General features: G+C 35.1%; 1 long non-coding RNA gene and 1 other non-coding gene across 2 annotated transcripts; one reads left to right on the forward strand and one right to left on the reverse strand.

Annotated features, from left to right (window-relative positions):
* The first annotated feature begins 3,093 nt into the window (after positions 1 to 3,093).
* Positions 3,094 to 48,688, forward strand: LOC146395475 (uncharacterized). The gene is made up of 2 exons (XR_014831065.1): positions 3,094 to 3,272; positions 47,488 to 48,688. It is a non-coding gene; the product is annotated as an uncharacterized LOC146395475 (long non-coding RNA).
* Positions 7,038 to 7,144, reverse strand: LOC146395476 (U6 spliceosomal RNA). Its single transcript, XR_014831648.1, has one exon. It is a non-coding gene; the product is annotated as a U6 spliceosomal RNA (small nuclear RNA).
* Positions 48,689 to 72,089: the final 23,401 nt, after the last annotated feature.

Raw genomic sequence — 72,089 nt, forward strand, 5'->3', positions numbered from 1 at the left:
TAGGGTTTTTTTTTGTTGTTGTTTGTTTGTTTTTTTTTGTCTTTTTGTCTTTTGTTGTTGTTGTTGTTGTTGTTGTTGTTGTTGCTATTTCTTGGGCCGCTCCCACGGCATATGGAGGTTCCCAGGCTAGGGGTTGAATCGGAGCTGTAGCAACCGGCCTACGCCAGAGCCACAGCAACGCGGGATCCGAGCCGCGTCTGCAAACTACACCACAGCTCACGGCAACGCCAGATCATTAACCCACTGAGCAAGGGCAGGGACCGAACCCGCAACCTCATGGTTCCTAGTCGGATTCGTTAACCACTGCGCCACGACGGGAACTCCATAATAGGGTTTTTTAAAGATATTGTCACGTTCTACACATAGGAGTTTTACATATTTGTAAACACAGTAACTATGCATCAGAGTGCCTGTTACTCTATAGCTTGCAATAGAGTATACTGTTAGGCTTTTAAACTTTGTCATAAAGAGATGATAAATGGTATCTCAGTAGGGTTTTAATTTTTATTTCTTTTGTTTTGAGTATGGAACACTTTCAAATTTTCAAGAAATGCTTTTAAATCTGAGTGTGTGTGTGCATGTATCCTATTCACCTTATGCATGTGATGTGTGTATGCTTGCAGCTTTTGCACATTTTCAATTATGTGTTTCGTATTTGTTCTCAGTATTCAAGAAAATGTGGTATTATACATAAATTAAATATTATTCAGTCTTGAAAAGGGAGGAAAATTTGTCATTTGTAACAACAAGGATGAACCTGGAGGACATTATCTTAAATAAGATAAGTTGGACACAGAAGGGCAAATATTGTCAGGTTACAATAACATAGAGAATCTTAAACAGTCAAACCCATAGAAGGAGGGAGTAGAAAGATGGTTGCCATGGAATGGGGTGGGGCTGGGGGAACCTGGAAAATATTAGTCAAAGGGTACAGATTTTCGATTTGCAAGATGGGCAAGTCCTGGAGATAGAGCAGAGAGCCTGTAGTTAATCATACTGTATGGTATACTTAAAAACTTGCTAAGAGTGTACATCTTATATTGTAATAGTGTCACACATAAAAACAACAATAAAGAGGATAGGAAGAAACTTTGGAAGGTGACAGATATATTTAGAGCAAAGATTATAGTGATGATTTCATGGATGTATGCTTATCCCCCATGCATCAAGTTGCATACATCAAATATGTATAGTTTTTTATTCTAGTCATACCTCAATTAAGTGATTTTAAAATATTTATATATTTGTGAGATGGGCTCTTTTTCTAGTATATTAGTTGCAAATGTATTAGTCTATTAATGTATCCATATTTTTATTTACAGTTTAGAAAGTCTTCTCCTGCACCCAGATTAAAGGGAATCTACACATGGTTTTGTTTATTGATTGTATAATTTCATTTTTTTACATTTAGGTAACATCAATTTGATGTTTATTCTAGAAGTGTTTTATGTATTTGATTATATCAGTATTCTTTTGAAAAATGACTATACAGTTCTGCCAACATCATTTAATGAAAGGTCCATTTTTTACTTAACTGTTCGAGATCCCACCTTACTTATATGTGAACATTTCTCTCTCTATTTGGGAACATTTATGGACTGAACTATTCCTTGGGTTTATAGTCATAAGAATAGTTTATCATGGGTTTTGCTATCCAACAAATCTATAGTACCTTCATAGCTCAACTTTGAGAGTTTTCTATTGTTTCATACTAATTTTTCTATGTAAACTTTAAAGTCAACTGGTACATATGTGAGGGAAGCATATGTTGTATTTATTAGAATTTCACGGAATAGACATGTTGTTAAGAGGATTTCTCTGCTGACTGTGCTTACACAGACTGGTGGTGAAGATTGTGAGCAATAATGGAAGCAGCACGATCATTTGATGTTGAAACAATCCTAGTGAAAAATGGTTTAAGACTCGGACTAGGTTAGTGACACTGGACATGGACTATTGCTCAGATTTTGGACATATGTTGAAAGAGAGATTTTCTGACAAATTGCATGTGAGGTGCTGAAGTCAATTATGTGTACAAATATTTTGGCCTTAGCAATGAGAAGGATGAAATTATTCTCTCCTGAAAAATGGAAAGCTGGGAAGAACTAAGTTTGGTGAAAATAGTAAATTTGAGAAGTTTCAAGGTTTTGTTTTTGTTTTTGTTTTTTTGCCCGGCCCGTGGCTTGTGGAAGTTCCTAGGTCAGGGATTAAATTCACTCCACAACAGCGAATCAAGCCACTGCACTGGCAATGCTGGATCCTTAACCCATTGTGCCACAGGAGAACTCCTGTTTTTTTGTTTTGTTTTTAATATTTAAGTGGGTTTGGAGTAGAAATGTATGAGCCTGGAATTTGGGGGAGAAATTTGGGTTGCAGTCTTGCTATTTCAACTGTTGCTGTCTGCTACCCAAATGACTTATTTTCTTCCATTGTATGTATTTATCTCCTTAAACTTGTCTCTTATCTTTCATTGTCAAAATTACTTGCATCCACTATTTGAAGGCTATATTGAGTATATGCTATATTATATACTATATTTGCCTAAAAGAACTTTAATTTACATTCTCAAAAATCCAATAGATTGTCTAGAGTGTAAACCTGGCAGGGGCTATGAATTGATCACCCCAGTTCTAATTTTTGTGTATAGAACAACAGAAAATGGACACATGAAAGTCCAGGCAGTGTAAAGTGGCTAAAGGCAAGGGAACACAAAGTGGAAAGATCATAGTCAGTACATAATAGATAGATAGATAAATAGTTGATCTGGTGCTATTTCACTAAGCATTTCAAACCAATATAACAAAATCAAAAAACCTTTCAATTTTCTTCACTAATAATAAAATGATAAGATGATAATGTAAAAAATAAAATCAACAATTTTTTGCTTCATATTGGAATGTATTATGATCTTTCTAGCCCTTTATATAGACAATGACTAAGAGGAGCCATCAAAGGGAGGAGGGATTCTGGCTAACCCTACTTACCAGGCTTCTTACTGAAGGCAGGCCAGAGTAATCAGACATTATCTGGGGAAGGCAGAGGTCGAGGAAACAGATTAGGGGATTCTGGTTAAACTGGTTTAGCAGGATTTTTGCTAAAATTTGGCAATGCAGATATGAACATGGAAATCTGAAAGTCAGAATCTATTTGAGAAGAAAGTTCAGAGGAGCCTAAGTAGAGTTTGGTCAAGGAGAGAATCTTTATCACAACCACTCTCCAAAAGCCGTCATCAGCTTTATGTTTCTCTATAGCCCTTACCAGCTTCTAAGACAGTAAGTAATTATTCATTTTGTTATTGTCTCTTTCCCATGATAACATGCAAATTCTAACAGAGGTTGTATTTTTCTATCTAATCTAATGTTTGCTATTGACTCATCAACTAGAATATTTACTGCCTATAGTAGATGTTCTCTAAACATTTATTGACTAATAATCTATTCCATAGTTTTTATTGGGTCTTTGGAATGAAATAATTCATGAAATGTACTTCTAATGGAATAAACTTTTAATAAATAACAGCCGTGATTATTTTGTGTATTGTATTTTAAGAAGTGAGATACAGAATGGGTTCATATAATGCTGTAGAAAGTGAGAATTGAGCACTTGGCTAACTATCCTGAATAAGAGGTGCTATTAGTTTACTGTTTTGCCTCTTAAATACATTTGATTTCACTGCTGCTACAAATAGTAAATGCAAGAATTCACTGATTTTATTTCTGTGAATGTTTCTCCTCTTTTCCACTTAAAGTACCTGAGGTACTGCTGATAAGCAGGCATGAGGTTTGACAAATATTCTCTAATTTTCTCCTGCTTTTTAAGTATGCGCAACACAGGAAAAAAATCAGGAAGCCAGAATCTTTGCCATGTCGTCAATAAAAGAATAAAAGGAGGCCCTACCTAAAGAGTATTTCTAGTTGAAATGCATGTTTGCATGTGTACATAATAAGCATTATACTTCTGAATAACAAATTCATGGGTTTCAGGTACTCTGGGAAGAACAATTACAATGTATCAATCAATGATTTGCCTAAATTTGAGTGACAGATTTCTAAGAGCTTAGGGCATTTTAAACAAGCACCCCCTGAGCCCTTGCTGAGGTTACTGTATCAGAAAGACATGAATTCAGTAATGCATTTAGACGAATTTTAAAACAGTATACAGTATTATGGATATGTTAGAAACATATCCTGACTGTAGATTTCAAATAAGTCTTAGGTCTATGAAGGGACCCCAGAAGATGAGATGGTCAAGTCGAGATTGTAGAAGTAAGCTGATATTATGCCAGGTAGAGGAAGTGCAAGAGGAGTTTGTGATGTATTTAAGTGATCACTACGGAAAGTTGAAGAGTGGTCTAACTAAAGCAGAGGCCTTTGATGGAAGAGAGGCGAGGTCATTATATTTCTCTTAAAAATCTTTTTGATCTTTAAAAAAAGAAGGGATACAAATATAGGGTTAGGGAACTGGTATCTTGTAACATATCTGATTGCTGAGGTGCTGTTTTTGCTACAAATTAAAGATATCCTAAAAGTGGTGTGTGATGAGGGTAGTGATGAGGCTCAGGAAAAGAATAGTCTTTGTGTGTGTGTGTGTGTGTGTTTATAAATATATATATGTATATACATACACACACTAATATATGTACATACATGCATACATATGTATATGCAGGAATATATGAAAGTTTATAATTTATTTTGAAGACAAATGAAACCCTTTGAAGGAAAAATATGGCATCCCTGAAGAAAGAGCAAGAGCATAAGAGACCATATGAAGACTAGTGTGGGTTACCTGAACTAGAGTTAAGAGAAGTAAATGATTGGCTATGTGGGGTGTACAAGGAAGAGGGATCAATTCCCAGCTCATTTCTGGTTTGGGAAATTGAGTGAATATTTACTACTATAGGAACAACAGAGGGAGAATAAGTGTGGATAGAAAGGGAAATGATGAGTTCAGTTTTAAGGAGAAATGCAGGCGATGGCTAGCACACATGGAGCTCAGGAGAGAGATCTCAGCTAAAGATACATATTTGTCACCAGAAATATACATATAGTATTCTGTTTCTACTTCAACAGGTTGCAGTAAATACGGTTCTGACACTGAACACCAAGAGTTAGCTTCAGACTCCAAAGGTCTTGTTCCAGATTTTAGCAGGAAGGCTTTCAGCTTTTCTCCATTGAACAAATTATATTGGCTGTGGGTTTGTTTGTTTGTTTGCTGTTGAGTTGTATGAGTTGATTGTATATTTTGGAGATTAAGCACTTGGCAGTTGCATCATTTGAAACTATTTTCTCCCATTCCATAAGTTGTCTTTTCATTTTTTTTTTAAATGATTTCTTTTGCTGTGCAAAAGCTTTTATGTTTCATTTGGTCCCATTGGTTTATTTTTGGTTTTATTTCTATCACCTTGGGACAATGAACTAAGAAAACATTTGTGCAGTTGATGTCAGAGAGTGTTTTGTCTATGTTCTTTTCTAGGAGTTGTATGTTTAAGTCTTTAAGCCATTTTGAGTTTATTTTTGTGCTTGGTGTTGAGGGTGTGTTCTAGTTTCATTGATTTACATGCAGCTGTTCAGTTTTCCCAGCCTCACTTGCTGAAGAAACTTTTCTTTTGCCCATTTTATATTCTTGCCTTCTTTGTCAAAGATTAATTGACTAATATCTGGATTTATTTCTGGGCTCTCTATTCTGTTCCATCCATTCTGTATGTTTGTTTTTGTATCAGTACCACACTGCCTTGATAACTGTAGCTTTGTAGTACTGTTTGGAATCTGGGAGAGTTATGCCTTCTGCTTGTTTTTTTTCTTTCTTTTTCCCTCAGGATTGCTTTGGTAATTCTGGGTCTTTTTTGATTCCATATAAATTTTTGGATTGTTTGTTCTTGTTCTGTGAAAAATGTCATGGGTAATTTAATAGGGATTACTTTGGTTAGTGTGGCCACTTTAATGATTTTAATTCTTCCAATCCAGGAGCATGCAATATAATTCAATTTCTTTGAATTCTCTTTAATTTCCTTGATAATATTTCATAGTTCTCAGAATTTTCCTTAATAATATTTCATAGTTCTCTTTAATTTCCTTGATAATATTTCATAGTTCTCAGAATATAAGTCTTTCCCCTCCTTGGTCTGTTTTATTCCTAGGTATTTAATTTTTTAGGCTGCATTTTTTTTTTTTTTTTTTTTTTGTGATTTCTTGGGCTGCTCTGGCGGCATATGGAAGTTCCCAGGCTAGAGGTCTAATCAGAGCTGTAGCTGCCAGCCTATGCCAGATCTACAACAATGCAGGATCCGAGCCACATCTGCAACCTATACCACAGCTCATGGCAACGCCAGATCTTTCACCCACTGAGCAAGGCCAGGGATGGAGCCTGCAACCTCATGGTTTCTAGTTGGATTCGTTAACCACTGAGCCACAATGGGAACTCCCTAGGGTGCAGTTTTAAAAGGTATTTTTTTTATATTCGTTTTCTAATATTTCACTGTTAGTATGCAGAAATACAACCAATTTATGAATATTAATCTTGTATCCTGCTACTATGCTGAATTCATTGATCAGTTTGAGTGGTTTTTGTATGGAGTCCTTAGGGTTTTCTATATATGGTATCATGTCATATGCATATAGTGACTTTTTTACCTCTTCTCTTCCAATTTGGATGTGTTTTATTTCTTTTGTTTGTTTGATTGCTGTGGCTAGGACTTCCAAGACTATGTTGAATAAAAGTGGTGCAAATGGGCATTCTTGTCTTGTTCCAGATTTTTGAAAGAAGGCTTTCAGCTTTTCTGTGTTTAGTAAATTATATTGGCTGTGGGTTTGTTATAAATGGCTTTTATTATGTTAAGATATGTTCCCTCTATACCCACTTTGGTAAGAATTTTTATCATAAATGGATATTGGATTTTGTCAAATGCTTTTTATACATTTATTGAGATGATCATGTAGTTTTTGACTTTTCTTTTTTTAATGTAGTGTATGACATTAATTGATTTACATATGTTGAACCATCCTTGTGAACCTGGGAAGGAATAGATTTGGTCATGGAAAAATATGGAAGCCTTCATGAATTTGCATGTCATACTTGCCCAGGGGCCATGCTAATCTTCTCTTTATCATTCCACTTTTACTATATGTGCTGCTGAAGTGAGCACTTGACAGCATTCTTTATTTATTTTTTAATCTGCATTCTCAGCATATGCAAGTTCCTGGGCCAGGGATCGAACCTGTGCCACAGCAGTGACCTAAGCCACCTCAGTGACAATGCTGGATCCTCTGCCTTCTACACCACAAGGGAACTTCAGCAGCATTCTTAATTTTCTAATACATGTAAGCATTTCAGAATTTACCTGGTCAACTATAGCATGTACACACAGCTATATTCCTAAGATTCAGGGCATTTGTGCAAATAGTGTGAACTTTAAGTTTTAGGGAAAGGTGTGTGTGCAATGCGTAGAGGTCTCATTTTGGAAATAGTTAGGAAAAATAAACCAACTCAATATTCACAGTGTGTGTCCCAGAGGTTTTTTGATCAGCACTAAATAACTGTTTAAGCTGAGGAGTTCACAAAAAGGGCAAGGACTCATTTATCTCTCTCATGCCAGGACACTGAGTTGGTAAAAGAGTCAGGTACATTCTGGCCCAAATAGTTCATCTTTCTGATGGTAATCTCCTAAGCAGTACTTGAGTCTCTTAAATATTCCTTATCTACATAGTACCTGGATTTATGGCTTTCAGAGACACCATGCATGGTGGTAGTTTGAGTTTTGGGGGTATTGTATATATTTAGAGTGGAGATAACCACTCCATTTACCTAAATTGCAGTTTTTAATGGCTTAATTGTGAGAAAATCAGTGTCCATTATCAGGCAGAATGTCTCAGGAAAGCAGAGCCTGCATATAGTAAGGCTTACATGATATATAATCATACATTTGTCTGCATACGTGAGGACACAGGCACACACCTACAGGGACTTGAACTTCACGCTCTCATTGTTGCTCATAAGGCTAGTGGTAGGTTCAGTCTATCTTCTGATCTTGACTGGGCTCAGCTACACGTTTGCAGTCAACGTGCATCAGATTGTATATCTACTGATGTAGACTGGACCTTCTCATAGTTGTAAGTCAGCTGGCTGACAATCTAGGATGATCTTGTCTAGGACCATTAGCAAGACATTCTTACATCTCTTACCTTCTAGTAGGTTCTACAGTATTTCTCATTTGTGTTTCATGGGAAGAATTCCAAGAGATATTGAAAGAACCTAGGCCCAGAACATCATTTCCGCTAAATGCTATTGGTCAAATGAGTCACAGGCCAACTCAGATTTAAGCAACTCCCAGCTCTAAGTAGCATTTCCGTAGAAAGGACTGCACCACACTTCCCATGATATCATTTTGATTAATTCTCTAATCAATACATGTAACTATCAGCAGGTTGACTGATTATTTACACTTCTATGTTTTTATTTATTTATTTATTTATTTTCCCACTCTACAGCAAGGGGATCAAGTTATCCTTATATGTATACATTACAATTACATTTTTTCCCCCCACCCTTTGTTCTGTTGCAACATGAGTGTCTAGACAAAGTTCTCAATGCTACTCAGCAGGATCTCCTGGAAAATCTATTCTAAGTTGTATCTGATAAGCCCAAGCTCCCCATCCCTCCCACTCCCTCCCCCTCCCATCAGGCAGCCACAAGTCTTTTCTCCAAGTCCATGATTTTCTTTTCTGTGGAGATGTTCATTTGTGCTAGATATTAGATTCCAGTTATGAGTGATATCATATGGTATTTGTCTTTGTCTTTCTGGCTCATTTCACTCAGTATGAGAGTCTCTAGTTCCATCCATGTTGCCGCAAATGGCATTATGTCATTCTTTTTTATGGCTGAGTAGTATTCCATTGTGTATATATATCACTTCTTCCGAATCCGATCATCTGTGGATGGACATTTGGGTTGTTTCCATGTCCTGGCTATTGTGAATAGTGCTGCAATGAACATGCGGGTGCATGTGTCTCTTTTAAGTAGAGTTTTGTCCGGATAGATGCCCAAGAGTGGGATTGCGGGGTCATATGGAAGTTCTATGTATAGATTTCTAAGGTATCTCCAAACTGTTCTCCATAGTGGCTGTACCAGCTTACATTCCCACCAACAGTGCAGGAGGGTTCCCTTTTCTCCACAGCCCCTCCAGCACTTGTTCTTTGTGGATTTATTAATGATGGCCATTCTGACTGGTGTGAGGTGGTATCTCATGGTAGTTTTGATTTGCATTTCTCTTATAATCAATGATGTTGAGCATTTTTTCATGTCTTTGCTAGCCATCTGTATATCTTCCTTGGAGAAATGTCTATTCAGGTCTTTTACCCATTTTTCCATTGATTGATTGGCTTTTTTGCTGTTGGGTTGTATAAGTTGTTTATATGTTCTAGAGATTAAGCCCTTGTCAGGTGTATCATTTGAAACTATTTTCTCCCATTCTGAAAGTTGTCTTTTTGTTTTCTTTTGGGTTTCCTTTGCTGTGCAAAAGCTTTTCAGTTTGATGAGGTCCCATGGGTTTATTTTTGCTCTAATTTCTATTGCTTTGGGAGACTGACCTGAGACAATACTCATGATGTTGATGTCAGAGAGTGTTTTGCCTATGTTTTCTTCTAGGAGTTTGATGGTGTCCTGTCGTATATTTAAGTCTTTCAGCCATTTGGAGTTTATTTTTGTGCATGGTGTGAGGGTGTGTTCTAGTTTCATTGCTTTGCATGCAGCTGTCCAGGTTTCCCAGCAATGCTTGCTGAATAGACTTTCTTTTTCCCATTTTATGTTCTTGCCTCCCTTGTCAAAGATTAATTGACCCTAGGTGTCAAGGTTTATTTCTGGGTTCTCTATTCTGTTCCATTAGTCTGTCTGTCTGTTTTGATACCAGTACCACACTGTTTGGATGACTGTGGCTTTGTAGTATTTCTTGAAGTCTGGGAGAGTTATGCCTCCTGTTTGGTTTTTGTTTCTCAGGATTGCTTTGGCGATTCTGGGTCTTTTGTTGTTCCATATAAATGTTTGGATTGTTTGTTCTAGTTCTGTAAAAAATGTCGTGGCTAATTTGATAGGGATTGCATTGAATCTGTAGATTGTTTTGGGTAGTATGGCCATTTTTGCAATATTGATTTTTCCAATCCAGGAACATGGAATATCTTTCCATTTCTTTACATCTTCTTTGATTTCTTTGATTAAAGTTTTATAGTTCTTGGCATATAGGTCCTTTGCCTCCTTGGTCAGGTGTATTCAAGGTATTTGATTTTGTGAGGTGCAATTTTAAAAGGTTTCGTATTTTTGTATTCCTTTTCTAATATTTCATTGCTGGTATACAGAAATGCAACTGACTTCTGAATGTTAATCTTATATCCTGCTACTGTGCCGAATTTATTAATCAGTTCAAGGAGTTTTGGGGTTGAGTCTTTAGGGTTTTCTATGTATAGTATCATGTCATCTGCATACAGTGACAGTTTTATTTCCTCTCTTCCTATATGGATGCATTTTTTTTCTTTTGTTTGTCTGATTGCTGTGGCTAGGATTTCCAAAACTATGTTGAAGAGCAGTGGTGAGAGTGGGCATCCCTGTCTTGTTCCAGATTTGAGTGAGGAGGCTTTCAGTTTTTCCCCATTGAGTATTATATTTGCTGTGGGTTTATCATAATTGGCTTTGATTATATTCAGGAATGTTCCCTCTATACCCACTTTGGCAAGGGTCTTGATCATGAATGGATGTTGTACTTCAATGCTTTTTCTGCGTCTATTGAGTTGATCATATGATTTTTGACTTTTGTTAATGTGGTGTATGGTGTTGATTGATTTGCGTATGTTGAACCATCCTTGTGAACCTGGGATGAACCGTACTTGGCCATGGTGTATAATTTTTTTGATATGTTGTTGGATTCAGTTGGCTAAGATTTTGTTGAGAATTTTTGCATCTATATGCATCAATAATATTGGGCGGTAGTTTTCTTTTTTGGTGGTATCTCTGCCTGGTTTTGGAATGAGGGTGATGGTGGCATCATAGAATGTCTTTGGGAGTATTCCTTCTTCTTCAACCTTTTGAAAGAGTTTATGGAGGATGGGCACCAATTCCTCCTTATATGTTTGATAGAATTCACCTGTGAAGCCATCTGGTCCTGGACTTTTATTTGCAGGGAGTGTTTTTATGACCTCTTCAATTTCATTTCTAGTGATCAGTCTGTTCAGTTGGTCTGTTTCTGCTTGATTCAGTTTTGGCAAGCTGTAAGATTCTAGAAAATTGTCCATTTCTTCCAGATTGTCAAACTTGTTGCCATACAGTTGTTCATAGTATTCTCTTATGTTTTTTTGTATTTCTGCTGTATCCGTTGTGATTTCTCCTTTTTCATTTATAATTTTGGTTATTTGGGTTCTTTCTCTCCTCTTTCTAGTGAGTCTGGCCAGGGGTTTGTCAATTTTGTTCACCTTTTCAAAGAACCAGCTCTTGGTTTTATTAATTTTCTCTATTGTTTTTTGAGTCTCTATTTTATTGATTTATTCTTTGATCTTTATAATTTCCTTCCTTCTGCTGACTTTAGGACTTTTTTGTTCTTCTTTTTCTAATTCGTTTAGGTAGAGGGTTAAGTTGTCAATTTGGGATCTTTCTTCTTTTTTGAGAAAGGCCTGGATTGGTATAAATTTCCCTCTGAGCACTGCTTTCGTAGCATCCCATAGGTTTTGAGAGGTTGTGTCTTCATTATCATTTGTTTCAAGGTAGTTTTTAATTTCCTTCTTGATTTCCTCATTGACCCATTGGTTTTTTAATAGCATGTTGTTTAGTCTCCATGTAGTAGGTTTTTTCTCTTTGCTTTTCCCATGGTTGATTTCTAATTTCATGGCATTGTGGTCAGAGAAGATACTTGAGATAATTTCTACGCTCCTAAATTTATTGAGATTCGCTTTGTGTCCCAATATGTGGTCGATTCTTGAGAATGTTCCATGAGCATTTGAGAAGAATGTGTATTCTGCTTTTTTTGGATGTAGTGTCCTGAAGATATCAATTAAGTCTAACTTTTCTATTGTTTCCTTTAGGATCTCTGTTGCTTTATTGGTTTTCTGTCTAGAGGATCTGTCCATTGATGTGAGGGGGGTATTTTAGGTCTCCTACTATGATTGTATTCTCATCAATATCTCCCTTTATGTCTGTTAATATTTGTTGTATGTATCTGGGTGCTCCTATATTTGGGGCATATATGTTGACGATAGTAACATCCTCTCCTTGGATGGATCCCTTAATCATTAAATAGTGGCCTTCTTTGTCTTTCTTTATGTCTTTTGTTTTAAAGTCTATTTTGTCTGATATGAGCGTTGCGACTCCTGCTTTTCTGTCATGTCTATTGGCGTGAAATATTTTCCTCCACCCTTTCACTTTCAATCTATATGTATCTTTTGTCCTAAGGTGAGTTTCTTGTAGGCAGCATATTGAAGGTTTTTGCCTTTTTATCCACTCAGCCAATCTGTGTCTTTTGATTGGGGCATTCAGTCCATTGACATTTAAGGTGATAATTGATAGATGATTATTTATTGCCATTTGAACCTCGTGTTCCCGTTGATTCTATGGTTCTCCATTCTTCCTTTCTTTTTTTTTTTTTTTTTTGGTTGGATGGTCTCCTGTTATTATCTGCTTGAGTGTTTTTTTTTTTTTTTTCATTTATTGGGAATGCAATATTTGGTTTTAGCTTGTGGTTGCCTTGTTATTTTAAGTATGCTAACCCCTTCCTATAGTTGTGTGTTTTGGCCTGATGGTCCTGTAGGTTCAAACACTTTATTACTATACTAAAATTAAGACGAGAAACATACAAACAAACAAACAAAAAGGGTTATTTATTTCCTAACATCCCTTGCCCATATTTTATGATTTTGATGACTTTTGTATTTTTTTCTTTTTAATTTTATTTTGTTTGAAGCATGTTCATGATTAAATCTGTATGCTGGCTTATTTGAGTGACTGCTCTCTGATTGCAGTTTCCTCAGTCCTAGTTCTTCCTCTTCCTTTTTTTTTTTCATTTCTTATTTCCTCCCTTTCCTTCCCTTCTTTTAGGTTTAGAGAAGCCCTTTCAGTATTTATTTTAGCCTGGGTTTTGTATTGCTGTATTCTTTTAGTTTTTGTTTGATGGAAAAAATTTTTATTTCCCCTTCTAGTTTAAATGATATTCTTGCTGGATAGAGTATGCTAGGTTGCATATTTTTTTCCTTTTAGCACTTTAAATATCTCTTGCCATTCCCTCCTGGCCTGTAGTGTTTCTGTAGAGAAATCAGCTGATAATCTTATGGAGGTTCCCTTGTAGGTAACATTCTGCTTTTCGCTTGCTGCCTTTAGGATCCTCTCTTTATCACTTACTTTTGCCATTTTTATTACAATGTGTCTTGGTGTGGGTCTATTTGGGTTCAACTTGTTTGGGGCCCTCTGTGCTTCCTGTATCTTGAACTCAGTATCCTTTAGATTTGGGAAGTTTCCAGTGATAATTTGTTCAAATATATTTTCCATCCCCTTATCTTTCTCTACTCCTTCTGGAATTCCTATTGTGTGTAGATTGGCCCACTTTATATTATCCCATAGGTCTCTTATATTGCTTTCCTGTTTTTTGATTTGGTTTTCTGTCTGCTGACCTGATTGGGTGATTTCCATTATTCTATCTTCCACATCACTGATTCGTTCTTCTGCATTATTCATTCTGGTTTTTACTGCCCTTAGTTCAGTTTGTACCTCTGCAAGTGAATGTTCTAGTTTATCCTGACTCCTCCTTGTATTTTCGAGTTCCTTTCTGAGGGTATCTTCATTACTGTTCATATCTTCTCTTAATTCCTTCAGTATTTTCACTATTTCTCTTTTGAACTCCAGGTCTGTCAGACTGCAGAGATCTGTTTCATTGTTGACTGTTTTAGGTGAGTTCTCCTGTTGGTTTGACTGGGGGTGGTTTCTCAGCTTCTTCATCTTGCTTGTTGTTTTCTTTTTCCTGAGGGAGTTGTACTCTCTGTGACCTGGCAGTGTTTGCCTGTCACTGCCATGGAATTTTTCCTGAGGGCTGGCGTTGTTGTTCAGTTTTTTTGAGGCAGTGTGGCTTTTCCGGAGTGTTGATGGGGCTAACAGGGTTTTTTTGAAGCAAAGGAGGACTTCCTGAGGGCAGACAGGACTGGGATGTCCACACCACGATGGTAGCTGATTTCACTCTATCAGGCAGAGCTTGCTCTGGTGTTTTTAGGCTGTGGGGTTCTTTCAGGGGGTTGTTGGTGTTGGGCAGCTGTTCCTCAGGAGTGCAGGGCCCCCTGTGGGCTGGAGCAGCTATCCGGTCACTGAGAACATAAGAGGCTCTTCCCTAGGGCAGCCCAACTCAGAAGGACAGCCTGAGATTGTAGGCAGATCTTTTCACAGTCTGGCCGAGCTTGTTGTAGCTTTTCTGGGCTGTAGGGGGTCCTGCAGAGAGCTGGCAGTCCTTTGCAGCTGTTCTCCAAGACTGCAGCACCCCTTGAGGGCTTTGGAAGCTAGCTGGGCCGCTGAAAACCTAAAAGGCTCCTCCCCAGGGCAGCCTGACTCAGAAACACCATCTGAGATCTTTTCACGGCCTGGCCAGGCTTGTTGTAGCTTTTCTGGGGTGCAGGGGGTCCTGCAGAGAGCTGGCAGTCCTATGCAGCTGATCCGCTAGAGCTCGGCACCCCCTGAGGGCTTGGGCAGCTAGCTGGGCCGCTGAAAATCCATGAGGCTCCTCCCCAGGGCAGCCCTACTCAGAAAGACCATCCGAGAATTAGGCAGATCTTTTTATGGCCTGGCTAGGCTTGTTCTAGCTTTTCTGGGCTGCAGGCCTTTTCTTGGGGTCTGGTGGTGTTTGGTGCTGCTCTGCAGGGGTGTAGTCCCTCCAAAGGGCAAGCAGGCCTGTGCAGGGACAGCCCCTGCGGTGGTAGGCTTCAGTCAATTGTTGAGGCCAGCCCTCCTGGATGGCAGGCAGCCCCAGGTCCGGCGAGTGCGTAGGGGGTGGCAGGGGTGGGGGGAGGGGATGCACTGGGAAGCACAGCTTTCTGCTAGCTAGTGGGCCTGTAAGCTTGCTGCGGCGTGGGGGGTATTCTATGGGGACCCACCCCTTCTTCTCTCCCCTCCCCAGCATGGGCGCAGACCAGGCTCTTCTCCCAGGTTCCCTCTGAGGCGGCTTTCCACTTCCCTGCCCCTAGAGTATTGCTCCCTTCCTCTGCGACAGCTTTGTTTTCTAGTCTCCCAGGCAGTCTCTGCCCCGTCAAACTTGACAGACCGGTTTCTAGACCTCCCAAGCAGTCTCCGCTCCGCCCCTCCCCCTCAGCCCTTTCTCAGGGAGTAACCTTCGGAGCCGAGGTCTCGGTGCCCAGCCGCCACCCAGGCATCTCAATTTTTGGTGACTGTGCCCATAGTTCAGATGGTCCGTTCGGTTCTTGATCGGCTTTTCAGTACTCCAACTTACTGCTGCACTCTTCTCTGCATCTGGAGATTCCTCCAGTTTGTTTGATCTTTCCCCTGAGTAGGTGACTTTCCAGGGTGCAGGATCCCTTTCTCCTCCGCAGTTCCCTTTCGGTAGTGCCCATCCAGCTCGGATTCACCTTCTATCACTCTCCTCTTTTCTCTTGTTTTACCTGGTAATGTCACGAACTTCTTGTTGGAGTTTAGGTTCTTCTGCAAGTGATTGGTTGCTGTTCTGTGCGAGTCACTTATCTTGTAGATGTGCTTTTTTTGTTGTGTTTGTGGGAGAGGGCGAGCGTGTCCCCCTACTCTTCCACCATCTTGTCTGCCGCCCCCACTTCTATGTTTTAATTATTCTTGTCTACATTCCTGGAGAAGGGTCAAAATCATTTATACTTATGCTCTAGCAAGTGAAATATTTCAAATCTAGGATTGAAAAGGAAACAGGTGGGGTAAATAAAACAGAGCTGATTTTATCATATTTATGAACATAAATGAAAGCAGTCAAAATGAAAGACTATGCATCTGAACTGAACAATTTTTCACTGGTTTATTCATTATTAACAGAAAAATTAAAAAAATCATTAAACCTTAAATATGCCTTCAATTATCAAATTATTCGTTGTAACATATATCATCAAAGTTTCTTTTTTTAAACACACCCAGACTTTACGAAATAAAGCTAGATTTCTTAACTGTTAGTTTTATTCTGATGTCTGTACTTTATCCATGGAGGATGAACTAAATTATTCACTTTAAATGGGGAAATATATTAATAAATTCCAATCACTTCTATTCTGTGAATCATCTCTTTTGCACTGTAAAAAAATTAATGTCTTGCCCCACCCTGAATAATTTATGTACTCTCCTTAGTTTAAGCAGCAGCATAATGAATGTACCGCATCCCTGGCAAGTTGAAGATTCTGTTCACAAAGTGTTATACATTTTTTAAGAGTTACAATTTGTTTCTAAGTATCTGTCTTCTAATTATCAAAGAGGCTATCATTCAATCAGTGCAATCTAAAGATTTTTCATTTTTTGTTTTTTCAGATTTATGACTGATCTAATGTACTATGTTCTTCATCAGAGTTAACTAGGCAAATATAATGTTTAATTAAAAAAATTCTCTAAACATGAGAACTTCTGTTTAATACAGATTTAAGCCTAGTGATCCTTGAGGTGGATACCTGGAGTTCTTATCCTGGTTCACTTTAAATAGCAATAAGAATGTGGGCGAATAGTGTTTTTCCCTTGGAATACTGTTTCATGATGGAAATAGTAAAAATTGTTAATCTTATAGGTTTGATATAGGGATTAAAACATGCAAAGATCATAAATCAGTTAGGACAGTGCTTAGCAATTGAAAATTCATTTAAAATTAGTTATTATTAGTAAATTGAATTTACACTTTCATCAATTCAAGAGTAAATATTACTTTATTAATATCAAAATACATGATTAGACTATTATCTTTATAGAATTGGTCATTTTTAAGGAGAATATTTTTTATTTGATTATATTAGAAAATGAAGCAATGAAAAGTGTCTTATGATTTGAGTCCCTCCCATATCCAGCACAGATAATATTGAGCCACACATGTACTTTTACTTCATTTCTCAAAGAATTCAGCCTGAAAAAAAGCAAAGCTCATGTTTAGTGTAACTTAATGTTGTTAATAGAATTCAAGCAGTTAAAGGTTAATGGTGGGAGCAGTTTATACAGCTACACATACAGGAATCCTGTATTATTTTCAGTAGGTGAACTACTCTAACTGTAAAAGTGCTGAAGGGCAGAAGTTTGTTTTGATGGGACTATTAAAGTTAACAAATGGAAAAAGCCAAAAAAGCTGCTATTTGGTTGTTTCAGGTAGAGGACTTCCTTGAAAAATAACTAATTCCTTATGGAAATCACAGGTTGGCTTTAGTTCAGCTATTTAGAAGTTACCGAAGGAGTTCCCACTGTGGTGTAGTGTGTTAAAAACCTGACTGCTGTGGCTCTGTTTACTGTGGAGGTACAGGTTTGATCCCTACCTGACACAGTGGATCCAGCATTGACACAGCTGCAACATAGATCACAGCAGTGGTTCAGATTCAGTCCCTGGGCTTGGGACTTCCATATGCTTAGATGAGTTTGTAAAATAAATAAATAAAAAAAAATAACATAAAGTAATTAAATGCACCAAATCCTGCAGGTAGAAAGTCCAGAGCAGAGAACATCAAAGGCAGGCCAGCCACTGCAAGAAAGCGTTAAAGGCAGAGAGCACAGGGAAATGAAACACTAAACCAACAAATGCAGCAGAATAGCTTAGCAAAGTTCAAGGGGTATGCAGAAAGAAGGAAAAATAAGAGTGATGAAATGAACAACTAAAGCAAGACTTCAACAACAATGTCATAGGAGGAGAAATTCATGAGAGAGGAAAGAAAAATATGAATATTTACACTATGGTGAGAAAGAATTAAAAAGTCTAGTGATAACACTGGTAACGTGGGCACTGGTTTACTAAAGAAGGAGGTTGTTATCAACATTGAAACATAACATATGTGAATAGTTCATTCTCAGAATTAAGCCAATTTAATCTACAAAAATCACCAGAAAACTCTGAAGGTTGCTTAAGAAGATGACAGGGCTCAATTAATGACTCTATAGTTAAACATAGAAAAAAAAATATAACTTCTCAGTGTTAGGGATAGATAAGTGTGTGTCATTGAAGTAATTCCAAAGTTTTTACGGTATCATATGTATATTTACTATTGTTATTATTACAAAAAGGGAAGTCCTTTGATAATTTATTCAGTTTACATCAATTGAGAAAATCAGTCTGGCTCCTATTATTAAAATAAATTTTAAGAGCAATTCATTGCTTTCTATCTTTCCGTTTTGGTAAATGGTCTCAGAGCAGGGGTAATAACAAGAAAAGGGCTTAGCCAATCTAATGTGTTGATTGTGGAACTTTCCAAATACATTTCTGTGGATTTGGAAATGATTTTGAGGCTGTTAATACCCTGAATTTAATACCCTGGCTCAACTAATTTGAGGCTAAAGAGTATTCTAAAACAAATTGATAAAAATTGAACTGGGAAAGAAGATATATCTCAAATACTGATTTATTATCAATAATGTAGGAATATTTTAACATGTATCTCTTTTTTCTCCTTATGGGTTAAATTAGGTCATATTTAGTATCTCTCTTTTCCCAAGTACATATTTAAATGTGTTTTATTTCTCAACAATTGTAATACAGAAACATCAGTATATATATCAGAATCCAATATCGACTCATTTCAAAAGTTTACATTTAGATAAAATTTGACAGCTAATAAAGATCCAGGTGTCTTGAGAATGCTTGTTTACAGATCCCAGTGTTTCAAGCTGATGTGTTTGCATTTATCTTTCTACTGCTACCTAACTACTTCCTCAGTGTTGATGAAGTATAATTAATACATCATTAGTTTGAGGGCTGGCATGGAATATTTCCTGTGTCAGGTACATACTCAGATATTCATTCTACTGGAATTTTAGGTTCAGATTCATTACTGAAACTCATCTTCCTTAGTTAAAAAGGAACACAATGTTTTTCTTCTGTAAGATAAAATTACTTGTAAGATTTTCTTTGATTTATAAATAATTATTGTATTTTATCTCATATATATACACATATACATATTTTTAAAATTTATCATCACAACCAAGTTGTTTTTTTTTAATCCAAGATATCAAATACATTATACACTTGTTCTGACTCAAGTAATTACTAGGGAATTAAGATTAAAAATTAATTTAATAAATTTAATAATAGTTTCAGGAAAACCTCTTTCATTTCTGAGTTCTGTACAGTTTTCTAAAATTTCATTTGACATCATGCATTTATTATAGAAAAAGCAATGAAGTGTCCTAAATAACTTGTACTTTTGTGTTAACAATTAAAGCAGTATGTCGTGCTTTCTCTCCAAAGTGAGTCTACAAGTATTCTTATCTAAATAGATGTTTCTTTCTTCTTCTCAAAGTTGAATTTATTGATATTTGTTCAAAATCCCATCACTTTCAGTATCCTCTGGGAACTTACTCAACTGTTATTCTATGTGTTTCATGTGTCTATATTTGTCTCATTTCTATTCGCTATCTCGTAGTATCTCATAAACATCTAGCTTTCCACCACTTCAGAGATAAAAAATAGGTAAATAACAATTGTCCACTTTGGCTTTGATTCTTTCTAAATTTATAGCATGTGTCTCCTCCCTTCCATAGCAAGAATTCTAGAAAAAAATAGCCTATACTTCCTGTTTCAACCTCAAATCCTAATTATTTTCCAAAACTGTCTCACGGTTTCCACTTTTTCCACTTTGTATGAACTGATCTTAAAGTTACTAATGGCCTTGTCATTTCTAAATAAAAGAGGCATTTTTCAGTCTTTATCCTGCTATCTTATTAATATACATCTGTCTCTTATCTTAGTTCACATTCCCAGGCTATAGATCCCAGCATTCTTGCTATCAGTCAGGGTATCGTGGTTGAGTTCTGACCATTAGAATGTAAGAACATGTGATGTATGTCACTTTTAGACATATTTTTAAAACTTTCTTTCATACTACTACTCTAAGCTTCTTTATTTATTTGCCAGGTGGTCACTCACAGAGTTTCCAAAAGACTAATAAAGAGTAAAAAATGATGGAGTTGAAGAAAGAAACCCTAGAATATTTAGGTAGAATGAAGGTGACTACAAATTGTCCCAGTTTGCCTTGAAATTTCCTAGTATTAGAACTGAAAGTCTTGCATCCTAGGAAACACTTAAGTCCTGTGCAAAACAGGTAGGTTTGTCACTGAGTGCTCCCCATTGAATGCTGGAGTGTTACTGACCTAGCAATAACTATTCTACTGTGTTAAGTCACAGAGACATGGAATTTGTTATAGTGCCTACTTTGTTAGCCCACTTGAATAAATATCTAAGAGAGAATCAACTATCTCCCTTCATTGTATTTCAACATCCTCTTTTAATTTTTATATTTGCAATTACTACCAACAATTATCTGTGTAGTCCAAATCCTAATAGTTATCTGATGCTCCATACTTTTTGTTCATTCATAGATCCAATCAAACCCTAAATTTGGTGACCCAACCCTCTAGAGTCTCTGAATGTTTTCATTTTCACAAAGGAAAAGTACTTTCCTTTCCAGACATAAGTTCACCTTTTCCTGATTTTTTTTTCCGCTGATAATCAAATTTAGGGGCATAATAAAATTATTCAGTGATCTTGTTAAATATTCCCTGCACACACTTAAAAGAGGCTAACCAGAGTATGGGGATGAGGAGGACTTATTATTTGACTCACCCCCATGTCTCTTATGATCAGTGTGACATTTTAGAAACACTGACATGGATGGTTACCAGAGCTTTATTATGAGTTACTGTGCATTAGTAAAATTTCCTTCATATTAGTAGTTTGGTAATAATAATAAGTGAAGAAATAAGTTTTATATGTCTGTGAATAATAAATCTTCTAAAATAAACTTTATTCAATGGAAAAAATATACCTCCTTTCCCCTTGATTAGGGATTGATTTTATGTATTTATGATTTATAGGGTTTATATTTAAACTTTAATTTTAAACAATAACAAAAAAAAAATACAATGACAATAGGTAACAGCTCAACGTCTTCAGGAAATTATCAAAGTTTGATGATTATCCTAAACTCCCAAAACATGCCAGTTCCATATAGGAAATGAATTTGCTTTGGTTTATCTGACAATCCTTTAGATACTATATCTTAAAAATTTATAAGGAGATCACAAGATCACAGTTTGGAAATGACAATTGTCATTTGAGATGGAAATATAGGGCAGACAGAAGATGTGCCACTCTTGATAACACTGTTCAGATTTCTCCTTTATGTCCTTTCAACACACTGATCATGTTTGTCTCATACAAAATTGTTGCAAGACATGTTTCCTTGAAAACTCCATCTCGTCCTTCTTTACTTTATCCCATCTTCTTGTCTTACTTTATCCCATCTTCCTTCTTGGAAAAACAGTCACAGTGCTGGTAAATGACTTAAGCTTAAGAGCAAAGACCTAAAGGCATAAGTGACTTAAGAACTGTTATGTGCCTAGAGGTCAGAGTAAGAGCTTAACCCTTTACCACCTAAGTGGCTTTTTAAATAGTAAAAGAACTTATATAATAGTAAACAAACCCTGTATCATCCACCCATAGCCACTCCTCACTTGATCTCACAATAAAAGCAGTGTGGTTTCTTGAGGCAGGGCGCTCTTGGTCCCTGAGACCTTGAGTCCCTGGCTCCCACCTTTACTTAAGATAAATGTCTCTGTGTCTTGTTTTATGTTAACTATTTTTCCTTAAGTTCCACAGCACCCGTTCTTCAGCCCCATCCTGCTGAGCTGGCCCCGGCACAAAATAAAATCTAAAATCCCTATAATAACATGCAAGACCAGACATGGCCACATATTGCCCTCCTGACCTTTTCCTCTAATTTTCCCCTTTTTTCCTCCACCCAAGATACTGTGTTCTCTTTGATGGTTCTCTGGCCAGTGCATTCCCAAGGGGGCATAAATTGATTTTCAGTGTGGGAGCATGGAGTATGGTGAAAAATCTCATGCTCTGTCTTTTAATGAATCACAGGTCATACACATAGTATATTAACAGATTTATTGCACACATGTGGTATGAAAATTTTATTAAAGAAAGTTATTAGGGGAAAAACAACTGTCTAAAAAGGCATTTTAGCAGGGAGCTAATTTAAAAAAATGGTTGAGAAATATCATTAGCCAATCAGAAACAATCACCAGAGCATCTTTTTTATTGGTTATTTTGACTGCCTGGAAATACCTTCCTTCCAATTTTCATATATAAAATGGCATCTTACTCTAAAGTTTTCTTTCTGTTTATTTTTCTTACCACCTATTGCTAACAATTTTATTTAATTTGTTAAGTTTCTTTCTCATTTACTAAAAAAAAAAAGGTCCAATAATAGGGATTTTCTTTTTCAATTTATTCTCCAAAACCTAGAACATTGTATTCCATGAAAATTACACACAATATACATTTATGAAATGGATTCACTGTGAAATAACATCTAGAATGCTGTCAAATCATGAAAAAGGCATATAGAACCAGGCCTTTAGTTTATCTAAGTACTCAAAGCATTTTAGTTGTTGGTTGAATTTTGTTTAGCAACATTTAGCTCTAGAATCATTACTCTGGAGAGTCTGGGATATCAGCCAAATCTGTGGAAGGACTCACTGTTGCTCTTCTTTAAGTAGAGACACTGTATAAGGATTTAAAATGTTGGCAGGACCCCTCTTATCTTTGATTAAATACGATCCTCTTATACTTTCTACACTTGCACACTTATGCAAATCTCTGTCTGGATTCAATTTGTTTTTGTCTTTCTTTTCCTTCTCTTCTTTTTTTTTTTGTTTTGTTTTGTTTTTGTTTTTTGTTTTTTGGTTTTTTTTGGCTGCACCTGTGGTATACAGAAGTTCCCAGGTCAGGGGTCAAATGGGAGCTGCAGCTGCCAGCCTACACCACTGCACAGCAATGCTGGATCCAAGTTCATCTGCCACCTACTTTGCAGCTCATGGCAATGTTGGATCCTGAACCTACTGAGTGAATCCAGGAATCAAACCCTCATTCTCACTAAGACTATGTCATGTTCTTAACCCACTGAGCCAAAACAGGAACCCCTAGATCCAATTTCTAAATTCCTGAGAGAGATCATCTGATTAGCCCAGTTGAGAGCAAACTTCCTTTTTTATCAGTTACAGCCAGGGGACTGAATAATATGGTGGCAACGTAGAACAATGTCATGTGTGAAATAAGCGTTTATAAAAGAGACACTGCTCCTCAGACCTGTTAGTAGGTCACTTCTACACAGAGAGTATGATAGACTTTAGTAATTATTCACCCTAATATCTATTCTTGATCTTTTATTTATTTATTTTTATTAATTTTTTTTTTTGTCTTTGTCTTTTCTGGGGCTGCACTGCGGCATATGGAAGTTCCCAGGCTCGGGGTCTAATCGGAGCTGTAGCCACTGGCCTACACCAAAGCCACAGCAACATGGGATCTGAGCTGTGTCTGCAACCTACACCACAGCTCACAGCAACGCCAGATCCTTAACCCACTAAGAAAGGCCAGGGATGGAACCTGAAACCTCATGATTCCTAGTCGGATTTGTTAACCACTGAGCCAAGATGGGAACTCCTATTCTTGATCTTTTAAATAAGCTTATAGGTAAATACATTTTCATGGGATTGGAAAGTTGTGTCAACCACATTAATATGGAAATAAGGGAAAATTGACTTTCCAGGATCAATTGGAGACAGTTTGACTATTCACATTATCCTTTAGTGTGCATGCCTATTTATGACTTGCAAATACTGTTTTGTAATTTTTATCTGCATTATAATAGTCATAACTTTCCAATGCAGTAAGACCAAAATTAATGTGTATTGATAATGATTTATTAGCAGTGAGCTCAAATGTGACAGGTTTACAATATTATAGTAGAGAACATTCATGTCACTGTCACCCTCTTCCTTTCTTTATGGGATCTTAAGGAGAGGAAGAGATAGAGTTACTGTGAGTAAGTTAAAAATTACATATATGAGAACATTTGCATGTTATCCATAATCAATGTGTTAGCAACCTCAGGTTTTTCTACAACCTCTTATTTATTAAAAATGATTTGTGTTTGCCCCAGGGCACTGCTAGATTGAATGATATAAAAGCTTATTGGAAAATCATAAGAATCTGAGCTAAAGTAAATTGATTTACTATACAGAGAGTAGAGTTCTACTAAGGATGAAAAGTCCTAATGCATCCAGAGGCCTGGAGGAAGTCAGGCTGACACAGCTAGGAGGGAGAGGGGGACAAGAAGTCAGGCTAGGAGAATTTGAGGGAGAAAAGGGAAAACAAGGACAACAGAGCAGATAAGTGCTGCTGTGAAAAAACTTGGGATGATTGTTTACTAAGGAGAGTTCAGAAAAATTTCCTATGAGTTATTTTAAGGCTTTTTCTCTGTGTGATAGCTGAGATAATAACATACTAAGTCGGCTCTCAGAAGAGGTTATTTGTAATCACTTTTAACACATATCTTGATAATTCCATGGAATGAAGATGCCGTTCATAATACTGCTGTACTCCACAAACTAACCTTTGCAAGTATTCTGAATCTAAGCCTTCAAAGATATTATCAGTGATTAATTATTAATGTATAACAATTCAGATTGGTCAATATCAGAGACTATTTTTGACAGCCACATGGTGTAAATTCTGGGCCAAGTTATATTTAATAAAATGTATATTTGATTTCTTCCTTTGAGAAGAAAACCATTACATGTTTTCCAAGATCACCAGATATTTCTATAATTTGTCAATCTCTAAATATGGCTAATGTCCCAATTTTCTAATTTCTCCATTACCCTAAGTTGAATGACTTTCTCTATAATGAACATAGATTCACTTGCATCATCCAGATTAAATAAGAAATAGTTTCCTTATTGCTTTTGAATCAATCATCCCTAAAAACTGAGAGGTTACTTTGTACAACTGAAATGATAGGTAGGCAACTTCAACATCACAAATATTTCTCAAGAAAATCTACTATTAAGTGATAATACACTGTCTTAGAAAATGAATTTTAATAAGTGAGGATGTTTTGAGAAAGTTGATAGGGAGTAATTTAAATACAAAGCTAAATTCCTGGAAGTTCGTTTTGGCTCAATGGTAACAAACCCAGCTAGTATCCGTGAGAATGCAGGTTTGATCCCTGGCCTCGCTCAGTGGGTTCAGGTTCCAGGGTTGCCTTGAGCTGTGGTGTAGGTCACAGACTCTGCTCAGATCTGGCATTGCTATGGCTGCGGTGTGGGCCAGAGGTTACAGCTCAGATTGGACCCCTGGCCTGGGAACTTCCATATGCTGTGGATGAGGCCCTTAAACAAAAAACAAAAAACAAACAAACAAAAAAACCTAAGTTTCCTTCTGTTAAGTAAGAGCTCTTGTGGCTGCAATTAACATAGATTATAACCACTATAGTTTATGCTCACCATGGCTAGAGGCCACAGTATAACAGACTATTCCAAAAATACCCGGCAGTGAACACAAACAAAAAGCAACAAAAATAACAGCAAAAAATATAGTGGGAATTAAGTTTCCAATCTAGGAAACTTGGACCCACCTTTCATACAATATAGGTGAAGAAGCTCCACCTTGCTCTTTTATAGCCTCTGTAATAGGCAGAATGATGGTCCTTAAAAACGCCCACATCCTAATCCAAGAAACCTGTTAACATGTTTCTTTACATGGAAAAGGGGACATTGTAGATGTGATTATGGTTAGAAGGCTCAAGATGTAAAGATTTTCCTTCACTATCCAGATGGTCCAATCTAATTAAGTGGGTTCTAACATCAGAAATCTTTGGCTTCAAAGGTGGAAGAAAAGGCCATGAGCAGAAGAAGGTGGGTGACCCCTAGATGCTAAGAGACAAAGATACTCATTTTCCCATGAGCCTCCAGGAAAAACAAACAAAAACAGAAAAAAAAAATGATTTCATTGATGCCTTGATTTTAGCCTAGTGAAATCCATGCCTAACTTCTAACCTACACAACTGTAAGATAATAAAATTTGTGTTTTTTGCAAGCCTTTAAATTGCTGGTGATATTTTATAGCTGCAATAGGAAATTAATACATCATCTAAAGTATTATTTGTCAAGCTTAACAGAAATATGAATTGCCTAAAGATATTATTGAAAAATATAGATCTTGCCTAGTAGATCTTGGTTAGTCCCCAGGTCTCTGCATTCCTAATAGGTCCCAGGTTATGCCAGTATTACTGATGTTGGACTGCACTCTGGTCAGCAAGGACCCCAAGCAGGTTCACAGCTCTCTGGCCTTATGTCAGCCTGAGCCAACCATGAACCTCATGACAAAAAAAATGTGAGTTGTAAACATTCTAATTTTGCCTAAGGAAGTTTTCTTGTATTGTTTGTTTGGGTTCTTTTCTTCCGATTTCTGTTTTGATTCATACTATGTTCAGTTTCTGATTCCAAATTCTCTTTACTAATTGTGTAAGTTGTGCTGATTTTAAGAATGATTTTTCTACTTTAGCTCCCTCATTCTTAAGCTTGTTCCCCCTCCTAATTGAACTGTTTTACTAAAACTACTTTGCATATTAACACTGTCATGATTGATCTCAGACTGCTTGACTCAACACCGTTACCTTTACTAACCGTTTTTGGTTTTTTTTGTTGTTTTTTTTTCCTTTATGGCTTTACTGGTGGCTTATGGAAATTTCTAGGCCAGAAACTGAAAATGAGCTGCAGCTGTGACCTACACCACAGTTGTGGCAGTGCCAGATCTTTTAAATCACTGTGCTGGGCCAGGGATTGAATTTGTGCCTCTGCAGTGACAGGAGCTGCTGTCACATTCTTAACCCACTGTTCCACAGCAGGAACTTCCTATGACCAACTTTTTGAGTACAATAGTTGGCACTCCTCCAATATTTAGGAGCTATAAAAATCATTTTGTTAATTGGACTAAAAAATGCATTATTTAAAAGTCTCCATAATACCCTGTTTAAAACATGCCCTCTCTTTGAGGAAAGAAATGTCACATAATTCTAGGCAAATAAAAATTACAAGTAGGGTTTCAGAATGTCAGGATCATTAGATATGATACTTTAATTATTGCAGCCTATCTGCTGTTCCATTGCTTGTGGTTATATTTATTCCATTGTAAAAATGTTCTATTTTTAGATAAATTAGAATTTAAATAATTTCTTTATGTTAGTCATGCATAACTCAATGTTCAATTTTAGATTAGAATTGCCTTAGAATTTCAAGATGAATAGATACATACATAGATAAACCAGTCCCTTTTCCACACTCCAGGCATTTAAATCAGAATCTCTAGAGAAAAAAAGGAAGAGATGTTAGTAGCCTTAAAATGTCCCTTGATTCAAAACAACTGCCAAGTTTTAGTACTACTGATACAAGTAATAATTCCAATAAGCTTACATTTTTTCTAATGTACATAAAATTTACTTTCTAAAATAATTTGAATTAAATATTAGTTTAAAAGTCCATTTCTACTCAAAGGTTTATAAAGTATTAAAAACTATCTGCAAGGCGAATTAGTTATTTGTTGCTGTATTAACAACTGTCCTAAAATTTGGTGAATTAAAACATCAGTTTCTTTGTTCATGACTTTACAATGTATACTGAGCTCAGTTAGTGTTCTGATGGGCTACCTGTCAGTGTCAGTGTGGTTGCAGTCATTTGGTAAATCAACTGGGACTGAAAAGGCCAAGACAGCCTCATTTCTTTGTCTGGCAGTGAGTTGGGGCTGTTGGCTGGGGTAGCTTTGTTTTTGTCTCTTTGGCCTCTCCGGCACATCAGCCTAGATTTCTTACATAGTAGTGACAGCATTCCAAGAAGTCAAAACTTCTTGGAATGTTCAAATGTTTATCATGCCTCTTTTCTTTTAACATTTATTACTATGGCATTTGTCAAAACACATCATGTGGCCATGTCCAGAGTCAAGGGGGAAACTGAATACACAAAAGCACAAATACTGAGAAGTGATTAATTGGGGACCATTAATGTAGTAATTTATCACCCTCAGTGTATTGAATTTCAGCAATAAAATTTGGAATGGGTTAATTATGAAATGCATAATCTAATTTTAGCTTTTTCAAAATAATTTTTCTTCAGAAATATAACATTTACGAAAGAACATAAAACACAACTCTCAAGCCTAACAAATGAGAAATAATTGCAAATGAACACTAAAGTGACCAAATTTCAGCACAAGAAGTAGAATTTTGTTAACATCTCAGAATCCCCCTGAATATTTCTTTTGAATCACAAATTCCCTTTTTTTTTTGTTTTTTTTTTTTTTTTGGTTTTTTTTGCCATTTTCTTTGGCCGGGATATGGAGGTTCCCAGGCTAGGGGTCAAATCGGAGCTGTAGCCACCGGCCTACACCACAGCAGCAGCAACGTGGGATCTGAGCCTCGTCTGTGAACTACACCACAGCTAACAGCAATGCTGGATCCTTAACCCACTGAGCAAAGCCAGGGATCGAACCCGCAACCTCATGGTTCCTTGTTGGATTCGTTAACCACTGAGCCATGACAGGAACTCCTGAATCACAAATTCTTATATCACATTTATAACATAAGTATTTGCTTTCCCAGCACTGTGGGAATCACTTGCTTCTTTTGAGAGCTCTCTTAAATTTTTTTATTCTAATTTTGAACTTCATGAGAATATGGTATAGTACATGTTATTTTCTATTTGACAGAACAGTATATATTCCAGAGTCATGCTGGGTGCTACATGGAGGTGAACATTGTTGATTTAATGATTATATTCTATTTAATTTTATAAATAAAACACATTTTCTTTGTTCATTGCAATGCTACTGGGCATTTAAGTTTCTAGTTTAGATTTATTGTATTTTATGATGAATAATACTGCTATAAGATTTGTTATAAATCTCATGTGTTATAACTATACATATATATTTTTCCAAGTTTAAATACCCATAAACACATAATATACGTGCCCAAGATGTATATGTGATCTCAGAGTAGAATTATTTCTGAGTTATGGGGCACATGCTTGAATTTAAATATAATGAAAGATAATAAACACTGTAGCAGTGTTTGGTTAATTTTAGTAAGTCTTCCATGTTCCCTTGATGAGAATGTGGATTGTATCATTGTGTAATTCTATATCTGTCACTTAACAATTCTGTTCAACTTCTCTATAAATTTGTTTTATAATTTTTATGTTTAAAAATACCTGTGCATGAGAATTTTCTTTTATTCTAAATTTTATTTCTCTTTTCCTTTTAAGTATACAAAGTTTTTAGTTCATTTATCACTAGGAGTGGTAAGAGTAAGTAAACATTTTTATGTGAGACAAATGTATTTGCAATTCAAGCACCATAAAGCATATATTTTTGCTTTCTCTATATCAAATCCTCATCTTAATTTTATCTGCAGATAGCATGCATTTTCTTTACGCCTATTAAATTTAATCACTCCATTTTCCCTGGAATTCATTATTATTTTTCTATATTAAACACTTTAAAGTGAGTTTTGGAGTGATGGTTTGAGGGCTATTTTTATTACGCATTACTAGTATTATGTTCATTATTCAAGAAATAATCTTTTTCAAAATCCAATTCCTCAATATTCAGTTAATATTTTATTTTTCCCCTTTCATTTTATTTTTATTAGTCTATAGTTGATTTACTGTGTTGTGCCCATTTCTGCTGTACAGCAGAGTGATCCAGTTTTATATGTTTATATATATATATATATATATATATATATACATGCACACGTACATATATATATATAATATTCTTTTTCTCACATTATCTTCTATCATGTTCTATCCCAAGAGATTGGATATAGGTCCCTGTGATGTACAGTAGTGCCTCATTGCTTTCCATTTTAAATGTAATAGTTTGTAACTACCAACCCCAACCTCCCTGTCCATCCCACATCCTCCCCCACGTCCCCTTTGGCAACCACATGTCTGTTCTCCATATCCATGAGTTTCTTTCTGTTCTGTAGATAGGTTAATTTGTGCAATATTTCATATTCCACACATAAGTGATATGATATGGTACTTTTCTTTCTCCTTCTGACTTACTTCACTTAGTATGAGAATATCTAGTTGCATCAATGTTTCTGCAAATGGCATTACTTTTTCCTTCAATTAATATTTTAGATATGTAAATCACTATTTAAGAAGTATCTTAGTCAGCTTGGACTGTGTAACAGGATCAACTGAGAGTTTAAAAAACAGAAATTTATTTTCTCACAGTGTGGGGACTGTAAATTCAATATCAAGATGCAGATATGGTCAGGCTCTGGTGAGGGAATTTTTTTTTGGCTATTATCTGGCTTTGTCCCCTCATAGCAGAGAGAGAGAGAGAGAAAGTAACCTCTCTCGTGTTTCATTTTGTACAGGCACTAATCCTGTCATGTGGGACCCAAAATTACGGTGCCATCTGACTTTGCTACAAGCTGTGGTGTAAGTAGCAGACACGGCTCATTTCTGGTGATGCTGTGGCTCTGGTGTAGGCGGGCAGCTGCAGCTCCAACCCCTAACCTGGGAACTTCCATACACCACATCTGCAGCCCTAAATAAAAAAATAAATAGCTTTAAATGCACTGTAATCTATAAAAATTTTGAATCACTATATTGGACACCTGAAAATATAATCATATTTTAAATCAACTGTGCCTCAATAAAAGAAAATATTCACTCACTTCTCTTCATTAAAAAAAAAAAAGATATTGGTAAATGGTAAATAGTGTTGATTTCTTTTGAGGCCTCTTTTCTTAACTGATGGTGTTGATGGGGCTTAGGACACACTATCCCAAACATGGCACCCTTCCATACTGCGTTTTGAGAGAACAGCAGAAACAGGGGGTCATTCTGATCTTCCTTTGGCCTCCCTTCTCCTCTGAAACAATTTTATTTATTTATTTATTTATTTATTTTTGAGTATGATAATTTTATTTATTTTTTTATTTTTCTTTTTTTATTACTCAATGAATTTATTACATTTATAGTTGTACAATGATCATCACAATCCAGTTTTATAGGATTTCCATCCCACAACCCCAGCGCATCCCCCCAACCCCCAAACTGTCTCCTTTGGAAACCATAATTTTTTCAAAGTCTGTGAGTCAGTATCTGTTCTGTAAAGGAGTTAATTTTGTCCTTTTTTTCAGATTCCACATGTCAGTGAAAGCATTTGATGTTGGTGTCTCATTGTCTGACTGACTTCTCTTAGCATGATAATTTCTAGGTCCATCCATGTTGCTAAAAATGCTGGTATTTCTTTCCTTTTAATGGCTGATTAATATTCCACTGTGTATATATACCACATCTTCTTGATCCCCTACTCTCTTGATGGACATTTAGGTTTAAAACTCTCCTGTGAGAGATGCTATCCTTAAAGCTAAAGGAAAGGAGCATGCTTATCTCTGAAGACAAAGACTAAGAAGAACCCAAATTACCAAATCTTGTTAACTCTTTCCCAGTTTACTACACTAACCTCATACTCTTCACACTATCATATTTCTCCATGACTTCTTCATCAAACCTGCCATGAAAAACCCAGCTATAGGATTTCCCATTGTGGCTCAGCAGGTTAAGAACCCAGCTAGCATCCATGAGAATGTGAGTTCAATCCCTGGCCTCACTCAGTGGGCTAAAGATCCAGCATTGCTGCAAGCTGCTGTGTAGGTTGTGGATGCAGCTTGAATTTGGCATTGCTGTGGCTCTGGCATAAACCTCAGCTGCGGCCCTGATTCGACCCCTAGACTGGGAACTTCCATATGCTCTAGGTGCAGCCATAAAAAATCAAAAAAAAAAAAAAAAAAAAAAAAAAAAAAAGCAAAACCCAGGTCTAACTGGGTTAGATCTGGTTTCTTCAGATCTTCATTTCTTTATGAAGGCTCACATGTCAAATAAAATTATATCGAATAAATGAATAAATGTATATGGTTTTCTCCTATTAATCTGTCTTTCTCAATTTAATTTTCAGACCTGTCCAGGGATGCTAAGAAGTTCCCTTTTCTCCTCTCTATAGTTTTAGGCCCTTCCAGTTGCTATAGTGAAATACCACAGACTGGTTTATAAATAATACATATTTATTGCTCACAGTTCTGGACTTGGGATGTCCAAGATCAAGGTGCCAGAATGATTGGATGAGGGTATTCTTCTGGGTTGCAGATGGTTCTTTGTGTCCTTACATGGCAGAAGGAGGTAGGGAACTTTACCGGGTCTCTTTTACGAGAACACTAATCCCACTCTTGAAGGCTCTACACTCATGATATAATCACTTCCAAAGACCTCACTGTCTAACACATAGAAGTGAGAAGCAGGATTCCAAAATTTGAATTTTGAGCAGACTCAAATATTCAGACCACATCAGATAGCCATCTTGTCCTTGTGTCTTCTCAGGATCTCTCTGTGGACGTTCATGGTCTAATCTCTTTTTATTATAAAGACATCAGTCATATTGGATTAGGAATCAATCTAATGACCCCATTTTAACTTAGTTACCACTCTAGAGACCCTATTGCCAAATACAGTCACAGATTAGGATTTTAACATATGGACTGGCTGGTGGTGATGGGCACAATTCAGTCCATAACATTCACCAAAGATATCATTGAATATTTGAGATTTAAGGGTTCTCAGATCTCATTCTCACTTTCCCTTTGGGGGAGAAAATATCTTATTCTGATATCAATAATCTGGTTTTCCAGTTTCAAAGAAGTTTTTATAACTTCCGAAGTTGTTATTTCTAGTGCTTGCATAATTTATGTTCAAATTGATATATAGCTGGACGGAAACTAATAAACATCCAAAGGTTCACGTTTCTAGAATTCATGAAGGGATGGCAGCAAGGAGGAGGTAGGAGAGGTGAGTAGTCAGTGAGGATTGAAAATCACAATTTTGAGATGTTGGATGTAGAACACCACAGTAAAGAGAAATACGGTATGAAGTGACTTGAAAAACCTGCATAGACATGTGGAAGAACTCTATGTTATCCATGCCATTATTTGATTAGGAGTAAAAATGAATGGATAAAACATACATAGCAGGATAAATATGTTCAAAATCTTCTTAATGAGATAGGAATATGTTCTTTGAAATATTTTAAGAAGTACAGCATTTTCTATGGTAGGATTTGCCTTTCTGTACACTGGATTATGAGCTTCTTCAGAAGAAGGTGAAGGTAGTTGTTTTTCTGAATAAAGGCCTTCCTCCTTTCATGGCTAGGGGATTCAATTTGTGTTTTATTCCCGGGGAGATATATATGAAAATAATTTTAAAATATTAGATAATAGTAATTCACATACATTTAAATATTGATCTACATTTAAATCTCTGTATATACAAACACACATGCATATACATAATGCTGTTAATCAAATAATCTAAGTATAGTGGAAACAATTTATCAAATCTTTCAAAAATACTCCTCAAATGTTTTTAAAAAATAAATAAATACTTGCTAAGTTATTTGTTTATTTTTTAATTAATCTGTCTCTATCTAAAAAGCAATACACCTATATGGAATACAATGCATTCTAGGAAATAACATCAAACTCTTCTGATGGCTTCTTTTTAATTGATAGACGCTTTTTTGTTTCATTACGTAGAGAATTACTCTAAATATTAGTGATTTTTTTCATTATGCTAAAACTTCTCCTACAGGTGCTGAGCTAAAATAATTACATAAAACATTACAAACTTAAAGAATATAGCTGAGATATTTATAGATCCCCATCTCTATTGTTAATTGTCACAAAAATGTTAATATGTATGTTATATCTAATTAGACCAAACTTGATCGTTTTATGCCAGATAAGAAGGGCTGAGGGAGGAGGGTAAGGTATGCAGACATGGTTTGAATGGAAGCTCTGCATCTTACATAACCTCTCTGCATCTCATTTTCCTCCCTGTTAAAAATAAAAAACAATTCTGTTTAAAGCAAATTTAATAAACAATCAGAGAAACTGATCATTGCACTGGCATAAAACTTTGGAAAGCCTCTTGTATTCCAAGATCCATCATTTAGATTCTGGATCATGGGGATATTGCAGGCATGGGGGTGGGGGGCTTCCTGGTGAAATTCCATGGCAACAGAAGAGGCAGGCAATACTTAGGGGATAAGAGCTATATAGCAAGTGTGGAAGCATTTGTATATTTAACATCTAGTAAGTCAATATTTTATTATCTCGTAATGCCAGCAGTAGATATTCTATTATCTAGTACCATCAGCATACTGGCTGCATATTAGCTGTGATTACACTCTAGATTAATGTGCTACATTCTTCCTGAGTCAATAGGAGATGGATGAGGTAAGAGAGATGAGAGCAGAGCTTTTGCGGAGAAGAGGTAAATAGATTGTAGCCAACAAGCTAAAATATTCCAGAAATAAAAGGATAAGGGGAAAGATCCTTCAACAGAAAAGGAAACCAAGAATGAGATGCTAGACAGAAAGTTCCAGTGACTTAAGAGTGGCATTTTTTCAAGTATTAAAAATTTTGTTATTCCCATAAAAGGTATTTCCAGCTGATAATCCAGTTTCAAAACAAGAAGTAACCTCATACATGACATCTGTATCCAGGGGACTTGTCAGGCAAAGCTTCAGAAGTCACTTGAATGAATAATTCCCATTACTATAATCAAGTCTTCTTATTGTCATATGTGTAGAAATTTTGTATTTCTACATCTGAATATCTTACAAAAGAGAGAGAGAGAATAAAGCTTAGCCTCTGTTTTTGACCTGTTTGAGAATGGTGCAGTGTAAAAACACTTGGAAAAAAATAAAAAATCATTATTCCCATCTTGTGAATCAGAAATATATCTGCCACCTTGGGAAAGAGAGGCAACAGAACAGTTATGCCATTTTTTCAGTTAAATACTTCACATCTGCTAATTTCAAACACCTTCATGAAAAAGCCTATGAGACAATATTATATGTATAAATGCATGCAGTAGAGAAAATGTAGATGAAAATGTTGAACTAAAAGAGAATGTGACATTTAAAGGTATACTTTATACAAATATTCACTCTTTTAACTATGAATCTGTAATGCCTTTGAAGAACCAGTGTACCAGGATATAAATTCACGATGGGACTTACCTAAATAATTCAAAGAATTTGTACAATGCTTGCAAATTTATAACAATCATCATAAAAATATATTCATTTAATAAAGTAATAAAATAGTCACTATCTTTTATAGAATACACATTTTACTACCAATTTTACTTTTATTGTTTTGTTTAATCCTAATAGATATCTGTGTTTCATTTCACAGATGACTTAAATGGGAATCAAACTAGGTTGTTTAAGTGGACAGTGCCAAAGTTTGAATATTTCTTGCTCCAAATTTCACTCCTTTCCTTTTATATTTAACATAAATATCAAACTGGGGTAAAAACTCAAAATTAAATTGTTAGATTTTCAAATTGAAGTAAGGAAATTTATTGAAAATTATTATAGGTATATTTAATCATTTGATTATAGGAATTGAATATTACAAAATATTTGACAAAAATACATGATGCAATATTAGAAGCTGAGATCTTGTTCAGATACTTAGCCTTGCTGCTTAGTGAGAAGCAAACTCAATAATTTTTGGTAGCAAACATTTATGGTTAACTATTTGCATTGAAAATGGCATATTTTATTCTTACCAAGACAGGGATTTTTCAGTTGTGCAGATTTTTATGTCATTTACTTCATAAGGATGCCATTAGGGTTATAGTTAAATCTATGTTTTTCATAGCGGCGTGTTTTGGCACTGTAAATAGAAGTTTGAAAGAACAATGAATCGATATCATGTCAAAGAGTCTAAATACTTGGTGCTTTGCAGTATCTATTTAAAAAATCTAAATCTAGTTCTTTGCCAGTTAATAAGCTCCTCTGAGCAGAGAATAGAAACAGAGCCTATTGGATGTTTGCATGCATTTAAGGATAATTTCTTTCATTATATTCTGTAGATGCTTTCTCTCAAGATACTATCTTGTTAACAATAAATAAACAAGCAAACAAATAAATAAAAACTAAAAACCAGGCTTTGGCAAGTTGTTTCAAACACCAGGGCCAGGAGAAAACAGCCCTGGAAGGAGCTGAGTAAGTGAACTATAATATGTTCAACTCTGAGGTTAACCTGATTTTTCAAAATGTCTCTTCTAATGATATGACAGCAGCCTAGATTAAGTTTGGGAAGAGAAAAGGTAATTTTCTGGTTGCAAAATCGACTGAAATTACAGGATTTCAGTGCATTGGTGCAAAATGTGGAGTTGAGCTTTCCAGTGGTGTATGAGGCCTTTGGTTTTAAAGGTGTTGAAAATTCTGCATTTGATCATGTTTTTCTCTATTTGAACTCATTCACTTAGTGATTTGTTATCTTTCCAAAAGGAATTTCTATCATCTCTTAAAGCAGAAAGAGTATTGAAATTGTGGGAGATGAATAACCACTATAAAATGACTATCACCATCAACTTTAATGGTGGCTGTTCTGTATTATCATAGTCCTTGAATTCCTCTAATTTACTTATTCCTCCTTCATAAAAGATCTTGAAAATTCTCTGAGCTAACAGAAAAAGAGCCAACATGTGGAAGCAGGTATGAACCTAAATATGGAGACTTGTATTCCATGGACAATTCAAGGTAAAATATGTATATTTTATGTATAATTGAAAATGAGTATCTGTAGCATAGAATTTGTTTTGAAAATAATAAACTCCATTTAAAAAACTTCTATAATTCCATTTCTCCTTCCGTTTTTTTATTAAGTAAACATTTATGTTGTCCTGCCTTATCCCAGGTCCTAGGTACTTTGTTGATTTTGGGAAATATGACAATTAATTCAAACATTCCTGTTCAAAGAATTGCCTGCTATAATGCAGGATGATAAAAAACAATGTGGGTATAATGAACTGTATTGATGAGAAATGATTAGCGATTCACCAATGTTTTTAAGAGAAGGTATCATAAAGCTGAGAGATGAACAGTAGCTATAAAAAGGAAGGAATCATTAAAAATTATATAGAAAATATTAGGAAAATATCAGGGTAGTTGGAGGAGGTTAGAAAAAGAAAATGTAACGGTGAGACAGATTGTGAGATTCCTATTAGAATTGGCAGAACAAAAATATTTAGGAAGATAAGTGTGGAATTGAGCTGAATAGATCTGACAATTTAAAACCTGGCTACTCAAAATACATCCTGTGGTCCAAAAGCATTGGCATCACTTGTAAGTTTGCTAGAAATACAGAAAATTGGGATACACCTAAAATTACAAAATTAAAATTTGCATTTGCAAAAGATTCTTACATAATGCAAATTGTATGTACGTTAAAGTTTGAGCACACTGCAAATAGTATATTTGGCAGTGTCTACCTGAGAAGCTTGGTGGTGACTGGCTGAAAATAGAAATCATTACCTAGGTCCTTCAAAAGCAGAGAAAGCTTAAACCGACTTATTCTTGGAAATATGGAACAGGAAGATTCACCGTCAATTATAATTTGCTCCGTAATATGACCATGTAGGTACCAAGATCACTTGGTAGACATGTTTTGCTTGCTTGTTTGTTTTTGGTTTGTTTTGTTTTTTTAAATCAACAAGCTTTTTATTTTTATGCAGTATCCTGCTTAAGAACATGGCAAAAAGATAACTCTGAGTATTCTTTAACCTGAAAATGAGACTCAAATGGGCATAGTAGTTTAGACTCTGAAATTTTAAATTGTCATTTTTTATTTTAAAGGCAGGTATTGCTGTTAATGAAATAGGATGCCATATACCCACTGCATGTTTTATGTTTTAAAATCCTATTTCTATGTTTTGATACTTTAAAAATTAAATTTCTAAATAAAAGTCTTGAATTATTAATATTCTGTGGAATCAAAGAGAGCTCAAGAATGCTTTTATTTGAAGACTCCATGAGTGTTTCTAGTTTAGGCAAGAAAAAGGAATGCTTTGTAAGATTTTAGCAGGATTGAGTCCACAAAGTTCTGCAAGTTTTGGAATTCTACAAAGTTCTGTCATAGTTGATCAAGGATAATTCTTGGGAGAGAAGGATTTGGTCTTATGGTCTAGCAGTAATTGTTTGGGTAACTCGGATATTATCCAGAGGGGCTGAAAAACAGTGAAGGACTAAATTTATCTTCAAGAGGCAATGAGATAAAAAGCTCCAGGGCACAAAGGCATAGAGAGGCCATAATGAAAACTACTTGGTCCTACCATGTATTTCACAATCAGCATATTTTAGTATAGAAGTAACAAACGTAATATTTACCTAGATATATACTCTGTTTATTATTATAAATCCAAACCTATTTCACCCATACTAAATCACCTTCAAGTTTCTTTTGTGTTTTTGTCAAAAAGAGAAAGGGAGCAATATTAAATGTTTGCAAACGCCTTTAAATCCAATCATGTAGGAGGTTTGAATACTTCCAGTGAAATATATTGAATATCTCTATTGAGTCTCATTCTCATTCTTGTTCCTTAATCCCAGCCTGCCAAGAACTCTGCTTATTATACTTTGTTTTGCCATATCTAAATTGCAGCAGGTTTGATTCATCATTGGTTTCAAAGTGAAAACCCTAAGCCTAATTATCTGATGTTATAGATGAACTGTGTTCCCTCAAAATTGAAACCCTATCCTTCAATACATTTGAATGTGAATATATATGTAGATTGGTCTTTTAAAGAGGTAATTAAGATAAGATTAAGTGCTGTGTGTAGGAATTAAAAACCAATATGATTGATTGATTGGTGTCTTTATAAGTACAGGGTCTTAGGATAGAGACAACACACAATCTTACGGACAATAGCTAGAGGACACAAAAATAGGATTAGTTTTTAATGGAGAAAGATCTCCAGAGTCAAGATACAAGAGAAAAGTTGGATAGGAAGTATTTCATTTTATGGTTTACTGTTAATACTGGTAATAAATGTTGGTTTTTTTTTTTTTTTTGATAATCCAAGAAAATAGGTTGTATTCATTTTAATTCCCTTACATATCGTGGGCATGTAAGGTCTAGTGCTTATGTTGTTCTCAAGAGAAAGAAAAATCCTTGCAAGTGTTTGTGGCTGCTGATTAACTATCAGAGCTTTCTCTGTATGAACAATTATTCTCAACCAAAAAGATAATTTCAGAGACAATTAGTCATTGAATATTAAAATTAAATCTGAATATTAGCAAACTCTTCCAGGAAACCAAGAGCAATTACCCAACTAAATTTTAACACTTAGATTCTTAAAATAAAATTTAAACATTCTCTTTGTTTGCAGAAAATATACAGAAAAATCTATAATCTGAAAACCCAAAATCACATAAATAATATATGATTTGGCAAAACCATTTGCTAGCTGCTGCCTTACATTTAAACTTTATTATTACAAATATCAGGAAAAAAATTTGTTATTTTAGTCAGTGTCTGATAGGTCCTACCTTCATAACATTTTTCTTTGTTATTTAATAAGCAAAAAATGAAAAGCTGAATACATCACTGGACAAAAACTTTAAACAGACTTTTAATAGGCTTAAACTAACCCAGGAGTCCTCTTATGACACAGCATGTTAAGGATCCAATGTTGTCACTGTAGTGGCTTGAGTTGCTGCTCTGGTGCATGTTCAGTCACTAGCCTAGGAAGTTCCACATGCCCTGGACAAGGCCAGAAAGAAAAGAAAAACGAAATTAAAAATATAATAATAGACTTAAATCCAAAATATCTATAAAACATCCCAAAACTTACTTTTACAAAAGCTATATAAAATATAATTTCTCCCAAATTAATTGGTAAAATGAAAATGTTTGATCATACATTAATATGACGGTGTTGAGTAACAGATATGTCACAAACAGTACTTGAGGAATTTAAATCGGTGCAGATGTTTTGGAAACAATTTGGTAATATCTCCTTTCTGTCTATATATAATCTTGGGCCTGGTATTTTTACATTTAGAAATTTATCCTATAGGATGAAATACAGCAATGGCTATTTGTTTCATTGCCTTTAACAGCAGAAATAAATGTAAAATAACTGGTGTCCATCCAGTGGAAACTTGTTAAAACAAGTAAGGCAGGCCCTTACGCTCTGATTCCTTTACACCATTGAAAAGGATGAATTAGGTACAGTATATACTAATACAGGGAAATATGTATAATATAATACAAAAAAGCAAAGAAAGTTTGCAGAATAACTTTAAGCTATTAATTTTGCCTTCTGAAAAATAAAAATAAAAGCTTTTCTTTGTTCTTCTTCCATCAGTGACTACCTACATTACAGCTCCCCCTTACAACTAAATTCTTTTGAGGAATTAATTGCCTGTCTCTAAATCCTCTTTCCCAGTCTCTGTTCAATTACTTTATCCAGCTTTTAACTGCATTACACGACTGAAATATCCCCTTGACAAAATCACCAAAGACCACAAATCAGCTAATTCCAATGATCAACTTTCACTTTTCATCTTATTTGACCTGACAAATTAATAGCAGATAAAGGCCATTGTCTTGGAAATGCCTATTTTGCCTTTTTTTAAATTAAAATATAGTCAACATATAACATTGTGTGTGTATTTAAGGTGTACAACACATTGATTTGACACATTTACGTTTGTAGTATGAATGCCATTGTAGCAATAGCACCTCTATCACATCTTATAATTATTTTTTCCTTTTTTGTGATTGGAGTAATTAATACCTAATCTCTTAGCAGGCTTGATGATTATAATATTGTTGTCTATATTACCTGTTCTATGTCAGGACTTATTAATCTACCAGTTGCAAGTCTGTACCCTTAAACAATACCTTTTTGCTTTGCATTTCACTTACTTCACTCTTCTTCCTTTCCTTCTAGCTGGTATGCAATGTGTTCTAAACCTTCACTGATTTCTGCTCATCTCTTATCGGAAGGGCCAGGGATCATTCCTTCCTCCTCTTTTTTATTAATTTCTTTTCTTGGTGCTTTTATCCAGTTACATGGCTTCAAACAATATTTATATATTGGGAACTCTCCCCAGAATCCCATACTCTATGTACAAATAAAGCATTTGATTGAACATCATTTATTTTAAAAAATATCAACTTCTGGCTTCTTAATTCATGTGAATTACTTTGATTTTTATTATGAAACTTTTTTTTTTTTTGTCTTTTTGCCATTTTTTGGGCTGCTTCCCGGGGCATATGGAGGTTCCCAGGCTAGGGGTCTAATCAGAGCTGTAGCTGCTGGTCTACACCAGAGCCACAGCAACTTGGGATCCGAGCCACGTCTGCAACCTGCACCACAGCTCATGGCAATGCCGGATCGTTAACCCACTGAGCAAGGGCAGGGATCGAACCCGTAACCTCATGGTTCCTAGTCGGATTTTTAACCACTAATGGGAACTCCTATGACACATATTTTAATGCAGCCCTTGACCTACCTTTAATTTCTTTCTACATTCATCCACTTGTTTGAGATTATCACTTATTTTTTGTAAAATGTTGTTTTTGTAATACGTTTGTGTTATTTTTTGTAAAATATTACAATAAATATTATAAGATTTTCCTGAATTAGGTTTTAAATTCAATTTGCCTGAATCATTTAACACAATCTAAATTTTATTTTTTATAACTTATAAAAATGTTTTTAAATTTAAAAAATTATTGAAGTTGACATAATGCTGTATTAATTTCAGGTGTATAGCAAAGTGAATTGGATATATATATATATCCATTCTTTTTTCCCATGTAGGTTATCACAAACTATTGTAGATCTTCCTGAGGTATACATTAGGTTCTTGTTAATCATCTATGTTATTTATTTATTTATTAATTTAGTCTTCTTAGGACCACATTCATGGCACATGGAAATTCCCAGGTTAGTGGTCAAACTGGAGCTACAGCTGCTGGCCTATGCTACAGCCACAGCAACGCCAGATCTGAGGTGTATCTGCGACCTGCACCACAGCTCACACAATGCCAGATTCTTAACCCACTGAGTGAGGCCAGGGACAAACCCATGTCCTCAAAGGTACTAGTGAATTTCATTACCACTGAGCCACGTATAATATATATGTTATTCTATTCTCCCAATTCCACCCCCACTGTTTCCCTATGGTAATCATATATTATTGATTTTGAAATTTGTGAATTTGTTTCTGTTTTATAAATAATCAATAATTTATTTTATATCATTTTATTAAAGTCCACTATATGTGATATCATATGATATTTATCTTTGTCTGGCTTACTTCACTCAATATTATAATCTCTAGGTCTATCCATGTTGCTGCAAATGGCATCATTTCATTCTTTTTTATAGTCAACCTAAATTTTAAGGTGATGATTTGATTATTTCCTTGATTTTCAATAAATAAAAAATGTTATTGTATGCCATTTTAGCCACTAAAAATTCATGTTTGTGAAATCTTGTAATATTTGTTATCAATATGTGCTGACTAAATAAGAATTCTGTGAGAAAGATTGTTAAGATAGAAATAGATTGTTACTTTTTTATTATCCAAATGTGTAATTCTAATTACATTATTTATCAGCAGCTACCATTCTTTCCAGTGAGAAAACTAAATTAGCAGGATCAAAATATTTTCGGTACACATTTTTCAATGTCCAAATGAATGATCTAAAATGGAGGGACTGGGAGTTCTCTTGTGGCACAGTAGGTTAAGGATCCAATGTTGTAATTCCAGTGGCTTGGGTCACTACTATGGTGTGGGCTTGATCCTTGGCCCGGGTAATTTCCATACGCCAAGGGTCTGGCCAAAAAAAGAAATATATAAAAATAAAATTAAATGGAGGGACAAAAACTGCATTTTAACAACAGAATTCTAGGGAGTTCCTATTGTGGCACAGTGGAAATGAATCCGACTAGGAACCATAAGGTTGTGGGTTTGATCCCTGGCCTCACTTAGTGGGTTAAGGATCCGGCGTTGTCATGAGCTGTGGTGTAGATCTGGCATTGCAAACGATGCTCAGATCTGGCATTTCTGTGGCTGTGGCATAAGCCAGCAGCAACAGCTCCAATTAGACATCTAAACTGGGAACCTCCACATGCCGTGAGTGCAGCCCTAAAATGATATAAGATAAAAAAAACAAAAAACACTCACAAAAAAAACAAACAAAATTCTATTTCAATTCACCAAGTATATTACAGAAGCTTAAGTGCTGGGATTAAATGATAGTGCAAAGATATTGCTTAAGCTCTTTCTCTAACTTTATTTAGTGGGCTAATTTTAACTTGCCATTCTTAAGTCTTCCCTCTACTCTTTGTTCTTTAGATCAGGTTAAATTTCCCAAACCATTTCATTTCAGTATTACAAAATGTCCCGCTGGTTAAGCATTCTGGATTTGTAGTTTAATTTTATCTTCTTTATAAATAAGGGCTTGCAAAGTGTGGAAGTCCTAAAACACAGGGAGGGGATAAAAGACCCCCCTCCCCATTTTCAACTTCCTTTGTCATAGACTAGCCAGTCCTTTTTATAACACATCAGGGAAGTGAAAAAGGAGAGGCAGCAAGAGGAGGAATAGCAGTAAATTTTTACTTGACTGAAATAGTTTAAAACTGGCTTCTCAATCTATCATGCAGATGACATGTAAAACCAATTTTTGTTGTTTTGTTTCTATGAAGCGGTACTTTTATGCCTTCTTTGGAGATATCTTGTCAGTAGAACTCTTTCACTGGTTGAAGTCAGTAATGCACAGTCTTCCAGTCATTCCTCCTTCTGTAGTCTCAGGAATGCAACACCTTCAGCTTCTTCCTGCTGAAGTCACTTGCCCCTCCTAGTACCATTTGGGGGAGGACCTAATATGATCTTACACCAGTTTTCCCTCACACATTGTCTATACTGTGTTCCACAGGAAACCAACTCAAGCAATAAGGATCCTTCCCCAGACAGCCACATCCCCTTAGGTTTTCTTCAGCAGATAAACACACCCTTTCTCAAACTTAAAATCAACTGAAAAGTATTAAATACTAGCCCAATGAATCTCCTAACCCCAACTGCAGTAGCCTGATAGACTGTTTCTTGCGTGGCCTATCCTAAGCTTCTCTCCTAGTTCTGTTTTCTACCTTCCAAAATTGTAGAGAAAAAAGTTTATATAGCCTCTCTGTATGGCTATATTATCTCCAATACCTATATTTTTATCTTTTATTTGGGTTACAGTTTTAAGAGTGGTGTAGATGGTTTTCAGTATGTTGCTTGAAGACTTGCAATTATGCTCTGGCAAATAACCATGGTGTGTCTTAGCAAAATAATCTGTTGCCTTAGGCTAAACTTCTAATTATATGTCCTACTTCTAAGTATATATTCAAAGGAAATGAAAACAGGATGTTGAAAATACATCTTCACTCTCATGATCATTGCAACAATATTCACAATAACCAAGGTATGGAAATGATCTATGTGTCTGGTAAGGGATGAAGAGATTGAGTGAATGGATATTCACTCCATGGAATATTATTCAGACATGAGAAAGAAGGAAATCCTACCATTTTTGACTACATGGATGGACCTTGAAAGCATTATGCTAAGTCAGATAAGTCAAACAGAGAAAGACAAATATTACATAATATTACTTACATGTGGAATCTGGAAAAGCCAAACTCAAAATAAAAAAGAGAGAGTAGAATGGTGTTACCAAGGCCTAGGTGGTGGAGAAATTAGGGAGATGCTGTTTAAGGGTATAAACTTGCAACAAGTAGGTAAATAATTCTGGAAATCTAATGTAGAACATAGTGATTATAATTCATAGAACTGCATTATAAATTTCAAAGTTGTTAAAAGAGTAGATAATAATAATTTTTCTCACCACAAAAAAAGAGATGATAATTACATGACATGTCAGTTGGCACTCAGTGGAAATCAAATTGTAATGTATAAGTGTATCAAATCGACATGCTGTATACTTTAAAATTATTCAATATCAATTATATCTCAAAATTGAAATCTAAATAAAAATTTTGTTGTACATATTTCTAAACATCTTTAGCAGTTGGAATTATACTTCTACATTTGTGAAAAAGATAATTCAAATAAATTAATTAATTCTCTTAAACTCCATAGTTAATAAGAGTTACATCAACTACTTGAGGCCAGATTTTTCTACCTATTTTTATTGTGTGTATACCATGTATGTAGTAAAACAAAGCATGCAATGAAATTAATGATTTTGTCTTGCTATAAAATGTATATGAAACTTTTATGCTGCATTGTTCCATGTATTTTATTTCCAACCAATTTCTTTTCTATTTTCATGCTGACGTGAGTTAATATACTGCCTTCAATAGTTAAAGACAGGATTAGCAAATCACTCTCATTTTCAGTGATCATCAGCATGCTACTATTTCCCTAACTAGATAAGCAACGTGTTTATACATTGCAGCTTTGGGGGTATGAGCCATTAATTACACATGCCCAGCAGCTGACATGTGATTAATTAGAGGTGGGAAAACTATTCTTCAGGTGACCAGAAAACTTCTTCAACTTGTCAATGTTTATCTCTTTTTTCAAAGTTGTATTATCCCAGAAGATATAGGAAGTAGTATTAAAGAAAACAAAGCTGAGACAGAAATTTTGACAAAGTTGCCAAAAGCTACTTGAAAAATTGAATCAAGATTACACCAAAAAAAAGAAAACTACAGGCTAATTTCATTTATAAATATTAAAGAAAAAAATTAAGAGTATGGGAATTTTTATTTTATAGTTTAATTTGAAATATCATAAATAAGATTATATATTAAACATTAAAATATTTTCTTAATTATATCCATACTCAGTCAACTTTCAAAAATGCATTAAAGTGCATTCTTAATCTAACCATAAGGCTTTCAGATTTCTTCAATTTCAAATCTCATGGTATTTAAAGCATGAGAATGAATATATGTTCTAGTTTAAACTCAGTTGCAATTTTTTAAATTTAAACTTGGACCCACAGCCATTAAATAGAAATATTCCTTTAAAAAAACCTCTGAGTTTTTTTTTTTCTTCTAAATGTGCTCTGCAGACTGTTAATACAAATTCAAGGAAGCATTATTGATCTAAAAGGATCAGAATCTTTGGAGGTGGGCTCAGGAATCACTTTTGAAAAAATATCCAGGATATTTTTAATGGGTTCCATTGTTTGAATCATTGCCCTTTGCAATATATATACTACTATTATTCCATTATATAGGCAAATACATTGAGCCTCTGAGAGATGATATGACCTCCCAATATTACACAGCTAGTAAATGACTGAACACTGATTCCAACATGGAGTCACTCTAAAGCTCATGCTTATAATAACTAGACATCTTGGCTCATTTAGAAAATAAACTATTAGATGTTAGATATAAAAATATCCTGGAGGAGTTCCCATCATGGCTCAGTGGTTAACGAACCCAACTAGTATCCATGAGGACACAGATTTGATCCCTGGCCTTGTTCAGTGGGTTAAGGATCCGGCATTGGTGTGAGCTGTGGTGTAGGTCACAGACGTGGCTTGGATCTCGCGTTGCTGTGGCTGTGGCATAGGCCGGCAGCTACATCTCTGATTCGACCTCTAGCCTGGGAACCTCCATACACTGTCAGTTTGGCCCTAAAAAGACAAAAAAAAAATTTATTGGAAATTACATAAATATATATGATGGTAGCAGTGGAAGGAATCCCAGAGGCAAAGCGCAGCTTTCCAGTGCCCACAGCTTCAGCTGTGCATGTTCCAGCCATTACTGCATGACAGCAGCAGTCTTAAAATTCTAATCTGGCTTGTTCTGCCATGTGCTTTGGAGCTGTGTTCCTGGCTCAGCAATGCTCAGCCCACCCAAAAAACTCCAAATCCTTCTCATAAGCTCATTTTCTGCAAAAATCTCCCCAATTTGGCTCTGGTTGCTTGCAACTGGGAACTTTTACGCATATAAGTAGTATCATAATCTCACTTTCCATACAGGAATTTAGATTTGGAGGATTTAATTTATCACCAAGTTTATGGAGCTGATAGGAAGCAGAATCTAGATCCAAATCTAGGTTCACCTGATTCCAAAGTCCATTTACCTTAGTATGCTAGGATAGCCTATACAAGAGAACTAAATGAAAAACAGACAGATGCTCCTACCTAAATACATCTGCTAAGCACATCAGATAACTGCAGCTGCCTTGGAACCCTATAGTTCATATCTGTAGTGTGCATATTATTTAAAAAATTTACCACATCCTCCTTTGTGATACATTTATGATTATGCTTGTACTGCTGTTCTTTTCTAGCTTTGAGCATGAATTTTTCATTGTCATTATTTATACACTGGAAAGCCCTGAGTGGTATCTCTGATCACCATTCTTTTGTCCCTTGAGCTACAGTTAATGTTGTAATTCAGTGTAATCTATTCTTATTTGAAAAGCCAATTCTCCACTATAACCAAACATACTGTATAACATGTGTTTGCTGCATGGATCTGTAATACAGTGTTTCGCATGGTTCAAAATAGGTACACCACAAAAGAATCTGAGCTTCCTTGGGACCAGCCAGTACAGTCAAGCTGAAACTCAGTTCTTGGAATTAATGAAGGGAAGAGATCATACAGCAGGAACACTTACGAAGAAGATCTTGACACTGCATAAACAATCCAAGCTGGAAGAACTGAAACCTGGCATGCAATGATGCATTGGTTCATTAAGTGGAAAGAAAAGGAACAGTCTTACTGACTGATGATCTCTCTACAACAGTATCTTTGGGCCTAAAGCTAAGAAACTCTGGAAAATGGAACATCTGAGAAATAAAGATTTAATGTAGAATGTGGAGGCACCAGAGCACCAGAAATAATTAGAAACAGTGAGGTGGACAATGAACTGCAGCTGCTGTGCTGTGGCAACTGAATCAGAGCATCATGGTGATGGGGTGGTTACAGGAAGCCCTGGCAAATCTTCGCTTTCAAAAAGGAACTGCCCCATGTGCACTTTATCAACCTGACAAGTCAAAGGTATGGCATGAGAATCCAGAGAGCTTTCCTGAATTGGACTAAACTCCTCCCATTAATCTATACCTTTCATTGCCCTTTCGCTTATTGAAGTATAATTGATACATGAAAATAAAAGCATCCAACATGATGTCTTGATATATGTATACATTTCTGAAAGGATTCCCCCCTTGAATTAATTAACATATCCATTGATGTCTTTGCCATTTTTCTCTCTCCCCTTTTAATGCAATCACTGGCTTTGCTTCCAAGGTGTTTCAAATTTGGCTTCTCATTTTTTTAAGCTTCTTTATTCACTACTTTGCCATTACCTCATATTTTATCTTCTATATCAGGCTTATTTCAGGAAAAAATCTTTATGGTCATGGAACTGTATAGTCTTAATTAATTCCTCCTCAAGCTTCTTCAGGGGTGATCCTAAAGGATTATTTCCTACTAGCACAGGTACTAGGTTTAACCAGGCATGTGGGAGAGAGTAAGTTTTCTATTTGTTTCTCTTCTGAAGATATAAAAGAAATGCCAAAACATTCAGTTAGCAGTATTCCAGTAATAAGAGGATTGAATTATATATGTTTGGAACAATGGCAAAATTCTGTGATAATTTACTGTGAAGAAAAATTGTAAATGTAAAAGAAAAAATTGTATGCCTTATATCTCATAAAAATCATGTAACTTATAACAACATTAAAATAAAAGTATGCTATTTAAAAAATTACATAACTTATAAATTGTATATCTTGTAATATATAAGGCAGCAAAGAAGCTGTACCCTTTCACAAGGGTAGCTTAATCCTGAGTAAATATTGCTAAAGGTCAAAACTTCAGGTGTCATGGCATTTAAAAGAGAAAGACTTGTGCCTAGGAAGCCAGTGAGCCAAAGTTTGGAGCTACTTAAAAATGTGGGATTTCTCATGTACGGTATAACTATTTTTTTGAAAAATTCTATTTTCTAATTATGGACTGTCCACAAAATATCTTACCATGTCTATAACCATTTTTGCATGCAAAAAAATTCTACAAGCCTAATTCTTCAAACTTTTGATTATATGGTTGACCATGACATTAAAATAATTTAATGAAAACATTGTACACAGAGAGAGATCTTCTCCATCCCCTATAAGCAATTTTGAAAGATGGTTATAAATTAAAATAATAACTAATAGTAAAAAGCCCTTACTAGGACGTTATGTGAAAACTGATATTGCATTGCTACTGAGGCAAATTCAATTCTCTCAAATGTTAATTTATGTCAAGGGCAATCAACTTTAGTTCAATTAATTCAAATTCCTAGAAAAGCATTAAAATCTCTGAGATAATTAGAGAATTTCTATATTTGTAGAGTACTGATATCTCATAAATATCACATTGTGCTTCTATCTTCATATGTACTCCCCACTAAATATAGAAAAGTGGTAATTAGGCTTGGAAATATCCATGAAACAGGAAGGAAGATAAATACAAAGACTGAAAGTTGGATACTCATTATAATTTGCAAAATAAAATATTGCTAATTCTTCAAAGGTGGCTATTATTATGGCAAAATATTGCCTGAGTAACACAAAATCAGAAACTCACTCTAATACCTGTGAATTAAAGGTTTGCTAGGACAACATCATCATGAAAACAAAACAGCATTAAAATAGGAAGATAAGCTAGGAAGATTATTGCCTTCTGCAGTATACTTTCTTTAAAGAAAATGTTTCGAAAAGGTAAAAGGTTAAGAAAAATTTAAATGTTTAAAAAATTCCTGGGGCGAGGGGGAGGAAACCAAACAGGATTTAAAAACTTTACTGGAGTTCCCGTCGTGGCACAGTGGTTAACGAATCCGACTAGGAACCATGAGGTTGTGGGTTCGGTCCCTGCCCTTGCTCAGTGGGTTAACGATCCGGCGTTGCCGTGAGCTGTGGTGTAGGTTGCAGACTCGGCTCGGATCCCGCGTTGCTGTGGCTCTGGGTAGGCCGGTGGCTACAGCTCCGATTCAACCCCTAGCCTGGGAACCTCCATATGCCGCGGGAGCGGCCCAAGAAATAGCAACAACAGCAACAAAAGACAAAAAAAAGTCAAAAGACAAAAACAAAAAAAAATAAATAAATAAAAACTTTACTGAGATGAGGAATTCCCGTCGTGGCTCAGTGGTTAATGAATTCGACCAGGAACCATGAGGTTGTGGGTTCCATCCCTGGCCTTGCTCTGTGGGTTAAGGATCTGGCGTTGCTGTGAGCTGTGGTGTAGGTTGCAGACGTGGCTCGGATCCCGCGTTGCTGTGGCTCTGGTGTAGGCTGGCAGCTACAGCTCTGATTAGACCCCTAGCTTGGGAATCTCCATATGCCCTGGGAGCGGCTCTAGGGGGGGAAAAGACGAAAAAAAAAAAAAAAAAAAATTCCTGGGAATTCCCATGGTGGCTCAACGGGTTAAGATCCCAACTAGTATCCATGAGGATTTGGGTTAGATTCCTGACCTTGCTCAATGGATTAAGGATCAAGCATTGCCGCGAGATATGGCATAGGTCACAGATGCAGCTTGCATCCCATGTTGCCATGGCTGTGGCAATGTTGCCATGGCTGTGGCCTAGGCCTGAGGCAGCTGCAGCTCCAATTCACCCCCTAGCCAGGGAGCTTCCATATGCCACATGTGTGATCTTAAAAAAAAAAAAAAAAAAAGTTAAAAAATCCCTTATGCTATGTTAAAATATCATAAAATTAATAAATTTAAAAACATTTTAACAAAGTAAAAGTAGGGTAAAAATAAATGTACAGTAACATAGTTATTAAGTTAAATTTCATGCTTTAATAAAATTAAATATTAAACAATTTGAGCACATTGAGATAGACTGCTATTCTCAGATTACAGAAAGTCCTAAACCTTTTTAAGTAATGTTGTAAATTATCTAGTGTGCTCAATATCAAAGATCAGATCTTAATTTAATTTTTTTAAAATAAATTCTATTTTGAAAATAACATTTGCTAATAATTTTTAAAAATATATTTTGACTCACAGTAAGAAAAATACACAGCTCTTTCAAATAAAATTAATACTGTAGAATATATTCTAAAGGGTACATTTCCCTTATGTCTCTAGCATCAGCAGAAAAAATTCTCTGGATTAGAACTAAAAATTGTGTTTTAAACAGTAGTGTTATATTAAATGATAGGCTACAGATATGCTTAAATTCTATATAAAAAGAAAGAATTTGTACTATATAGTACCTATTTAAAAAAATCATTATGCGTCTAAATAACACTTTTGTAACCGGATTTCCCATCTAATTTCTAAATGTAATTACGTGTTGAATTTTAATCAACATTTTCTGTTTCTTAGAATTCATGTATATTTAACTTACTACTGTCATGTGATCTGAAGAGCTCTATTAAATAGGTGTGTCAGAAAGTCAATAGCAGTAAAATTGAGGAATATATAGCTTCTATGTCTCTTTTGTATAGTAAGTCATAAGGTTAGAAAAGCAAATGTAAAAAAAATCTGTGAATATATGTAACATATGTAATTATGACATTTTATTAAAATTAATATATAATTACAGAATGATGCACTCAACTCTGGGTTCGTAGTAGCTCTGAAAACATGATCAATTCATTTTTCTCTTGTCAGTAATCTAAATGGGCTATCATGTAAATATGAGTCAACTTACATCCTTTTGGAAATCTTCTCTGCATCTACCTGTAAATATTATCCCTGCCATTAAGGTTAATCCCAATAGGCAGTTCTCACTACCAAGTTTGAAGGGAAGGTTAAATACAGGGAAAGAGGCAAGAAGCCTATCTGGCCCAGAGCTGTTCCAGAGGAACTTCAAAATTTGGGCTGCCTCAGAATAGCAAATTGGTCCAGAAAATCAAGTTGTGAAATTAAACTAAACAAATTATTGCCTAGAGCTACATTCTCCAAATGTGCTTACACACACACACACATCCACATCATATTACTGTGTTTTAAAGACTTTTTTGCTAGTCATCATAATCATTTGTTAATGGTAATTTAGTTTTATTAAAAAGAGCTTAGAGACTTGACTATTACGTGATTGTGTAATGATGCTTATTACTAATCCAGATGGACCCAACAGATATCTATGAATAAGAACATTCCACCCAACAACAGCAGAATTCATACTCTTCTCAAGTGCACATGGAGCATTCTCCAGAATAGATTATCTGCTGGGCCATAAGCAAATTTCAATATGGAAAGGAAATTATATCTTGCAAAGTAAATTCTTCATTCGCAATAGAGTAAAATTAAAGTAGATGGAATAAGGAAATTTGGGAACTTCAAAAATAAGTGGAAATTAAACATCACAATTTTCAATAACCAAGAGATAATGGAAAAATTCTAATGGAAATTTAAAAATAGTTTGAGATAAATGAAAATGAAGGCCCACACATGAAAACTTATAGGACGTCACTAAAACCACAATTATAGGGAAACTTATAGCTTTAAATTCTTATGTTAATAAAGGAGAATGATCTCAACTCAGTAACCTATACTTTCACCATAAGATACGGAAAAATAAGAGCAAGTTAAACCTAAAGCAAGCAGAAAAGAGGAAACAATTATTAGAGTGATAATTGAAAGGAAAACAATGGAGAAAATAATGTAAACATAAGTTATTTCTTTGAAATAAGCAACAAAATTGAACTTTGGGTAGACTGACAGATAATAAGAGCAAGATTCATATTACTAAAATCAGTACTCACACATGGTATATTTCTGCTAAATGGGAAAAAAAGGATTGTAACAGTATACTACTAACAAATATGTACCAACAGATTGGATAAATTAAATAAAATATAATAGAAATACCGAGACACAAACAACAGAAATAGCCCCAAAAAGAAATAGAAGTTCTAAACAGAGCAATAACAAATCAAGAGTTCAATTAGTAATTCAAAAGCTTCTCAAAATGAAAACTCCAGGCCCAGATGACCTCAAGGTGAATTCTACAAAATATATAAATTAGAATTCCAATGTTTCACCAACTCTTTAAAATATAAAATGGAACATTTCTCAATTTATTCTATAAAGTCAGTATTACTTGGTACTCAGTTCATAGAAAAATATTACAAGAAAAGAAGCAACAGACTTTCTTGCTCATATAGACAGAAAAATCCTCAGCAAAACATTGGTAAACCTAATTCAGCAAAATATTTCAACAGTTTACCTCATGACCAAACAGTATTTATCTGAGGCTTGTTTAATATCTGAAAATCAATCAATGTCATATATCACATAAACAGAATAAAGGAAAAACTGCATGATCATCTCAGTAGATGTAGAAAAAGTATTTGACAAAACATGGTAAATTGTCATGATTAAAAAAAAAAGGTTCTCCATACTAGGAATAGAGGGAACTTCTTCAGGTTGGTAAAGAGCATCTACAGAATATCCACACCTAGCATCATTCTTGAAAACAGTCTGCATGCTTTCTTCCTAAGATCAAAACTGAAAGCAATTGTTCACTCTCACTGCTTTTATTCAACATTTTACTTGAGTTTGAAAGGATGAAAATGCAACCTAACCCTCCCAGAACCCAGGAAGTTAATAAAAAGCTCTAAATGCCCCCGAATTCCAGACCCTGCTCGCTGCCAGTAAATAGGTAGAAGGTCACACTTCCTATTGTTCTAGGGCCTGCTATCCTGGCCTAAGTAAGATAACAGGGAATGAGTTGACTAATCGCTTATCTGGATTCTGTAAAACTGACTAGCACCATAGAAGAATTGATTACACATTGAAAGCCCTAGTGACCTATCTTAAATCTCTGCCCAGAAGCCTACGCAGATGCGGACCTCCGGAGCTATTTTAAATTGATTGGTCCACGGAGCGCGGGCTTTCGCTATTTTAAAATGATTGGTCCACGGATCTCAATATTTTAAAATGATTGGTTTGCGACGCACAGGCTTTGTTGTAAACCCCATAAAAGCTGTCCCGATTCCGCACTCGGGGCCGCAGTCCTCTACCCCTGCATGGTGTACGACTGTGAGCCCCAGCGCGCTTGGAATAAAAATCTTCTTGCTGTTTGCATCAAGGCCGCGTCTCATGAGTGATTTGGGGTGTCGCCTCTTCCGAGCCCGGATGAGGGGGATTGTACATTTACTGGCCTTTCAAGTTTTAGCCCGGGCATTAATATAAGAAAGTTAAATAAAATGCACTCATATTGAATAGCAAGTCATAAAATGATCTCTATGAGGAGAAACCATGATTTTGCACATTGGAAATTGCAAATTAACTAAAAAAAAACCCTCTTAGATCTAACAAATTAAGCAAGCTTGCAGAGTACCAGATCAATACAATTCTTTTTATTTATATTAACTATCGATAAATTATCTGAAAATAAAACTATGCACTTAACTCCATCTCTAAGAGGATTAAAATAATCCAGTTAGGAATATATTCAATGAAAAGGGGTAAAATGTATAATCTGAAAGAAATTAAAGATCTAAGTAAGTGGAAACACATTCACGTCCATGGATCAGAAGACTTAATATTGTTAAGACAGAATGAAAACTACGAAATCCTTGGAAGAAAATATAGGGGTAATTCTCTGCGATTTTTAATTGGGTTTGGAGGGTTAATGAGAAGTGACTGACAATAGGAACGTAGATTATTTTTTAAATGATTAAATGATCTAAAACTGATTGTGTTGATAGTTACACTAACCTGAACATACTAAAATCCATTTAAATTGTATATTTTAAATGGATTAATTAACATCTCAATAAAGCTGCTACCTATTTTTTAAAGTGTGTAACTGGTTTCCTAGTAAATATTATGAAAAGTTAGAAAGACCTCAGGATTAAAAAAAATTTTTTTTTCCTTTCATAATCAGCAAGGTATTTCTGGTGTTATAAATCCAAAATCATCATAAATATATGAAATAAAAACACATTCAGTGGTTTTATTTTTTAAGTCATATGTTATTTTTATTTTGTTTCAAAGACTTCTCTGTTTCTCATTACACTTTGGTTTGATGCAATAATAAAGGAGGCTTGATAACATATTAAAGGCTGTAGATTACACAGTCTAGTGTTTTCAGTTTGGAGATCTCAGAGTACTCACTGAAGACTCCTTGAGATCTGGAAAAGATGTGAAGAGCAATAAGGCAAAGGAGTTAAACAGCGTTCTCTTCCCATTTCATTCACAACATCTGATGATCTAAATGAAGGCTCCACTTTGGAAATTGAGCTTCTTTAGGGGAAAAAAAAAAAAAACAAACAAACCTAAAACAAAAAACTAAAGACTTTCTCTGGCTAGCCAAGCAAATAAGTGAGAATTGAAAAAAGGACTCAGATGGCATGATTGCATACTCAGTGAATTTGCAATACAGCCTGCTTGATTTAAGGATTAACTGTTTCACACCCTACAATATTTTTCAAGTCAATATTATATTCATATAGAAATATGAACGTTATCAACTTTCTCAATTCAACACATTTTTGAGTTTTTGAGTACTTATTTGCAATTTTTATTCCTCCCACTATTATTATGCTCATATTTATTGAATAAATTTATTTTATTTTATTTTATTTTACTTTTATTTTATTTTATTTTATTTTATTTTTAGCCAACAGCATGTGGAGGTTCCAGGGCCAGGGATCAAATTTGCACCAGAACCACAGCAGTGACAATGCCAGATACTTAAAACCCCTGAGCCACCAGGAAACTCCCAGAATAAATTTATTACTTTGACTAGTTCATCCCTTCTAATCTAGTCGTGCCTAGGAGATGCCAAACTCAGTATCACTTTCTAGCTGTCAGAACAAAGGCACAGTGATTGCACAGAAATGGGTATAAAAATAAGCAGAGAGAAGATACATAACAATCAGGCAAGTGTCCTTTCTTTTCTGATATCAAACTTTAAGTATGTGAGCCTTGATCTGTGCATGATTATGTCTTCATTGGGAAACTTATGAGAGAAATGAACCAATATGTAGATAGACGCCAAGATATGAGTCAGAAAATGACTTATAATGGTGTTTGGGTCCCGAAAGTCAGTTATATTTGAATTCCATCTCATACTTTAGTCTTACATCTCCAAGACCACTTTAAAATTGTTTATAGTTTTTCTATTTTCAGCTGCAATTTTACTCTTGCTTTATAATTGCATAGTTCTCTTCTCCAGAAAAAGTATGGTTGAAAATGTAGAAAATTAATAGCATGGTTCCCCTACCGTGTGCTTTGTGGTGGTAGCCATATTTTCCTGTGGGTGTTCTCACTTTATAATTAATGTGGTTTTCACAAAGTAGATCTTACAGCATATTCTGGAAGCCCATGAAAGAAGTCATGATTCCATGGAAGAAATTTTGCAGTGGACAGAGGATGTGATCCGCTTATTGAGCCATACACGTGAAGCTGGGACTGGGCCATGGGGTCCTGAGATAATCACATTGATGAAAGTTCTGAATATCTTTAGGGTATCAGATTCAACCCCTTATCAATGGACCTGGCAGAGAAAGGGTCAGGGAAAGCACAAAAAGAAAGAAATGTAGACCATGCCTGATGGCTCTGGAAGACCCCAAGCACTGAAGGAAACTTGAAAATTTCAAAGGCACTCCAAAGAGCAGCCCACCACTGAGGCATAGAACCCAGGGCAGTGGCATGCCGGTGTCTAAGCAAGGTACTGAATAATAGAAGATATGAAAACTTATTTAATAAAATCAATATTAGAACATGAATCAAATATCAATGTATGATTACTGCTTAAAGGAGTTCTATGTGTTGCTCTGCATGTAAAAAAAACAAGTTTGAGATATGAAAATATTAATTCAACATATTTTCTTTTTTTGGGGGGTCTTTTTTTTTTTGTCTTTTCAGGGCCACACCTGCAGCATATGGAGGTTCCCAGGCTAGGGGTCTAATAGGAGCTACAGCTTCTGGCCTATGCCAGAGCCATAGAAACGCCAGAGCCATAGCAACACCAGATCCGAGCCACGTCTGTGACCAACACCACAGCTCATGGCAACACCGGATCCTTAACCCACTGAGTGAGGCCAGGGGTCGAACCCACAACCTCATGGTTCCTAGTGAGATTTGTTTCCTCTGCGCCATGACCGGAACTCCCAACAAATTTTCTTATCTTTGCCACACTGCATAAGCCACTTGAACATGAGTTCTTCTATTGAATCCATTCAGTATTTTATGTCTTGGCTTTTAATAGACACAGTCTGGTTCAGTGTTACTGACAAATTCTCTAAGAGAGAAAAATGAGATGTGACTGCTTTTATTAAATTTCCTGTGCCAAGAGGAAAGAGAGGACAGTCTCCTAGAAAGGCCAAGGGAAGAATGTCAGTGAGAGAGCTTAAATCATTTGCATTTGGCTCTTAGCCAGACACATACTATTTGGTGTTGTTTTGGCCTTGAATTAATTGAAAGAAGTTTGTGAATTTGCAAAAGTTCTTATAATATTTTTTGACACATCCTTTGATTACCTAAATTCTTTATGCCAAAACTGGAAAAAAAATCATATGAAATATTTATGAGTTGGAAGGAATCCTGGAGAGAAGTAGTAACATCAATAATTGATTAGGATTCAAAGGTATAGACAAATTCCCATGCGTTTAAAACACTCAAGTTGGTATTTTAAACCTGAATTTTACTCATAGGTGGTTACTCTTTCCCTAAAATGGCCTTTTTCTTAGTTGCTAGGTAGCCACACTTGAGTGCAAAGTACCACAGGTTAAGTAGTAAATGGTTATAAATGGCCCCCTCCTTAAAATACAAATCCCTAAGACTAAATATCTATCAATAATGTATATTTTATTAAAAATGAATTTCTTTGGGCCTTTTAAATTTTTTTAATTTTATTTTTATGGAGTATAGTTGATTTACAGTGTTGTGTCAATTTCTTCTCTATAGCATAGTCACCCAGTCATACATATATATATATATATTTTTTTCTTATACTGTCTTCCATCATATTCTAGCCCAAGAGATTAGCTATAGTTCTCTGTGCTAAAATTAGCAGGAACTAATTTTTAAATCCTCATTTCTTATTGAAACTATTTGTCAGGACCTACAATATGTTTTCACTCTGTTTCAAAACTACCAAAACACTATTTTAAATGTGCATCACAAGATAGTTTTCATCAATTTGTAAAAAATTCAATAATGCAGGTTGTTTATTTTAATAGAAAGAATCAAGCTCTGTAATAAAAAGACAGAATCAGCTCTGTAATAAAAAAGATAATTCTTTACAAAGAATTACTCATAAGCCATTAACAGTGATGAAATGATCATAAGTTTATTGCAATTAAAATATAATTAATGATGGAGGTTTTTATTCTTAATTAATATTGGTAAGAATTTAGGAGACAAACTGCCTTGTATAAAATTAATCTGATAACCACATTTTACATATCTGTTATGTATGTGTCATAAAATAGAATCATTAAGTATATTTTTATTGTATTCTACTCAGTCTTAGATGAGTGGGCCATTTTTAAAAATTTAATTAATATGTATTAGTTCATTAGCAATCATTTGTGTAAAAATATTCCTTTAGGTTCTATTCTTTGAATAATTTCTACATATAAACATATAATTGAGAATCCATATTTTAGTTAATATCATCATAATGTAGTAGCATCCCATGTTATAACTATGGACCCTAGGAAATATAAATAGATGATTTGATCAGTATAACTTTGGAAGATAATTTAAAATGAATCAAGGTCCCTAACTCTATCAGTTAGTCATTTTTGCTCATGAAATTCACCCAACCCCTAGTTCCTTTAAAAAATCATTTACTTAACAGACAATTCAATGGCTTGACTGGGATTCTGTATGCATTTGTGGTCAGCTGCGATAATCTTTGCTTGGCTCTTTCACAAGCTCAGGTCCCAGTGATCTCCCATCCTCTCTAAGTTCAGCTTAGATTGTTCACCAGAGAAGACAGAGGTCCTGAGGGAGGACATGTGTGTATAGCCTATTGAGTAGTAGACTCAGAATTGGCACCATGTAACTCCTGTCACTTTCTACTGGACAGAAATTGTCATAAAGCCTTTCCAGGTACAAGGCATAGGAAAATACACTCAACAGCTTTAAAGCAGGAACTGCAGTGTCACAAGGTAATACATGGATATTGGAAGGGTTGGAGAAATGGCTCAATATTTGCACTTGGCCTACACTATATTTAAGCCTCCAAATTGCAATAACTCTTAAGTTGTCATAACTCTTACCTTATCCTCTGCTTTCTCAAAATATCTGCTACATCAAAAATACCTATTTAAGTTAACAGAGGGATTTAGAGATAATAAAATTCCCAAAGAATGATGATTTCTATGACTATAGATCCTCATCTGTCGGGAGCCATAGGGCTGCTCCAGTAAAGAAAACAAAGCCACAGTCAGCACCTGCATGAGGCTTGTCTGGTTAGCAGAGCTACAGACAAGCTGAAGAAAGAAGAAGGATTGCGGATGCGTGGGGCTGTCTGGTTAGCAGAGCTACAGACAAGCTGAAGAAAGAAGGATTGCAGAGCAATCCCTTGAAAGACTTCGGTTCCAGGAAAATAAAAATGATATCCCCTAAAAATATGTTAATCTATTTTTCTGTGTTTATCTTTCCTTTTCTATCTCTAGTCACAGCTTTCTTACTGCTAAAGATTTGCCCTGGGTACGTAAAACACTTGAACCAAAACAGAATGAAGTTGTTTAAACAATGTAATGGAAAAAGCCTTTGTTTTGGAGTAACAATTTATGGCACCTATTTTGTGAGAGTATACGGGGGAAACTTATGATTTCAGTCCCTTTACTTAAAAAGAAGTTTGGGGCTGGGAAAATGTTGTTTGGCCTATAAATTGCTGTTTTCTATAATAGATATATTTTTAACAGTGTCACTTGTAGCTTTCATCCCTTGTGGGGGCATTTGTTAATTTTTGGGTATAATACTCCTTTCTATTGAAATTGGTGGTTTGGAACTTACGTAAATCAGTACAATAGGTTAAATGCTTAGCTTGCTGGCGCCAAATAAATCGTGGTTTTAGGAATGCCATGAGCCCAAAGCTTTCATGCGTTTTGTTAACCACATACACCTTTAGTTAAAGAATGTTAGGTATCATAGTTTATTACTTATTAAAGCTTTGTTCTTAACATAGAATAGAATAGCTACTGTTGTTGACCTTTTAAGAAAAATACAGTGTGAAACTTTAAGTTTGTAATCTTGTAGGAAAATCTGAAGTTGAAAGGAGCATGTTTTAACTAAGCTTATTTTTTGTATCTCGGGTGGAGGGAACAAAAGGGCTTTAAATCAAATGTTAATGTTAAATCTTACACGAAATCTGATTGTGAAATGGTATAAAAACTGATGCTTTTCATTTAATAAATTGGGTCATCTGCAGCATGCAGCTGAGGAGTTGGCTCCAATTCTTTCCGCGCCGTTTGTAGCCCATCCTCTCCTTCGGCACTCCCTGGCTGCTGGGGCTGGACCTCGGCACTCATCCCAAGAGATATCTTAGTATTTGTATTATGAATTTCTGACATTATAGCCTCTAGCTTCTGCCTATAAATACTAAGAAATATGGCATTAACAGCCACAGTTCTGCTTTAGGTTCAAGTTCAAATTTTATATCAACAAAAGAGTAGCAGGTCTTTTTTCTTTTCCCATCCTGTACTATGATCACCTTATTTACAGGGAAATATAGCACACATGTTCATACACATACACACATGCACAAAACATGACCACACATATAATATCATGATGATTCCCCTCCTTTTACCGATAGTTCCCTGCAGTTTACCTTTGCAATTCCTCTCATCAAAAGAAAATTAACTTACCTAGCCCTTGAATATTCATCAGTCTTGTGACTTACTTTGACCAACATGATGTAGCCAAAATGGCAGTGTGCCAATTCTGAACCCAGACATCAGGAGACCTTACTCATTTCTGACAGGTTTGTTGGAGCCCTGTAGTGCCATGAGTACAAGTACTGGGTAGCCTCCTAGATTCTTTGATAAGAACTGCAACAACCAGCCACTTGATCATACTAGTTGGCAGCTAAGCAACTACCAGAAATGAGAAAGAATTTATTGGAGAGAAGCCAATTATGGCTAACTCATCAGCTTACCACAGACACATGAATGCATTCAACTGAGATTTCTCAAACCTAAGGATTGTCAACAGGGCCCTATAACCAATAGATTTGTGAAGGGAAAAAAAAGTTCTAATATTAAACCACTAAGCATAATTTTTTTACAGCTAAAACTAACAAAACTGTACATATCTTATGTAAATAAGTCAAAAATTAAGAAAAAATAAAAGGAATTATTCAGATATATAAAATTCATAACCCCCATCCTCAACTAGAAGATGATTTTATGAATTTTTCACTCTTCCAGTATATTTTAAACTCTGGAGTATTTTTGTTCCTCTCTAGAATTTTAATTTTTTTCTCAAAAATTGATTCTATAAATTGAATCAAATGGATTGGCCAGTAGGCAGAACAAGTACATACTGAAGATCTAATACCTTCAAGACATTTACTTATTCAGTGTTAAACTAGCATATGCACTGGCAAGATATTTAGTTACTAGCTTTAATTCTTCTTAGCTAGACCTATATTTTGCTTGAGTCAGATACACTATGAATTTGAATTAGACCTCCCTTGGATTTTTCACCTGTCAAACTCTATCCTATTATAACAACATCAAAAGCTTAACTGTCTTTCCTGACCTAATTTTTACTCAAGTGGCCAGATAAAAGAGAGTGAAAAATAACTTAGAAAACCATCAGTTGCAATACAAATAAGTAAATATGAAAAGAGGTTAATGAGGGGACAAAGATCTAACAAGCTCAACCAAAATAACAAGCAAACTCTTCTTAATCACTACAAATGTTCACAAGACTTGCACTTTTATCTTATAAAATAAAACATCCTAAAATACAATGAATTATATTGAAATATGAATGAATACCACCTCATGGCCAGGGTTCATTGCCCTGTTGTTTTTATCAGAGATTTGTTTCTCACATGCCCCTCTACATCAAAGTTTTATATCAGATCATAGTGGTTATCTTCCATTTGGTCGTTTATTCAAAAGACTTTTTCAAAAACACTAAGGAGCACATTATCATTTTCTTATATGCTTCTTTTACTAAAATTCTGTGAGCTCACAATTAATTACTTAACACAAAACCAACATCGAAACACTGGATGACCTTGTGACTTAAAGACTAGCTTCCTACACATGTCACATAAAGGATTTTGCATTTCAATGCCGGATCTTGTTATAAAGACATACTTAACTCATTTTTATAATAATGAGGGACACAGTAACTGTGCATTTTTATAAATCCAACTATTAATTTCCAAACTAGATGAGATAAACATTAAACACCATTTTTCCTGCAATTTAAATGTTCCTGTAATGAATTATAGCTAAGTTTTATGGTACATAAAAACACCAAGTATTGACTGATGTGTTTCAAGCCTTAAGTGAGACATCTTTTTTTTATATAGAGGTGTTTTTAAAAAAAATCTAATAAATTTTTAAATGAGCAGATAATTTTTCTATGATTATTTCTGTTCCATTTTTTTTTTCCCTTGCAAAACCTCTTCAGTTTCCAGGTTGTGTATCTCTACTTTATCCTCCCATATCTATTATTGTCACCTCTTTCCATCTCATATACAAAGCTTTAGGTGAATTTATTGAACAACTAAAGCCAGGAAGCCTTCTCTTCTATCTGTATCAATAAGTTTTCTAAATGTAAAAATGAGAATTCTATTCCAATGAAGCTGTAATCTGCTGGATATACAAAATCACTTGATGAATTATTAAAATTAAATCCCCTTGGTTTAGATCAGAAAAGTTATATATGTAGGTTGAGAAGGGGCCAAGATACTCGTATTTTTGGTTTTGAAGGTGTTTATAATTTTCATCATTCTTTGAATTTAAAGTCATTGTGGTTTTCTTTAAAAATAAGAACAAATATTATAGAATTATTATTTTGGCTATGAAGTGCTTCTGAGGCTGTAATTGTAGTTTCTAATTCTCTAGGTTCTATATACTGCTATTTATATCCACAGCCTGCTCTGAGGCATTCAACTAAATGAATGTGGAAGTTGGATAAACATCCTCAATCCCAGAACATTTAACTTTTGTAATTACTTCCTTTTCTATTGGCTTATATTCTATACTTTCAGGAGAGAGAAGATGGAGAGGTTGCAAACTCTTTATCTCTTCTTCCCAAGCAATAATGGGGTTCTGTGAGAGCCCTCTGAAGCACGATTTCAGTTAATTTATACTCAAGTGAAGGAAGATATAACCCAGATTCTGTTATGTTCTCTTATTCTTACTTCTAAACAGTGTATGTTCTTATGGGTGTGATTTCCATATAACCATATGAAAAACAGTGTTCTTCTTACTTGTTTTATAATCATGGTGCTCTTTATCAGCAAGTAAATTCCTAATAATTTATAACGATATCAAGACCTTTATTACAGTTGTTGATGGAAATTGTCTTTCATATGTAATTTTAAATGTGATAAATTTACATTTATGCACTGTCAGTACTGCTTACACTACAGTTTCCACTTGGTTTGATCTTTTTCCTTTTAAAAATATTTAATCAAACATGAAATATTGGGGAATGATGTCTGCATCCTAGCAGAGTAAGATCTCCCATTTGTCTCTCTCCTTCAATCTACAACCATAAAAATATCCATACTCTACAAATATTCCTCTGCCCAACACATAAGTATTCCAGAAAGTTCCACACATTGGTACCTCTAAGGGAGGTAGACTGGAAGACACAGAGGAGACAGAACCAGAGGAGAAGGGAGGGAGCGCCTTCTATTCTGACCTGCTGGCCATGGCAGCTGAGCCTTCAGGCCAATGAAGCCAGTAGTGGCAGAAGAAGGTGCTCAGGACACAGCTGCCCCAGCTGCTGCAGGGGTACCAGTGCCACAGGGAATTGGGCAACAGAAGAGGTGGGGCCTGTTATCGCTCTGTTTGTGGAGATGCCCCTGACTCAGCCATCCCTGCCTGCAGCAGTGGTGTCCACAAACCCCACAACTTTTCCTTGCAGCTGAGGCACCCTGGAGCTGAGCTGGGGTCCTTCCCAACCTTCCCTTCCTCCCTGAGCTCATAACTCAGGTAACCCTAAACATGGCAGAGAATCCCCCAATCCCTGTGCCTAAGCAGCATTGCCAGTGACAGCAATGACACCAGCAGTAGCAAGGTACCTGTGACCCCACAGACGCAAGAAATTACAATGAGGGCACCAGGCAATGCCTATGGCAAAGGCTCTGAAGGATACAAAATCCATTTCATTGATCTGCTCTCTTGTCTTTTTGCTCTCTATTTTATTTTGACTCCGATCTTTTTATCGTCTTCCTTTTACTGACTTCAGGCTTTTTTTTTTTCTTCCTAGTTGCAAACATGAAACAACATTTTCTAAAGCTAATGACTAATAATTAGGTTCTTATTCATTCTGATCTATATTTCATATGGACAAACTGCCTTTTAATTTAAACCATTACAAATTACAAAACTGCTACAATAGAATAATATTCCCCTTATATAACATGCTTTTCCAAAGAAGAATTGAAACAAACATATGGATTAATTTTTTGAGATAAATAACAAAAGAAAAAGAGAAGGCTGTAACAGTTTTTATATGCAATTTATGTCTTATTTGATAAAATGCTTTGAAGTTTATAGCTGGATACTTAAAAGGTAACAAAGTGGAAGTTTTGAAAAATATTTAGAATAAAAACAGTTATAAATAAATTGCTTCACAAATACTAATTGCATCAATTAGTAGCCTTGGGAATATGTTTTAGTAAGACACAAGCTTTTTCCAAAATCTTGGAAGCTTAAACGTGTTAATCTTGGCCCTAGGGGCATCTCTGCTTCCTATCTTTTGCATTCTGGGACCCGGGATGCTGATGATTGTGTCAGAGGAAATGAGGTTGGCATAGTATGAACTGGCTATTAGAATTTACATCCAGATTCACAGCACTTCAATTTCACTGACCTAATCAAAACACATGAACCAACATAGCCAGTCATCAGAGGCCAAATCACCCAATATTACCAGGCTCCCAAAGACAGCTGAAAGATTCAGTGCAGATCTGACTGCTACCTGGTTCGTTGTTATCACGACAAAACGTAGATCAGCTTTTAAAACAATGATAGCAGTACACATATATATTTTTTACATTGGAATTCATTTTAGGGCTTTAAATGTATTGAATGTCCTGACTTTTTTTTAGGTTTGATAAAATATTGGAATTGTTTTTTTTTGTCATGTTTTATTCATGTATTGCTAAATTTGCTTTGAGTTGTACTACTCTGCAAGATGCTAGGAAATGTCATGCTTTCACTTTTCTTAGAAGTTCAGTGAATCTTTTGTGTCTAGTCTATGCCGGAGGCCAGCTCCAGTGGCCAGGGAGCGTGCACTTCCCTATTGGAGAGGGATGCGGCGTCGGCGAATGTACAATTACGGAGACAGCCTCTTTGTCCCTTCTTTCAGGGCACTGGACTGTTCAAACTTTATTGGCAACAGTGGTTGATTATATAGACAGTTTTTCACTATAGATTACATTACAGTGTCAAAAGTACATTGGTTAACCATTACATGGTATAGCAGCTATGCATCCTGTTTTAAGATCTCTATCTTAACTAAACTTAGTGAGTATTTTGAAGAGGCCATAAAACACAAGAATTTAGCATTTACAAATTTTGTTTGTAGACTGGTGCTTATCTTCAAAGCGTTATGGCAGGGAGACAGTGTAAGTAAATATAAACCAACTTAATTAAACTAGCTATCACTAAAAGGCTTTTAAAATCAAAGACAAAACTCACAGCTAGGTTTTTTGGATAAGAAAAGGCTAACTTCTATGGACCTCATTAAAATCCTAACTCTAAAGTTCGCTATATAACTAGTTAATAGATAAACACTATGTTTTAACTAAGTTGGGTTTAAATAGGGGAAAGTCCTTCAGGATGAAATTTTTATTATACTAGTGTTGTAATTTTGTTAAATCACAAATCACAGGACAATAAGAATGGGAAATAAGAATAATAAGTAAATAATCGGGAAAGACTGAGAAAAACTGAATAGCAAGTGAATAACAGAAAAGACTAAGTTATCCATGAAACAATCCCCACTCAGCAACACAAAATGGAAATTATTTCCTGGGAAATTTAGTTTTCCACCATGTCAGCAGGTGAGCCTTATTGTCTTCTGGGGCCTGTCCTCGGAATTTCGCCTTGCAGGCAGACATCCCCTTGTTTAGGAACCTGCCCTCGGAATTGTACCATTCAGACAGGCCCGTTTTCCTGATTAGGAGCTTGTCCTCGAAACTGCACCGTTCAGGCAAGCTCCCTTCCTCGGCTTCTTGTATTTTCTTGGCTCCCCACAAGTCTAGTCCACCTGTGTGGTGGGAAGTTTATCTAACTGCTGCCTAATGAAGTGTCAGATTCCATTGTGCTGCTGCTGCTTTAGCCATCCAATGGAAATAACTAGAGGAGTCTGATATGGATTTTAGTTTAGTCATTACGGTGAGCCTTTTAGTGCTGCAAATGGTACTGATCACTCCTTGAAAAAAAAAAATGTGCTGAATTGGGAGTTCAAAGGCCAATGCTTTATTTTATGTACCACTGGCTTAACCTTCATTCAGTTTCTCTTTTGATTTAATCCCCTGGAAGGTTAGTACTGAAAACTAGGCTTTATTTCTTCTTTGCTATTATCTTATCAATGAAGATATATTGAAGAGAAGCGGCAATTAGACAGTTTGATGATTTAACTGGAGTGTGCTTGATGGGGTAAGACTTTCCAGCCCAGTACCCTTTATGTGAGGTCTGCAGGAAGAAGATCCAACTCCAGTTACAAGGACAGACCCAGTGATTTTTAAAGAAAGAGCCTCAAACTTCTGGAGTTTCTAAAGAATTCTACAAGTGACATATTGTCTGACATTTTTTAGCTTGTTGGAACTTCTAAAAGGTAATGTTTGGCTTGGCTTTTAATTTTTAACAAAATTAGTTAATACATTCTGAACCATCCAAAGTGACGGATAAACAAGGTAAAAGAAATGAATTCAGTCCCCAAACATGTGTTTGCTTTTAAATGTATGATGATTTTTGAACACAGGAGAGATCAAATGAAATAAGAAGTGGCAGCACAAAGGACATTTTTATAGCAATTTAAGAACGTATAGTCAAAAAATTCAGTCGTTTTAAGATAGTACATAGTATGTTTGGGTCAAAGCCAAAAGTACTTAAATAGTATAAAGAGGCACAAATTCACATGAAGAGTATGGGCATTGCTCACATTCCAGAATTGTACATTTGAACTTGAACCACTTTTTTTTTTTTCTGTGGAAATAAGTCATAAATAGTCATTGGAACAAAGTTTAAATAGTACTTTAAACACTTGTTATATCGTATGGTATACTTTATTAAATATATTAACTTATGCAAATGATTCAAATATGTGAAAGTGATATCATTGTTTAAAAAGTAAGGTAATAACAATAAGAATGATAGTACAACTATTTTTCATCATATTCAGAAACAAAAAGAGCTAATATAAATAAAAAAATTGATTCTTTCCCTAGAAAAATATTTCGCTAAACTACTCAAAATTTAATTTTTGCTAAAAGTATTTTTCACATTGGATTAGTTTTGCTAATTTTAATTATATAATTAAAAAATTACTTGTACCTTGGTTTTAGTATTGCCTGCTTTGAGCTTCTGATTTTAATAGTTATGAGAGAATGTAAACCTCATTTTACCATTTCAATTTTTTTCAAGTTTATTGGCATGAAAATTATGAAAAAATGGACTCCATTAAAATATTTGCTTGCCACTACAAATATATGGGTTTAATTAAAATGCAAATTATTTTCTTCCATTTACTTTTTGCCTGCAAGTTTTACCAAAAACTCCTTTGATGAACTCAATTTTTTTTAAAAAAGTTGTCATATTTGTATAAAGCACCCAGTGTTTTTATGACTCTTTTTCTTTTTTTCTTTTTAAAGTGGAACTTTTGAAGAAGTTGTTTATGAGCCTTACTTTGGTCTGAAAAAGGAAAAAAATAATTGGGGATTCCCACTGATGCACAGGCTGGCTTAATTACATATCATATAATTTGACTGAATCCTTGTGATTCCACCTTAGTAAACCTATTTTTCTGCCAATCATTCACTCTACCCTTGTAAAAATAGTCTTTTGTTTTTCACAAAAAAAATATAAGAATTATGAGGCCATAAGGTGTTTGCATGTGCTCATCTCTCCATCTGGAAAAATTTTCCACTATACATTTCATGGCTCTATTCAGGGATCGCACAGTCTTGGGAGGATTTCCTATTTCACTCAATGTAAAATTGTACTAATCTCAAATTTCTAATTCCTACTTGTCTTTCTTGTTTTTTTCCTCTATAGAAGGCATCTCCTTCTGGTTTACCATATAGTTTACATATTTATGTTGGTTAGTCTTTACTCTCACTAAACTACAAATGTAATGAAATTAGCATTTTTGCCTATTTTTGGTTGCTAAGTATTCTTCAAGGAACGCAGGTTAAATACAGATTTTTTTTATTAGATTTTTTTCTATCATACTCACTCAGAAATAAATGTTTTGCATAGAAAACAATGCATTTGGAGTGATATTATGGAAATTATCCATATATTTTAAAGGTGTTATGAGGATATATGTCCTATTTAAGCAATGACATGTAACTTTAATTCATTATTTATTTTGTTAAGGCATATAAAATAGATAAATGTATACTACATCAGTGCTTAAATTGGTATTTAAATGCTTTATTTCCTCTGAGATTTTTCTAATATCAAATAAAATATTATGAATGCATTGGCCTCACTCAGAATTCAGTGCTAATAGTAATCTGAATTTCTAAATCTCTATGTTTATTCTTCTTTTATTATTATTATTAGTGCATTTGTCTATTTAAAAATATATAATGAAAATTTTCATTTTAATCCTTCTTATTAAAATATAAATAACTAAAAGGAAGGACATACTTCTACATGTGCTTAAACATAAAATTGACTGAATAAATACTTGGGCAAAGAAATCCAAATAAATGAATTACAGTAGTAAAATCCACTGTACCTTTCAGACTGGTCTGTGAACAGAATCATGAGATGCAGAAAAAAAAAAAAAAAAAAAATTCCTCCACAAAGGGACACAGCTGACAAATGAAAGATTCTTCTTACATGACCTTAAAATAATCTAATATTTCTCCATTATTACACCAAGGAATTACTGCAGTTTTATTTTTGGTCCTGATTGAATAAGGGCTCACCTTTTGATGGTTGCCATTTTCTGCTTTTTGTGCGTAATAACTGTCTTGACATTTGTGGTGCTCCAATGTGTCTTTCTTAATGTGAAGGAATCATCTGTGCATTAATGAACTGACTTGATGTATCTGCCAAACCTTTCAAAGAAGCAATTAAGTCTGTGTAAGAACTTGCATGACTGACACGATTTATTGTAATCTAAGAAGAAGAAGTATAAACAAAAAGCAATTAATTTCTAAAGGTGGCAATTGAGTAATACAACACAAGAACTATATCTTTTGAGCTCCAGCTATATAGAGCATAATAACAACATGCTATTTTGTAAATGTCGCATTATTCCTTTTGGGAAAATGTTCAAATTTATTACTGTTCCAAAAATTTTAATTAAAATAGTGGGGTACCATTTTCATCTATCAAACTAGGAAACTTAAATTAGACACAGAAAGAACATGAATATTCAGAGTTATGAAAGGAATGGTGAAATGAATACTGCTTGACATTGCTAATGGCAGGGTGAGCTGCAATCATGTTGTTTGTTGTTGATAAATTTTCAATATGTATAAGAAGCTTAAGAATGTCATATATCGTAGTTTATAAACTTTTCTTTATAAATACTCATAAATATAGCCAAAAAATCATTAATGTCTGAGGATCACTATGACATTTATTAAATGTTTTTTTAGATCTACCACAAAAGCAAACATTTGAAAATCTAATAACAAAGGAATGATAAATTAAACTATGTTAATGCCATTGGCTAAAATGTATATAGTACTTTAGGTAATATTTACTTAGACAAAATTCATTTTTCCATTTAGCATATATTGAACAATTTTATGCTAGGCATCATGCTAATTGACTTACATTCAGTTCTTATAAGACTTATTTCAATTTTAAGAGGTAATATTTTTCTCAATTTACTGATGAAGATCATTTTGATTAAAGTAACTTGCTCAGGGTCACATTGCTCTGGAGCAAAGACAAGAAATATACCTGATTAGAAAAATCCATGCTCTTAACCCATGAACCATACTGACTATTAAATGATGTCACTTATTGGTAAACAAACAAACAAACAAACAAAACTTGAATACACTGTGTATGTAAATTCTTAAATTGAATTCTTATACTCTAATAGACTTTTTTATTTTCACCATTGTTATTACTCATTATATTAGAAATATATATAAATAATAGACTAGGTTAAAAAGTTATTTGCACAATTTATTTTTCCTCCAAGGCTTCCAACAGGCTTTTGCTTCTTTAGTTTGCTTCCTTGGTTTAATCTTAGATAATCCATATTATGTTAAGTTGGACTGTGTAGAAGTTTCTCAGTCAGGAATATGCATCTTTTGAGGGACTGTCTCCATGAACTGAAGATCAATTCGCCATACCACATTTTTAAAGTAGCCCAGATAATAAGGAGTAACTCTGAATGGCACTTATGGGAAAAATATTATAACTCATCACTTTTTTTTGGTGGGGGCTTATAGGGCCACACCCATGGCATATGGAAGTTCCCAGGCTAGGGGTTGAGTTGGAGCTACAGCTACCAGCATACGCCACAACCACAGCAACACCAGATCTGAGCCGAGTCTATGACTGACAGCACAGCTCATAGAAATGGCAATGCCAGATCCTTTAAACCACTGAGCTAGGCCAAGGGTTGAACCTGCATCCTCATGGGTACTAGTGGGGTTCGTTTCTGCTGAGCCACAACAGGAATTCCTCCTCACTTTTTTATATGGCTTAACTGGAACATAAGCTGAAAAATGCTATCATCTAGAAAATATTTTTAAATTATAAAAATAGCATGTGTTTTTATATAAATTCCTAGTTGTTTTTATCATGGTTCATTCTCTTTTCTCTCCTTATAGTATGTTTTATTTAATCTTTATATGTCACTCTCAGTGTCAGTTTGTGAGGAATGCTTGTCTTGATATCTCAGACATGCCACATTATCTGATACTCTATTTAGTGCAATTTAATGCAATTGTGTTGCTTTCTTTGATTAAATATTTTCTTTACATTTCCTTTCCAGCCTAGGCTATGAATTCCATGCAGACAGGACAGAAAAGATGCTGTCACAATCTTCAATGTATCATCAGGATAGAGCATGGTGACTAGCACATAGCCAGTTTTTAACATATATTTGTTGAATGAATAATGATTGAATGAAAACATGGCTGTCACATATGTTTATAATAACTGTGAGAAATTTGTTGTTTTTTTCTGATTAAATACAATACACACATATACATGTTATAGAACATTGGACACATCATACAATATGGCTATCAAATCGCACTGATATTAGGAAACCTAAATGAAATCCACTGAGGAGGGTGGTGATATGGAATTTTTGGTTGGTTCTATGAGAGGTATAAGAAAATATATTTTCAGGATGAATTATCTATAATACACTCTTTTTCATAAAGATGATTTCTTTGATCTCCTTATATGCTCTTGACTTTTAGTGACTCTTTCTAATCATTCCAGTTGAACATGGCCTGAACCAAAGTACGTCTATTGGATTTTAAAAACATTAAGTTTATATGTTGACAAGTGGAAGCCCAATAACATCCAGAAATTGAAGGAGGTAGTTATTGATTTTTCTGTGGTTGCTGATAATATACTTAATAGTACAAAGACTATTTTCACCATTTCTTAGATTTTCATTCTTGAATATTAGTAGTTTAGCTGTAGTTGGAAGACATATATACTACAGCTGAATACAATTTTGGTTGCATTTCCTTTCCTTTTTATATAGTTTAATTTCAATTAACTTGAGAAAAGTTAGGAAGCATGTTATATTTTTTTCCCACTAGATACTGATGGAGGTGAGGA

The sequence above is a fragment of the Sus scrofa genome, chromosome 16 (assembly GCF_054392235.1).
Source record: "Sus scrofa isolate SSC_HxYL_T2T_F1_AM1 chromosome 16, Sscrofa_HxYL_maternal_Yorkshire_Landrace_v2.0, whole genome shotgun sequence".
Lineage (NCBI taxonomy): Eukaryota > Metazoa > Chordata > Mammalia > Artiodactyla > Suidae > Sus > Sus scrofa.